This window comes from Microtus oregoni, unplaced genomic scaffold, assembly GCF_018167655.1.
Source record: "Microtus oregoni isolate MIOR12 unplaced genomic scaffold, Mior012 000013F_ref0000133, whole genome shotgun sequence".
Classification (NCBI taxonomy): Eukaryota; Metazoa; Chordata; class Mammalia; order Rodentia; family Cricetidae; genus Microtus; species Microtus oregoni.
In genome coordinates this window covers 45,015,121-45,086,194 of record NW_024543072.1, presented here as the reverse complement: position 1 = coordinate 45,086,194, position 71,074 = coordinate 45,015,121, and the positions used below count along the sequence as shown (strand labels likewise).

At 47.4% G+C, this 71,074-nt stretch overlaps 1 protein-coding gene across 5 annotated transcripts; it reads left to right on the top strand.

The window, feature by feature from the left end:
- The first annotated feature begins 18,386 nt into the window (after positions 1-18,386).
- Rgs8 (regulator of G protein signaling 8) lies at positions 18,387-57,538 on the top strand. 5 transcript variants are annotated; one of them, XM_041662570.1, is made up of 7 exons: positions 18,602-18,670; positions 30,333-30,406; positions 32,276-32,405; positions 34,717-34,818; positions 35,702-35,766; positions 51,137-51,303; positions 52,709-57,538. In XM_041662570.1, exons 3-7 carry the CDS (start codon positions 32,380-32,382, stop codon positions 52,889-52,891), a joined length of 543 nt encoding a protein of 180 aa, XP_041518504.1. In that variant the 5' UTR covers positions 18,602-18,670; positions 30,333-30,406; positions 32,276-32,379; the 3' UTR covers positions 52,892-57,538. The 5 variants fall into 5 exon arrangements, with proteins under 5 accessions (XP_041518507.1, XP_041518504.1, XP_041518503.1 ...); XM_041662572.1 differs by lacking the exon at positions 18,602-18,670 and adding an exon at positions 29,172-29,359; XM_041662573.1 differs by lacking the exon at positions 32,276-32,405 and having other exon boundaries at positions 18,387-18,670.
- Positions 57,539-71,074: the final 13,536 nt, after the last annotated feature.

Genomic DNA, 71,074 nt, shown 5'->3' with positions numbered 1-71,074 from the left:
TACCAACTGGAGATCAAGAATTCAGATGCCTGAGATTAATGGGGAACATTTCATTGAAATCACCACACCCTGAAAAACAAAAAAGCTAAGTGCCATGTTGGCACATGGAAAATACCTAATGTGTGATATTTCTTATGATGACTAGTTGTCTTTAGCACCTCTTCCCTTAGACTTTTCCTGACCACACCACAGGGATCCTCTGGCCCCAGATTGGGCATCTTCGAATGCTTCTCTAGTGATGAGATGGCAAGTGGGTGGCAAGGAGCAGGAAAGGGATAAGGATGGGTTGGCAGATGTTAATACACAGTCTTGACTCTCTGGGTACACTCTACCCTAATTTGCGCTTGGGTTATATTCAAAGGCACATTCCTGTGGCCAACGTTCTTAGAAAGCTGGCTCGAGCCATGCTTGGCTCCAAGAATTTTCATGGGCAAGAGGCCACATTCCTCAGCTGAACCTGCTCCAAACAAAGTGAAGTGAAACAGGATGCCTTGGGCTCTCCAGTGTCTGTTTCTGAGGCCTTTTGGAAAGACGATCTTCTCAGGTACCTTCTTTTCTTCTTTCTATCAATGCCTTGGTTGAGAAAAAGAACTAAAATCAATTCATCCTGAGGTGTAGTCTGCCTTGGGTGTGACTACTCAAGGGAATTTAGATTCGGACACGAATGGATTTTTATATAAACTGACATTAACTGTAGGAGTCAGCCCATGGGGAAAGGCATTCCTGGAGGCTCAGGACATTCTGGAATATCCTACTTAGGTGATTAATCACCTTCTGCATCCTGGTCATCAGATCTCTTCTCTGCAGCTTCCCTAGCTCTAGTTGAGGGCATCAGCTGAACAAGAGACTGTTCTCGGGATGCAGGAGACCCCAGCATCTGCCGCTCCTCACGCAACCTGCTCCCAAACCCATCATGTACAGGAGAAGCTGCTGAAGTAGGAGGCTGTTGACGCCCCCATGCAGGGTGGTGAGAGGAATTCTGTACCTCTGAAATCTGCTGTCATAGTGAGAAGGGTCTGACAATTCCCCAATACAGAGCATTCTTTCAAAAGGAACTTCGCCTTATGAATATTGTTTTATTTATGCTTGTATATACTCTAAATATGTACTCCTATCTTAGTATTGATGATTTGATGAATATTATGGAATCACTGCCAAGGCTCTCTTTTGTCTACTTACTTACCTCAATGCTAAAGCAGCTTTTGCTTTTTAAATAATTATTATAGTGGTGATTTTGTATGTCAACCTAACTGGGAATGCCCAAGAATCCAGCTGAAGAATCATAATTTCTAGGGTCTATGGATTAGTTACTTCTTGCCTTTATGATAAAATGCTTGACAAAATGTAATGTAAGGGAGGGAGGGTTTATTTTGACTAATGGTTTGGGGGAAAAGCCCATTGGACTGGAAAAGGATGTTAGCAAGAGCAGTTCAGAGCTGTGGTAGTGGGTGCTTGCTCATATTTGCATAGATTAGGAAGGAGGGAGAGGGCAGGAAACAAGGGTTCCCCAGTATGGCTCACTTCCTTCAGGTAGGCCCTGCCCCTAAAGGTCCACTGTCTCTCAAAATGCAACCAGCTGGAGACCAAAGATCCAAGTGCAGGGTTCTGTGGGGCACCCTTCACATCTGAAGCAGAGTATTCTCTCTGGGAGCTCTGGATGAGGTTAGCACGTGGGCTGATAGTCGATGAGAGAAGTCACCCTTGTTTGAGGAGATGGTACAGACCTTCAGTCCCAGCACTCAAGAGACAGAGGCAGGCAGATCTCTGACTTCTTCAAGGCCAGCTTGGTCTACACAGTGAGAGTATATCACAAATAAACAAGAAAACAAAACAAAATGGAGGTAGAGATGCAAAACCTTTATCCTAGTCCCTTGTGGACCTAAGTGAGCAATGTTTTTGAGCAAGAGCAGTTTTCTTCCTCCCTCCTGCCCTCATTTCTGTCTTTCCTACTTTCCTTCCTTCCCCCTTATGTAGCCTAGGCTGGCCTTGAACACTGATCCTCTTACCTCTGCCTTCCAAAAGTTGGATTTCAGGCATGTGGCTCCACACCCAGCAACAAAATGATGCCACCACAGTTACTGAGGAATGACTCTGAGTTCTACAGGATCAGAAGCTACTTGTGTCACATGGGTGTTTGGGTGACACAGCACTCTCTGGGCTCATAGTTACAGCTCCGGGGAAATTTCAGTTGTAAAGTTTTTGTATGCTCTCCTCCTGTGGTGGTTTGAATAAGAACGACCCCCATAGGCTCACATATTTGAATGCTCAGCCACCTGAGAGAGACACAATTTGAGAAGGATTAGGAGGTATGGCTTGGTTGGCACAGGTGTGGCCTTGTTGGAGGAAGTGTGTTCACTGGGGGTAGGTTTTGAGGTTTCAAAAGCCCAAGCCAAGCCTAGTGGTTCTCTCTCTTCCTGCTGCCTGTAGATCCGGATATAGAACTCTCGGCTTCATCTCCAGCACCATGTCTACCTACTCACCGCCATGCTCCACACCATGATGATAACGGACTAAGCCTCTGAAACTGTAAGCCAGTCCCAATTAAATACTGTCTTTTATAAGAGTTGCCGTGGCCTTGGTCTCTCTTCACAGCAACAGAGCACCGACTAAGACACCTCCAGAGAAGAAGGCAAGCTCGTCCACAGTGAAGCTGATCTCACTCACTACATCTCCTGGGAGACCAAGTGCTGTGTCTTGCCATTTGTTGATGTTCAATAAATATTTGTTAAACAAATGATGTAATCTGTAGCTTAACTCCCACAAAGTTTTCTTTCAAAGTAGCTTTTCCCAACACCCAGCCCACTTGGCAACAACCACAATGCTCCCCCCCCCTTCTCCGTGAGAGTTGTGCTGAGGGAATGCAAACAAAAAGCTAATTAGGAAGCTGAGTGGACTCTGAGATGTGCTTGCATAGGCGAATGTAGGGCAGAGGCAAATTTAAATGATTTGCAGAATCATCCGAGGTTATTATCCATGACCCTACACTGGCCCAGTTTTTTTTTTTCAGATAATCAGGTTATAATTGGTATTGGCTCTGTATTCCTCTTTAGAACAGAGGGAGAAGGTGTGAGGATGCTATGAGCGTGAAATAGGAGAAAACATAGCCATACAAACTCAAAAATTGTTGTGAATTGACACAAAACCAAGAGATGCTATTTTTCTTAGCTGAAGTCTATGCAAATATTCCCTTTGGCCCCACTCCACATTAGAGGTGCATTAGGGCGAGGCCACACTTCTGTCTACTGTCTCATCTCGGGTATTAGCTGGCGGCAAGATTTTAAGGACACTAGCAGTTTGGTATCCCCAGTATATATTCTCTCAAGTTAACACAAGTTTCCCAGCTTTCGCAGGGAAGGTCTTGATTTTTAGCTTTTGCTATTACACAGAATTTGAGTGGCAGGAGAAAATACTTCTTTCCTTTCAGAGAGTGTTGGAGGAAGATAGAGGATCTTTGCACAATCTGGGTTGGAACACAGGATTGGGACTGTACCTGTTACAAGTCAGGCCATTAAGAACACTCCCTGTCTTGACCAGGTTGCAGATTGTCCTAAGAGGATCAAAAGGACAACTAGTTGGATGTTTGAGTGAATGGAGAGATGAGCACGACCCAAGTGCCCTGCCCTTCTGTCACTTGCCTACATATTCCAGTGACACGCTGGCTGTGCTCTCCACAGAGGTGGCTCGCTGGGCTATATACTTCTGTGCACTGTGATGGAAGGACAGTAGGTATGAACTCATTTGGTTAAAATCAAAGAGCTGAGTTTCTAATCTCTTTCAGCATGTTGAATCATCTCTTAGTGACCTCTGCATTTGACTTGGAATGTCCATCTTTGCTAGCAATGAGGGGTTAAACAACAAAGTTAAGGAACTGACTTGTGAGCTGGGGAGATGGCTTTCGTTGGTCAGGTGCTTGTTTGGATCTCCAGCGCCACATGAACTCTGTGTAGTGGGAGACATGCCTCTGGAACTCCAGCACTTTGAAAGAATTCATAGGCCAGTCAGTCAGCAGAGCCAAATCATGAGCTCCAGGTACAGGGGACTGTCTGTGTAAAAATATAAAGTGTGTATGTGTGTGTGTGTGACTGAGGAAGACATCAGGCTTTTACACCTACATATAAACAGATATTATACACACACACACACACACACACACACACACACACACACATCTCTCGCCCTGGTGTGGTACTAAATTTTAGCACCTGGGAGGCTGAGGTAAGAGGATCAGGAGCTCATCTTTGACGACACAGTAGATTTGAGACCAATCTGGGCTACGTGAGATATTTTCTCAAATGCTGTGTTTTACATTTCTGTAGGAAGCTATGATAATGATCTCCTATTTGTCAGATTAGCTGGGTTGGGGCCTCTTCCTTTGAGACACTAAGATAAATATTTAAAGAATTCATTTATGTTTGAGATAGGATTTTAGTATGTAATCTTTGTTGGCTTGGAATTCAATCTGTAGACCAGGCTGGCCTCCAACTCACAGAGATCCACCTGCTTCTGCCTTCTAGAGTGTAGGGACTAACACAAATTATTTAACTCTGAGAAATACACAGAACATTAGGGAAGATCTGAGGGGACCCTAGGAACCCGCCCCCCCCATGGTATGTCATGTACTTTAAGGGACACGTAGCTGCAATTATCCCAAAGGTCGATTGGACATGAACATAGTACAAGGAGCTGATAACTTGAATTTGCTTTCCCTGCAGCTAGCACCTTGTTGACTAATGGAGCTTCTTCAAATGCTTCTGCTGTGCGGTTCCAATTCTGCTCAAAGATAAACAATGCTTGTCTATGGCCAATCAGTTCAAATGGCCCCCTGCCTCGTGCCATCCTTCTGCTACTGGTTTCACTTATTTGCTTTGGGGCAGAGCTACCACCGGGTGAAAAGGCCTAAATACCATGTTTTGACAAGGAAAATTCCATGTTTTTAGGATGGATTTGTTATGATGAATATACAGTGTATATAAATTATTCATTAAAATTGAGAAGCTTAATCCGAGTCAGGTTTGCCACAGCTAAGGTGAGCCTGGAATAAATAGTATGTTCCATGCTAGACAGGGCTGTAGTGTCTCAACAGGACAGACAAAAATACCATCTATATAATATGGCACGTGGAAAATGCACACGTAGAAACACTTGTAAACGAAGGTGCCTGCCAAGAATGCTGGGCTAGGATTTGGAAAAGTTGACCCAGAATCCCACTGCTCATTATGAAACCTCGAATAGTTATTTCTTTCTGGTGTATCAATTTTCTCCAAAGACAGTAGTACTCTGGTTGTTTCCATCAAACCGAACGATTGTTGAGTCTTTTTAAATGCAAAATCCAGAATTCAAATAACTCTCAAATACATTTCGCCAAGTAACGAATAGAGATTCCATCAGCTTGTGGGTGCGTGTTTGGCTCCGTGCACTTACTGAGCCGAGAAAGTAAAGAAAAGCTCCGGATTTCCCGAAGACTCCCAGTATCTCAGCTATTTCATGAAACTTCCGAAGATTAGAGGATGGGCAATCCAACCTGCACCTTCGAAGCCCGGGATCAGCCCGAGGCTGTACCCTCGGTGTCACTTGGAACTCTTCCCGGGACCACACTTCCTTCCTCGAGAGAAAATCCAAGAAAGATACTCTTGCTTACTTTTGGGAGGAATGCTGAGAAGTCAGGGATTGCTGGGCTCAGGGAGGCATAAAGGAACAAAGTAACAACACACCGGGTAGAGGAGGCGGGGCGGATGTTTGGGGGGTCAGGTTGGGGTGAGTGGTCACACCTGCTTCCTTCCATTTTCCAGGGCAAATGGCTTCAGCTGCTTCCCGGCAACAGCAGTTTCATAAAAAGCTTTTGAAAAGGTGTCAGCCAATAGCAGGGCGGGACCCGGCCTAACAGCTGGGGGCCCCTCCCCCTCCTCCTGGCTGGAGGAGAGAATTGGCAAGCGGCAGATGGAGGCCTTTCTTCCCTTGGCGAGCTCCCGGGGCTCTGCCACAGTGCCCCCAAGATTCAGGAGCGCAGGCGGAGGCAGACTCTTCACAGGTTTTCCCTTGAGCGCCCCCCGCCCCCCACATCCCCGCTGGCTTGCAGTCTCCTAGGTGGGGTGTGAGGCACCATATCTCATCCAGAGCCTAAGGGTTTTGCTTAAATGTTAAATTTGCCTCGAGTCTTCGCATGTGACATTAATCAACAGCCGAGCTGTGCCGGCCCTGCTGGAGTAGAGCATTCATTAGAGTCCCCAAGGGACCCCTTTCTTTAGATCTGGGAACTTTTTGCGGCAGGAATAGAGATATCGGCTCTGCCAGGAAGCCCCCAGGCTTGTGGCACTCCGAGGGCCACTCCTGGGCTTTCCCTGAATTTTTCCCGGGATTCCGAAAACCCATGGCCATCCCCAGGGTTCTGTGACTCTGAATTCCTATGAACCCTGCAGCAACCAAGTCTCTCGGGGAGCCGCAGCCCTGGGATCTGCATGGAAGTTTCTGAGGACACAGCCATATGGCGCATGTCTAGACTGCTTTGTGAAGTGTTTTCAACTTTCCCTGTGGCAAGTGTCAGTCCCTGGGGGCTGGGAGTGAGGAGAGTCCTGGGCCCCCTGCCAAGAATGCTTGGCACCCCTATCTAATCTCTGCTCTCAGGAAGGAGCTGTTTCCAGAAACCGTCTCTCGGCCCCCACCCCCTTCCCCACACACCAAGCCTTTCTTGTCTTCCAAATACAGACCGGTGCCAGGAAAAAAAAGCCCTTTCGCGGTGGCTGCCTGGCCAATGTTTCTAATCCCAGGTGGGAGGAACAATGTGAATGAAGGCCTTGGTGGCCTGCGCTGTGAACCCTCTGGCCCAGGGATGGAGATCTGAAACTACAGCCTGAGAGGTGGCTTCTGATACAAAGATGAATCAACATGCACGGGTTAGAAACTTCTCGACTATAACCAGCCTTCTGCTTTAACCTTTTCAGAATTATTAAAAAAGAAACGAAAAGCGAAACTAACCTAATTTCTTCCAGGTAGTTTCATCTTTTTTTTTTTTTTTGCCACCCCCACCCCTTTCACAGACATAAGTAAACCTCAGCATCGGTTGACATTTGAATATATGTAACGACACGCTCACTGCAGAGATTTGTGTGTGCATTGATCTAAACCCGTTTAGATCCTATTTTATGCATTCAGAAACAGGCATGGCAGGGTTGGGACACTTTCCTGAAGAAACACTACTTTTTTGTTTGTTTTTTGAGACAAAGTCTCACTTGCAACCCAGGCTGGTCTAAAACTGGATAGCCCAAGGTGACCTCGGACTCACCCTGGTTCTCCTGAGCTCAGTGACCGCAGGCATCAGCTGCCACAGCTGACCCTCACACCAGCCGGTCACCCCCACTGCAGGTTTTGCATGGCTCTAGTTTTCTCTCTTCTCTTCAATTGATTTTACATTTTTCTTAATCCTGCTCACTAATAACCCCTATGGCCGAGTGACAGGGAAGAAGAGAGGCAGAAGCATTCCAGTCTGTTCGCCTTTGACAACCTTCCGCCATCCTAGTGGCCATTCGAGTCATCCTTCCCCCGGGTTACCGGTGTCACAGTGGATTCTCTGGTGTGTGGACACCACATTAAAGATCAGCTAGTCACTTTCCTTTCTCCCAGTTCACTTCCAATCATTTTAATAAGCACACAAATGGCTTCCAGCGACCAAGACTTGTATCCCCACTACAGTTAAGACATCCTATCTATGGAAGGTTGCGTGTGCTTTTGCTACAGCATTATACTTTCAGGAGGATTGGCCCTGGGAGGGGTTGTCATCAACCTTACCTCAGTATAGGCTCACAGGGAGGGCAAGACTTCTTGTCTATGGGAATCTTAAATGTGTGTGTGGGGGGGGGGGGGAGGGAGAGGTTTAGATTTGGGAAGTCGGAGTATTTTACTTCTGTTTTTCCACAAGGATGGAGTCATGTTCTGGAACCTTTGAAAGGGCTTTCCTTATGTGGTCTGCCCTCTCTGGGTATCTGAGTTTTGATCACAGTTGCCAGTGAGAGTTCAGTCTTGCTCAGATATCTATTGTAATAGCTGAAGGGGTTCTATTCTTTCTCCAAGACCGGGAAGAAATTGTTTTGTAAGGAAATCGGCTCCTGTATGGGCTCTGTATTTACTTCTCAAGAGGAGAGGCTGACTTCAGGGGCTGCCTCCTACCGGGTTAGAAATTGCCTGAAGAGTCTTGTATCCTTTGAGAATTCCGTACATGTAAACAATGGAATATGATCATATTCATGTTCCAGTTCCCAACTGCAGCTCCCCTCATATCCCCTCAGTACCTCCTCCTAATCTCATGTCTTTTTTCTTCCTCTCTCTCCTCTCCTTTTCCTTCTTTTCCCTCCTTTTCTGACGCTTCCTCTTTTTCTTGCTAATTCGCTAAATCCAGTTAGTGCTGCCCGTATATATGTGGGTGTGGGGCCATTCACTGGAGCATGGGAAACCTACCAGTGGCCACACCCTCAAAGGGAGAAAAAGAGATTCCCCTCCTCTCAGTAGCCTCAGTAAGGGGCAGAGCCTACCATCAGCATCAGGGATGCCGCTGGCTTGACCTGGGGTAGGTTTGTGTGACAGAAACAGTGGGTGTGAGTTCGTGAGTATGACAGCCATGTCAGGCCAGAAGACAGCATCTTACAGCATCCCTCCCCAGTCTCTAGCTCTCACATTCTTTCTGCCTTCCCATCCGTGATGTTCCCTGTGTAACGGGTATGGGCAGGTGGGTTGATGTGGGATTTCTCTCTGTATGCTGTGAATATCATTGGTTAATAAAGAATCCTCTCTGGGCCTATTACAGTGCAGAATAGGGCAAGGTGGGAATTCTCAGCAGATAGAGGAGGAGAGAGTAGGCGGAGTCAAAGAGAAGCCATGTAGTTGCCGGAGGAGAAAGATGCCTGTGTGCCGGTACTGATAAATCACAAGCCTTGTGGTAAAACATAAAATAATGGAAATGGGTTAATTTAAGATGTAAGAGCGAGCTAGAAATATGCTTAAGCCAAACAATATTGCAATTAATATAGTTTCTGTGTGATTTTTTTTGGGTCTGGGAAGCTGAGAACGAACAAGCAGTCTTTGACAGCAGTGGGTGATGGTGTTTGTCCAGGGGACGGTCAAATTGGTTCCTGGCACAAACAAACACTGAAATGACCAAGTAAGACAGAAGACCAAGCTACAGAGGAAGGAAAAAATATCAACTTTATACAAAGAAACTCTCTTCCTGCTGCCTGTGGATTCAGATGTAGAACTCTCAGCTACTTCTCCAGGACCATGCCAGCCTGCATGATCCCATTCTCCCCACCATGATGACAATGGACCAACACTGTAAAGCTGTAAGCCAGCACCAGTTAAATTCTTTCCTTTTCAAGAGTTGCCATGGTCATGGCGTCTCTTCACAGCAGTCGAACACCGACTAAGACAGGAAGTAATAATAGCTTGAGTGACAGAGTTGAGATTCTATCTCAGAAAACAACAGCAACAAAAATCAACAAAAACCAAAGCAAAACTAGAGAAGGAGCTGTTTTACATTTCTGGAAAATGTACACTATGGCTCTGGTCCAATATATCTACTTCCTGTGATGTTGAAGCTCAAAGCCGGCTCCAGAGTTAACAGAACAAGCCAGTGTAAAGACTCTCCTGAGACCTACTTATCAACATCACCTCTGATTGCCGTCCCTTGGCATTCTGAAGATTGGTGATGGATGCAGTGATGTGGACCAGTTTCCCAATATAGGCTCCTTATGAGCATCAGAGAAAAAGTTAGCACTGACTACAGAAAAATTAAAGAACCCTTTCCCTCACAAAGCACATGTGTGTTTCTTCATAACAATTTCTATGCATGAATGTGAGTATAGTTACCCTTCACTGTGCTATCTTTTATTCTTTTGGCATTAAAATTATTTTATAAAATGATAGCAGTAGTAAATAGGATTTTTATTGTTTTTATTTGGAAATGAAAGATTGATGATTCTGTGTTACTAAGTGAGAATTAAGAAAATTTTGTTGGGCTATAACATAAAAATATGGAAATTTTATGGCACAAAGTGCCTCCCAACCTATGTTTATTAATTGGAATATGTATGATACATAACTGAAAAATACACATATAAAAGAAAAAATCACTTTGAAGGAAAGAATCGATCAATGTTTTAGAGGACATAGTCATGAATAAATTTTCTAGTATAGAATGGGTTTCTTTAGGTTTCTGTATCAAATTACATTTTTGATATTAGAAATGAAGCTGAGGTGCATAATAAATTAAACATAGTTGGTAGGTGACAGAGCCTTAATGGAAACATTTCAGGGTCAGTGTGGGAGACAGTTCTATGAACAGGCCAAGGACTGCCATGTCAATCATCTTTAGCACCTGCTAACACCCCAGTGATGGTCTTCCTGAATCACGAGTCTTTTGTTCACATTGCCTTAATTTATCTCAGGTGAAGCTTCCAGCTGGCAGGTGAGGAACAGAACACAGAATTATAAAAATGGAAACAAATCCATAGATAAGTGAGCGAAGATGGAGGTCCAAGAAGCCTAGGATGTGTTCAAAGATGAGAACGGGGAACTGACTACATATTTTAAACATTTGTGCCTATCTGCCAGCAGGTGTAGAGGCTGGTATCTTACTCACTGGCCTATTGCTGGGAAGAAACACCATGACCATGGCAACTCTTAAGATAGAATGCATTTAATTGGGGCTTGCTTATAGTTTCAGAGGGTTAGTCCTTTATCATCATGGTGGGGAGCATGGCAGTCTGCAGGCAGGTGCTGGATCAGTAGCAGAAGGCTATATCCTGATCTGTAAGGCAAAGGGGGAGGAAAACAGACAGAGAGGGGGAGCAAGGAAGGGACGGAGGGAGAAACAGAGAGAGAGAAAGAGAAAGACAGACAGACAGACATACTGGGCCTGGCATGGGCTTTAGAAACCTCAACCTCACCACCAGTGACATACTTCCTCCAACAAGGCTTCACCTTCTAGTCCTTCTAACCCTACCAAACAGTTCAACTCTTCGGAGACTAAGCACTCAAATATCTGAGCCTGTGGGACTGTCCTTATTCAAACCACCACACCTGAGGAGGAACAGAGTGTCCTTTCATCACTGAGATTTTGATAAGACAAGGAGAGCAGGGTGAAACTAGAGATTTGGTTGTTGTCTTCATGGAATGTTTAGTTTAGTGGGGGTGCCAGAGACAAAAAAACAGGCAATAAAGGATAGTATGTCCACACTTGAGGACGGCTTTGTTCTCTGTGGGGCCCAAAACTGTGAGCCTATCTCCACCTTGTCTGAAGGTCAGAGAGTTTGAGGTTGCTCAAAATTGTTGACAACAACCAGGGCTACACGTCCTGACCTGGGGTGCGGTTACTTGGTCCTTTGACATTGAGATGGCCCACATAGGTAGATCCACTCCCCACTAACCAAGGGTTAGGAAAGTTAAGCATACTTCTGCTTTTCCTTTTGAAATAGGAGGTTTGACCTTGGGAGTGACTGCCTACAGGATACTTGGTCTAGGGTAGGTTCACCACCTGAACAACAGAATGCTAATAACTTGATGTCTCAAAGTATTGAAGCAAGTAACAAGTAGAATTGAAGTTCTAGTTGTCCTTTGTATTGTGTTAACATAGTCTTTTGTCTTCTTCCCCCTGTTGTATTGGAGTATAAAAGTGTATGGAAAATTAAACATGGGCAAATTTCTGTATTCACTGGAACTCCTTCTGGTACTAGCCTATGTTTTCTGTTTTATTACTTTCACTTGCGTCTTGGTCCTCTATATGTATTTTCTAATCCTCATTCCCCTACCCTGGGAAGTGGTGTTTTTGTTGAAGCTAGTCTCCGACAGTTCTCCCACACAGTATTTGTTTTTAGTACTAGGTCAAGGGTAGGGTGTCAAGGGGGAGCGTGGATCGTGTAGAGGGGGTATTTTCTGAACACATTCATTCTCCTCAGGACCCTGTGAGGACCACATGGGACCCCCATTTTACAGGAAAGGACAGCCATGTGGTGCAGAGAGATTGCATTATTCTAGGTCACAGAACCTGTGAGTGGCTGATCTAGCATTTACACTTAGACTTCAGGGTCCATCCTCTCCGTTGTGCCCATCTGTTGCCTATGGAAACAGGAAAGGGAGAAATAAAGGTTGGGAACAAGGTTCCTGGATAGATGCTTTAAGTTCTATTTGCTCCAAACAACCTTAAAATATAATATTTAAACCCACAAGTAATGCAAGCACAGGAGTGTGCCATGTGCACATGCCCCCATGTGAACCCCTGCTTATAGGTGCCCAACTACTGCTTGGGTTGGACTCTTATGGGTTTCTGCACCAATGGGTCCATCTGAAGAGTTCAGAGGAGTTTTGTTGTTGAAGTTCTTTTGACTATGAACTATTTCTTTCTATCTGTCTACTGATCAGTCCATCCTATTTTCTTTCTATCTGGAACTTTCTGGCTCCTTTGTGTCTTAGGACTGGGCTATTTTGGTTAGATTTCTGCTGTTTCTTTTCTCTCTTTTCTCCAGCTGGCAGGCTCTGCTTTCTCATAGTCAGACGTACTCTTCTTGAAAAGGGGGTGGCCTCCTCCTTTTCTCCGCTCAGTCCTTAGGCATTAATTGTGTTTCCCATCATAGCTTACTGTGTGGGACAGCAAAATCATGCTCAGATGTGACTAGTTGATTAGAGCTAGAGCCATTTCTGCCTGGGAAGGGAAGAAAAGGAAAAACAACCAAAGGAGTTGTTTAAAGGCAAGTACAGATACTCACCTTGTGTGTGGGGAGAGGGAGATGGAGACCTTCAGTCTACCAAAAAGCTGAGGCCATCCGCTTTCTGATTTTGTTTCTTAGCAGCCTTCTGCATTTCTGCATGATTAGTGTTCATTGCCCTTACCTGAAGGCAGAAATGGCTCTTAACCTAAATTCAGAAATGCCTTTACTACAGCCGTTGCTGCCATAACAAATCATTATACACACACACGCACGCACGCACGCACGCACGCACTCGCACGCACGCACACACACACACATACATACGTGCGCACGCTCACACACACACACACACACACACACACACACACACACACAGCAGTGACTTGACACGAATTTATTATCGCATAGGTCCATTAGCTGGAGGTTTCTTAGGAGTCCTGATGGGCTAATATTAAGGTGTTGATTGTGTTGGTTCCTTACTGCGGCTTCAGGAGAGATCTGTTTTCCTGCTCTTTTAGCTCCTTGGGAGATATTCAGTTCCCTCTGCTTCCAGACCTCACATCTTGTGTCTTCGAGGTGGTTTTCCAGCTTTCCAATTGTATCCCTTGGCTCTTGGCTTCTTCCTCCATTTCAAAGCCAGAAAATAGGGGTCAGGTCTCTCTTATGGTTTGACTCTCTCTTACCCTTCATCTGTTTCGTCTCTCACCTTCTCTTCTGTTCCATTCTTCCGCTTAAAAACAGATTTATTTTCATTTTATTTGGGTGTGTATGCGCGCATGTGTGCGTATGTGCATGTGCGTGTGTGCGTATGCGTGCGCTTGCTTGCGGGAGCCCCTGGAGAGGGTGACAGATTTCCCTGGAGCTGGAGTAAAGGCTGTGATCTGCTGGCACGGGTGGTGGGAAGACATCTCGGGGTCCTCTGCAAGAGCAGTAAAGGTTCTTCAGTGCTGAGCCAACTCCTTGTTCTTTCACTCCTAAAAACGTATGTTATGAGGCTGGTCAGGTGTCTCAGTGGGTAAAGGTGGATGCTACATGAGCTGGCTCCTAGGAACCCACATAGGAGACGGACGAAACTGACTTCTGCTCTCTGACCTTCCCATGAGCCCTATGACATGCGCACCTCACCCTAAACAAATAAAAGTATAATAAAAAAAGAATGTGTGTTCCTGGAATGTGTTAGAACGTCACTGGCACAGACAATCCAGGATTGGATCCCCATCTCCAGGCCTTTCACCTTCGTCCAATCTGCTGAAGTCCCTTTAGCTATGCATCACAAATCCCAGAGATTAGCCTGGGATATCACTGGAGCATCCCCTCCCCCACCTCTGGTTACCTACCTTCACCAGCCCATTTATATCCTGCCTTGTTTTCCTCCCTATGTCCTTTGTCATTCTCATGTTTATTTAGTTTTTTCTTAAAAATAAAGTTTTATTTTGAGGGCAGATATTCATGTGACTGGCACAGCAGGGTACATTAGTAATAAAAATGAGGGCTGAGTTGGTAGAATGTTTGCTTAGCATTCACGAAGCTCTGGATCCCACCCCCAGTGCTGCATAAACCCGACAGGTGACACACAGGCCTAAAATCCCAGCAGTTGGGGGGTGAAGGCAGAGGCGTTAGAAGTTCAAGGTCATCCTTGGTTATAAAGTGAATTAGAGCCTGGGATATCATGGCATCTGTACTCAGCTTACGATTGGACGGGAGAATTTAATTAAAAAAAAAAAACCAATGTATTAGAGTATGCTTCTCATATATCAAGCCTCTGTAATGTCCCCTTTTACTGCTCAACTCTTCTTATGCTCAGAATAAATATTGTAACTGCAAACAGAAAAGGCTACATCTGCAGATGACTGTGTATATCACTTAGGAAAACACTTGCGAGTCTGTGTAAGTTCATCACGTCTGCTGTTTCTTTTATTCCTCTTTACCCAGAAAGGGTGAGATTTCTTGAGCAGGGATGTTCATCCAGCCTTTAAGTTTGAGTCCTTCCTTCCTTCCTTCCTTCCTTCCTTCCTCCCTCCCTCCCTCCCTCTCTCCCTCTCTCCCTTCTTCCCTCCCTCTTCTCTTTCTTTTTATTTGAGACAGGGTTTCTCTGTGTTGCTCTGGCTGTCCTGGAACTCGCTTTGTAGACCAGGCTGGCCTGAACTCACAGAGATATCTGCCTGCCTCTACCTCCCCAACTGCTGGGATTAAAGATCTGTGCCACCACCACCTGCTTGATCCCTTTCTTTCTTGTTTGTTTAGTCTCTGTTTAATTCCTTCTCCCTCACTCCAAAAACCCCACCTTAATATTGCCTGCCCTTAAAGCTAAACCCCTTCTTACTCCACAGGCTCTGTTCTTGATTCAATTTATTCCAACATATATAGAGTTCTTATATATTCCAAGTACTTGTCTGGTGCTGGGGATACAAACATGAAAGAGTTCTGTTCTTTAAAGCAAAATCCGTTTTTGTGGCTTTGAGAAGCTGGTCACATTCTGCTATTTGAGCCTTTTTCATTTCATTTCCTTAAGCTGAGCCTTCCCAATCCATTCACTGCACAGATCCTACCAGTATTGAGCTATTCCTTCTCTCAGTCTTATAGGGCACCTGGCTGAATCAGTGTCCCCTACAGAAATGGCATTCTGCCAAGGCACTCCCAGCACTGGGAGACAGGGCCAGGTAGAGTTCAGAGTTCAGAGGCCAGGGTGATCTATGTATTGATCCAGGACAACCAAGGCTGCAAAATAGATACTCCATCTTAAAACAAATAAACAAGCAAACAAACAAAAAACAACAAAATGATATTCTGCTTCTGTGACAGGGTAAAAATCTGTTGTGTAATAATACTCTTGAATCTGATGTCCTCATGCAAGACCTGCATTATATAATTTCCAGCATCTCTAGGCATCTGTTTGATTATTTTTTCTTTTCTCTTCTCTTCTTTCTTTCTTCCTTCCTTCCTTCCTTCCTTTCTCTTTTGGCAAGATTTCTCCGTATAATAGCCTTAGTTGTCCTAGAACTAGCTTCTGTAGACCAGACTGACCTCGAACTCACAGAAATTCACCTTCCTCTGCCTCCCAATACCTGGGATTAAAGGTATCTGCCACCACTGCATCATATGCAATATTTTTTTTAAATATTTTATTTATTTATTATGTGTACAATATTCTGTCTATGTGTCTGCCTGCAGGCCAGAAGAGGGCATCAGATCTCATTTCAGATGGTTGTGAGCCACCATGTGGTTGCTGGAAATTGAACTCAGGACTTTTGGAAGAGCAGGCAATTCTCTTAACCACTGAGCCATTTTTCCAGCCCCCATATACAACATTTTTAATGTAAGTAATAAAAATGTATTGAGAATTTCTGGGATGGTAGTTATTTCCTCCCAACTCGAGGAAAGGAAAAACACTGTCTGAATCCTGCTGGACCAATAGAGAGAGGAGGAAAGTCATTCCCTCCAAAAAGGTTGGTCTTTAGTCTCCTCAATCCAAGAAGGTTCAAGAGGACAGGCGCCGGGAGCAGAGGGACCATCTGATGACCCTGGGGTCCAGGTGAGATGCCATGCACCTCCTAGCTGGCTCCTCAAACATGTTTACTTTCCATGGGTGCAGCTCTTAATGCTCATGCTCATTTCACACTCTTAATGAGGCCGTTATTTCCCCTGCGGAGACTCAGAGCTAGAGAGGCAAATTCTTAGCCTCCATCCTGGCTCTAGTGAATTGGAAACCTGGGGTGTTCTGTCAATTAGTATTAGAGCAAACACTTGAGGAGGATGTTTTTCATCTTGAGCTTGAGATCTCTTGCTCCAAGCCAAGGTTCAGGGGCCCACCGACAGCTTCAACTCACAGTTAATCATGCGAGTTTCTCTCCTCACCGACTCTGCTCTCTCTTCAGCATTTGGCTCTTGTCAGTGTCCACCTTTTATGATTTCTGGACTGCTTCATTCGCCCCACTTTCTCTCTATCAAACAGGTTTTTTTTTTTCCTCTTCAATCTTTGCTTGGCTCTTATTTCCTTTAAATTTGGTAACTTCTTCAGTATCTTCCCTGAACCCCTCTCTCTCTTCTCACCTTTGTCGAGGGATTCTATTTATTGTCGCCAACTCTTGGTTTCCAGTATAGACCTCCTTCTTTTCCATCTCCTCCCATCTTCTACCCTGATAGAGCTCAACCAGTCCAGCCCCGACCAAGCACAGTGCAGGGTTTACCAGGCTGAGGCTGTTCTTCCGCATGGGTCTCTCAGCAGGCTCTGTACTTCACCAGGGCCATTCCTTAGCCTTGGGTTCTCAATCTCAGCTGTTTTTGTGGATCAAAATCCACCTGCAGTGCTTAGTGTACAGGAAGGAGTTAGCAGGTCCTCTCAGAGAGTCTCCTTGACTTTCCAGTCGGAAGCCTTCCGCCTCAACTCCCTCACGTTTCCTTAGTGATTTGAGTACTTAACTCGTTTATGTACACATTAGCTACCAGAATCACTGTCCCTTCCTTCTATTGTCTGACATGACAAAGATCTCCAGTCCCTCAGCAGCCTCTGAAGCACATAGTAGGTTCTCCACAGTGGTTGTTCTATTGACCCGAATGTGTTGAAATCTAGCAACGTTTCAGGCGGCAGTAACTTGACGATAGGAGCACCTACGGAGACAGGAGCCTGACGGGTTGTGGGAGAGGGGTTCATCTCTAGGGTCAGTGCTGGTCCCATCCTTAGAAGAGAGGTTTGACTGAGGAGTAGTAGCCTGCGGAAGGAAGGATGGTTCCTTACACATCCAAATCAGTCACTTTTCGCCCTCTATGTCCTGCCATCTCCCTCCCGAGAAAGCCCTTGTTTGAGATCTCTTTTTTCCCTTCATTAGCTGTGCGTATTGGAGTATTTCCCAGCTGCAGCTTCCTCTGGTCTCTTCTCCTTCCACTGTTTGTTTATCTCCCTGTCACCCTCTCTCTTTGGCTGTGGTTGTAAACAGAGCCAGCGACTGTCAGCCTGGAGCTTGTGCAGTCAACCCGTTGCATGAACACTCTAGAATCCTGCGAAGGGCCCTCCCTGCTGCTCAAAAGCAGCTCTGGGCACTGGCCCAAGCGAAGCAGAAGGTTGTGCTCCTGGCCATCAGAATGGAACTTTACAGACAAGCATCACATGGTACATCCTCGCTACTCTTCTAACCCCGGCTCTTGATCCTGTTCTTGACAGCACAAGCCCTCCCCCCACCCAAACCCATTGTGCACGTGGTAGGGGAGCAGGCCGGCTGGTCTCTGCGTAGGGTGACAAAGGACCCTGAACATTTCCTGCCTAATCCCTACCCATATCTAATATTTTCCTCATCTTTAGGAAAGTTGGAGTAGTGCTTGACACGAATTGCCTGCCCATTCTAAATCCTATGTCTAAATCGCTTTTCTAATTATGGGAGGGGAGGTGGACAAGCTTGACTCTAAGTCAGGAATGTGGGACTGTGTTTCCCCCTTCCCCATGGTCACCAAGCGTGCTCCTGTCTTGGTGTGACCCTCAGCAAAAGCAGACCACCCTCTCTCTCCCTCGTTGGTGCCCCCAGTCACACCCTTACGCCTTCTGCTCCTGACTGAACTTCGCAGAGCCACCAGCCCTTCGGAGGTAGTTGCCTGTGTTCAAACCATCAGCCGAGAGCTACACAGGCTTTGCCATCCTGCTGGAGCCTGCGGTCCTCCCCCAACTGCGTGGCTGCGCATCATCTGTCAGAGTGCCCCCTCCCCTCCCTCTGCCTCCCCGCCCCCTCCCCTGCGCCCGCTCGCTGGCTTGCTTGCCTGCTTGCTTGCTCTTTCCCTTTTCATGAGATGCAAAGCCTGGCGCCGAGCAGAGCGCTCCCGAGCAGCATGTTGCAGGAGCTCTTCTAGCGGCCCGAGGTGAGGCGGCCACGCTCCACCACCCTCACCCATGTACCAGGAGAGGGCTGACTGTCATTCAGCGCTTCACTGAGCCATGCCCAGTTGGAGCCGACACCAGCCACATCTTCCCAGCTGCGCTGCCCACCACCAGACAGGTAAGAGAGAGCGGCTGTTTCTCCAAGGGCGTGATGGGTCCCTGGACACCAGCTGAGTCTTACCGGGAGACGCAGGACAGACAACAGAGAGCAGAAAGGCACTTCTGTCGTAGTCTCCACTTACCCTGTATCGGAGCATCCTCGGAGCAGGGCAAGCCTGCCACACTGGTCCAGAACAAGGATACAGGAATAGCTTCTTCTTTCTAGTTAATAAAGGATGAGCTGTAAATACTCTTTCTTTTTCTTTTCTTTCTTCTTTAGCTTTCTATTTGTCTCTGTCTTAACTCCTCAGGACCCGTGAAGTCTGCTTTCTGGCAGACAGGCATTCTGTTTCTGGCCTCATATTTTTAGGGGTCCCTGAAAATATTGTCAGTTGATGTCAGGACGGTGCCACAGGCTCCTTATTTTTAGTTCCATTCATGTCTTGCTCAGCCGCTGCTTGGAACTGGGGTCGCCCGCACAGCAGCTTGACTGCACATAGCATCTGTCTTGTTTCTAGTCAGCCAAGCAGGTCCGCTAGGCTCTGCTGGTGACTAACACTAGGGACACATTCCAATGCAAAGGGACTCACAATGACAATGAGTTGGAGGGAGATTAAAATGCACCTGAGGCTACCAATGCTAAAGTGGCAAGTGAAGAGTACATATCCCAGCTACAAGAGACGATAGGTCTCTGGCACGGTGGCTGGTGATTTTTTTTTGGCGGGGGGGGGGGGGGGGGGTGTGCTGGGGGAATGAGGTTGTTAGTTTTTCTTTCTGTGTTAGAACTGCTTGTCATCCACGCACTGTCTATGTACTGAAGACTGGGCTACCCGTGGTTCAGGTCTCAGTGTGCTCTGACTCGGGGAGGCCTCCATCTGCAGCAGTGCAGGAATGCTTAGCCTAGCCTACAATGTGGCTTACTTTGGGGCCACTTGTTCTAACAGACGTGGAAATCTTTAGGGTTTTCTTAGAGGATACAGGAATTTCTGGAAGACAGGGAAATGTTTGCGAGGTCATATTAGTGATTCGGAAAAGTTAAACCTCAACAGGCAACATTCTCATCGTGCTGATGGGGGCTGTCATTATCCTTTGGGAAACCACGGCCACCCATGTAGTTGTCCAGTCTTTATTAACTGCTGTCTCTCTGCTCACTCTCAGCTTGACTTTATTCCTATTAATTCTTTTTAATGTCGTGTTCGGATTAGCTATTTTCCTCTTGCTGGGACAAGATGCCTGACAAAGGCAACTTGATTTGTTTAGGCTCATGGTGAGGGTGCCGGTAAGGAGGACATGGCGGCCGGGATATGAAGCAGCCGGTCCTACTGTGTCTGCAGCAGATAGCAGAGGGAGAGGAATGCGAGCCGTCAGCTCATTGCCTCCTTTTTAGTCTGTCTGGGACACCAGCCCGAAAAGATGCCACCTACAGTCAGAGTCAGTCTTTCTGCCTCAGTTTACCCAATCCAGTCATGCCCAGTGGTTTTTCTCCTAGATGATTGTAGGTCTTGTCAAGTTGACAATATCACTCATCACAAATGGGACAGGAAAACCTGTGCAGGTACTGTTTATTAACCCCTCATTAATGGTGGCAAAGTCTTTTTTTCATGGGTCAGTGCACTCTGACCTGGAGATGGGTCCTAGCCATGATAGCCGTCTTAGGCATGGCAGGTACTCACAGCAGGTGCTCAAGAGTATGGCTGATTGCCTAAACAGAACATGCTTTATGAAAATCCTTCTTCCCCAGATTGTGGCTCTCAATGATGGGCCAATAGGTGGACATGCAGAGAATGTGCTGGAAGGATGGCCATCCTGGATTGTAGACTTCCTAGAGCCATTGGCTGAATTTCCTGGGACCCTTCACTGAGCAGCTTCACTTTGGTGACCAGGAAAATGGGGATAATTGCAAGTGCTTACTTATTCCTGAAGATTTTTTGCAAGATTGAGTTAAAATGAATAAGAAAAATCAGTCTCCTGTGAAGAAGATGTACTGAGGAACTTTGCTAGAGACTTTTCATTTATTATGCAGTTTAACCTCTACTTTCTCGGGACAAGCCAGGGTCCAATGAGGCTAAAACCACCTGTGAAGTTTAGAAGAAAAGTGTTTTTGTTTGTTTTGGTTTTTCCTCTGTAGCTTTAGAGCCTAGCTCTTGTAGACTAGAGATCTGCCCGCCTCTGCCTCCTGAGTGCTGGAATTAAAGGCGTGCGCCACCACCGCCTGGCTGTGAAGTCACATCTTAAATCTTGACCATACTGCACACGTGAAAGATTTGCTGCTACTTTGTAGCTGCGAATATTTTTCTAATTTTCTTTTTCCTGATGTTGGGATTGAACCCAAGACCTCATTCACGCTGGTCCAACACTCTACCTGATGAGCTACATCCCTAAAGGTAGAATATTTTCCGAGTCCTATCACAGACTCTCTGTTTTGTAGTTTTTCATACCTTCTTCATCCAAACACCTACACCCCTGGAGATGTTGACAAGGCCCCGTTGCTCTCTCTACCACTTCTAGGTTAAGATTTCAACCATCTAGAAATACCAGCACTCTCCGCATGGTCTTTGACCATGCTCTCTGATGCAGTTCTTTTGAAATGTTCAATAAGAGGTTCTAGGAGAAAGAGTGTCTTGAAAAAGCTGAGTGGCTTAAGAATTTTTTTTATCTGTCAGGACAAAGAGACAGTGAGGATCTGCCTAGCACCTCTGTTCCTCAAGGGGCACCCACACAGCCCTGTCCCTCCTCCCAACTCCAGGGCTAACACTAATGTGAGCCAGGCATCTATCTGGAATCGAGGCATCTCAGGGAGATGAGTGTTCTACTCATTTCCCAGAAGGCTCTGGATTCAGGACCACACCCAGAGGGAGAACCGTTTCCGGGGTCCCAGCCTGCACAGCACTATTTTCTGTGGCTACAAGCTGCAGCAAACCCCATTCCACATCCCAGGCTCCAATGGCTGTAAATTCCCCGTCTGCTGATCCAGGTGGTTAGCTAGGATGATACTGGGAGGGGAGACAGGAAAGGCATTGCCTGAAGCCAGTAACACAGAGGCTTAGAAAGAGTTTTACTTTGTATTCGTGTGTGAGTGTGTGTGTGTGTGTGTGTGTGTGTGTGTGTGTGTGTGTGTGTAAGCTTCTTCTGCCCACAGCTGTGGACCCCAATGGTGAATGGGACTGCTTTTGTTACTGTCTAAGCAGGGGAAGAAATGATAATCGAGGACCCATAGACAGGAGGACAGAGTCACATTTCGCTTGTGGCAGCGCCTCTTGCCCATAGGCCTTGGAAGCCAGGTCCCCCTATGTCCTCATCCCTGGCCCTACTGCCCTTTCTACTACTGCAGCCCCCACCTCTGTCCCTACTTGGTCCTGGCCCTCTGCCTTGTCTGCTGTGATGCTTATCATGAGGCTTCATGCTTTCTCGGGAATGAGTAATTTCCAATCCAGTCTGCTTTGACATTTCTATGAATTCTTATACAGTGATATAGGAAGTTGGCCTTGCCTTAGTAACATTAATTTCAAAGATTTTTTTTTTTTAAAAAGGAAGATCCGAAGGAAAGGTGAATAGGTAGAATTAGAACTTGAAGTCATATCACTGATGCCTGGAAAGCTTGTGGCATTTTCATGACTCCATGCTGGCCAGCATCCTGCTCCAGATTAAGACATGGTCTTACTCGCCTTCCTACTCACAGGCTCAGGCAGGTTTGACACTAGAGTATTTTTTATTAGTGTCAGGTACCATGCTAAATCTGGGAGAGGGTGTAGAAATGGAAATATATTTGCCTATGTAATGCCATGCATGGAATAAAGTGTGCCGTAAAAGAGATTCTTAAATGTCAGTTTAATGGAGGAATAAGTCATAAGTAATACATTTCGGTGTCCTGGATGAACTTGGGGTCATATAATAAGAAGAGAATTACAGGTAATGAGTTAGACAGATATTCCCAGGATCCTCAAGGATATGGAGTGCACTTGCTACCCTGGGTGTGTAAGGCGGTCTTCTCGAAGTTCAACTTGAAGGATGAGTTGGGTTTAGGCAAGTCGAGAGAATTCTAAGCAGATGGAATGGAACAAATAAGGTCCAGGGACACAGAGCTCTGTGCTCCAGAGCGTGAGTACTGGAGGGTGTGTGGGAGGGGGGAGTGTGAAGCTCAAGGCAGGGTAGTGATGGGCAGCTTTCATGGGAGACAAGACCCGGGTCTGAAGGAGTTTGTGTGTAAGTTCTTTATTAAGCTTGAACTTTATGCTTAAAATATGGGGGCTTATAAGTTGGGAGAAAAAGAGACGTAACCATATTTGGGACTTAAACATATGATTGTGGCTGCAAAACAGAGCTGCGTTTAAGGCCACAGACTGGGCTGCAGAGAGCAGATGCCGTGAGAACATCAGCTGGGCCCGTGAGGACATGAGTCAGGGTAGCGGTAGTAGGGATGCAAGGCAGGAGATAGATTTGAAAACTATGGAAGAAATTTAATCAGCATGATTTGATAATTGGTTAAAGACAGGAGCTGAGAGAAAAGGAGTTACCTCTAATTACTTCTCTATTTTTGGCTTTAATTACTCAGTAGATGGTGGTATCAAAACCCAATCTCACCAATGCCAGGGGGAGCCAAGGGCTATGGGGGTGAGAGAGAGTGGCGGAAGAGGATGGTGGATAAAACAGATTAGGAAAGGAGGATGCAGTGTGCTTGGGTTTTAGGTATATATTTGTATTGTTGTGTCTGTGGTCTGCCGGAGGGCGCTGTCTGGTGATCCGCAGGTTATAGGAATGGCATGGCTGAGAGAGGGGCCAGAGGTGGAGAAACGGTCAGTGTGCCAAAAGGCAGTGAGGATGAGATTAGCCAGGCAGCGTGCAAAAGCTGCAGGGCAGGAAGTCATGGTTAAAAAGTGGCATTTATGGGATGGGCTGGAGGAGCCAGCCAGAGAGCCAAGGAGAAGGGAGGTCACATGATCATCAAATATCCAGCCAGTGTCCACATCTTCCTAATTGTCTCATCAAATTTTTATCATTTTTGACTGGAATCAGGACCAGATATAAGATCTGTGTATTGCAGAAAAACAAAACAAAACAAAACAAAACACTGCCAACCATTGTCCAAGAGATGGGATTGTATAACCATGTCTTCCAATTTTATGTCATTTTCTGTGTTCCTCATTTTAGGAAACCCAAGTGGCATTTGTAGGCTTAGGTACCAAAGCCTCCATGGTTCAATTTTAAAATTCCATTCTAGACACAGTTAGAAAGGGTAGTACAAAGACAAGAGAATAAAAAGGGTAGAAAGAAGAAAAGCCTGTGGTGAGTAGCTAGGTGGTAAATGGAGGCCCAGGTGGGACAAAAAGAAACCATAAAGGCAACAAAGGCCAGAGGCTCCAAAAACCCCACAAATGTATTATCTTATACATTTTGTATCACCTTGGTGAGCTAGTGGTAAAAAAAAAAAAAACCGAGTCTTTAAATAATAACAGTCTATTTCTATAGCACTTTCCCTCAAATAGCTTATTAAATAGCTGAACAGACATCTTCCAGGTAGTTCCTGTGTCAAGCAGGGAAGTGGGAGAAATCTAATTCCCATTTTAGCTGGCGAAACGTTGTTGATAAAGACCAACAATAGTACAAAGGTGCTTCACGATTAAGGGCCACTTGCTACCTGTCAAGCCTTGTGGGAAACACCGTATGCCATTACCCCAGTTAACCCCGGTAACAAGCCTGTGACATTGGTATGGTTGTTGTCTTCACTGTATCCCACAACGATTACGACATCCAGGATGAATCACTTGCCCACAGACATGTCTGCAAAGTGATGCTCCTGGGATTGGCACTCGAGGCTACCAACTCCACTGGGCTTCCCTTTAGCTCTCTATCGTTCCCCCAACTCATCATCTTACCTTTCTTTTGGTATATATTGACTCACTGGCAAAGTTCTATTTAAAAGAAAGCCACGATCACACCCCCCCCCCCAAGTATAATAACAGAAGATGTGCTGGAACTTACAAAGCACCCATAGAATTTTTCACTTACTTTTTATATTCACCCTGGAAAAAAAAAATAGGCAGGCGTGTTCGTCTGAATTTTACAATGAGAATTCTGGGGAGTGTGAGGGGTATGGAAAGGAAGGTGTCTTTTAGTTCCTGGTCTTCTTGTCTCCCCTTCCCAAGGGCTGGGCTTATGGGTCAGTACCATTATGCCTGGGTCAGAGAATAAATTAAAGTTTACGAGTTCTTGCTCTTGTTAGTTGGTGATCACAGAACTAGTGCAGGCTGTTAGTGTTGCAGAACCAGTTAACAAGAGTGGTGTCCTATGGTCCTTTGTTCTGTATGCCCGTGTTTTCCTGTAAACCTCATGGGTTCTTAGCGTGAGCTGCTGACCCTTCTTCCTGACCCCATGATTTTCCTTATGGGAGCCCAGGAAGGTTATTACAAGTTAAGTATCTGGATGCTTGAACTGACAGGAAGGGGGGCTGCTAATGCTCAGAGGAATGAGCATGAGATGCTTGTTTTTGTTGTTGTTCTAAAGTAGAATTTTGGATCAGGTGTCCTCTTTCTGTCCTGCCCTTCCCTGTGTCCTTCCAGTCTCCATGGAAACCCCAAATCAATGCAGCATATGTTGATCCAGGTTTCTACTGTTACCGGGAAGCCGAGCAGTGGAAATTGCTTTTAAAAGATTTGTGGAAGAGCTTCAGCATGCTGACCAGAATCCAAATCTGATATCCAAATGACTTTTATTAAAAGCTCTGAATGTGGTGCTATCTGAGGTGGCATGTTGATTAAATAAATACACAGGGGGCATTTGGCAATAAACCTCTTCTTCTATCGTGGCTTTTTAAAATATTATAGTGCAGATTTTAATTCCTTTTATCATCAATTTAATTATACTCTCAGGCTTGTATGGCAATGCTCCTGATTAATTCTGCCCTGCATGGATTGGGCTGTTGGGATAGTTTATTAAAGCCCTCTGTACCTGTGCCACTGTCCCCGTACTACAGTCCCCTGAAGCTATTAGCATTCTGTGGACTTCTCTCCTGATCAGGAGACTGCAGAAGTCTTAACACATTTTCTCCATAAGGATGGCTTGGTGATTTTTCTTTTGCTTTTTTTTCAAGAATTCAACACAAGGGCTGGCAAGATGTCACTTGTCACCAAACTTGATGACCTGAGTTTGATTCTTAGGACCCACATGATGGAAGGAAAGTACGAACTCCTGCAAATTGCCCTCTGACCTCCACATGTGTGCTGTGGTACATGCCTACCACCCCCCCCCCAAATAAGTAAAGTAAATAAAATCAAAACATTTAAAAGAACTCATAAACGAGTTAGCCAGAGTGTTACACACCCACTCCGTATGAAGTGATGAGAGTTGGAAGCCCAGGGAGTCAGTCAGAGAGGCCGTCTTTCCGGAGTGGAAATCAATTTGGGAGGATTGGAAACCACAAATGAAATGGATCAACCCGATTGTGATTCAAGCTGTCAAAATCATACCGCAAGGTGGTGGGACTGGGATAGAGCGGCTCCTCTAATTGAAGTCCTTCTGAAAGAGCTCAGAAGGAGAGCTTTCAGATCAGAGGTAAAGGGGCTGGCAAAGGAACTGGGAGTTCAGACGCAGATGCAGGGCAGGATCTGAACGGAGGGAGCAGGTGCATGGGCGTGTACATACGTATTTGAGAGAGCAATAAAACCAGATAGAGAAGCAGGACCGGCTCATTGTCAGGCAAACAGTGGAGCTGCAATTGAGCCCATCAAAGATTAGTATATAGATGATCTGCTTATGGCGTCTGTTCAGTGGGTAACTGAGGTTTGTGGGTGCGGGGGGAGGAGTTGGGCAGGGAGATCTGTACTGGGAGCTGAAGAACCTCTGTGCCAATGGCTGGGAGGGGAATGAAGCTAAGGAATAATTCAGAAACACAATGATCAGATTGAAACACCAATTTAGCAAGAGGAATGAAGAAGATGCCAGAAATATCTGCACTTGTTACCCCAGGGATGAGGATGCAATGATGTCATGAGCAAACAGAGGGAGCCCTGTGGGAAGGAAGGGAGGGCTGAGAACAAGGTTGCTGGGGGATACCTGGAGTCTGTGGCCTTGGGGTTCCTGGAGCTGTCCAGCAGAGCCCTGCTGGTGCAGCTCTAATTTCAAAGGGGTGCAGGCTGGTCTGTGCCTGGAAAGATGGTTCCCAAGGGGAGTGCTTTAAAATGGAAAGAGCAGAAGGGTCGCTGCATTGCCTATAGAGCCAAATCAGGGCTGGTCACCTTTGCTGGGAAAAAGCAGGAGCTGGGGCCAGTTTTCAGCCAGGGAGTCAGGAGCAGTAGCCACAAAAGCTTGACATTCCAGTCATGGCTCTAAGCCTAGGAGGAAGATGGAGTCTAAGTGGGTAGATTCCAGCCTTCTAGAACTCTACGGTTCTTGTCCTTTCCTGCCCCATTCATCCAGGAAAGAATCCCAAGGTAGGATGCTCGACTTTGGAGTCAGCTTAAGGTTTACCTGGATATTTTGTTGTTGTGTCTTAAGACAGAGACTTCCTCTGTACCCAGACTGGCCTCAAACGTGCTTCTTCTGTCTCAGCCTTCCTGGTGCTGAAATGACACCCTGTTTCCCTCTGGAGCTCTTTCTGGTGGAGTCTTCCCATAGACAGACTGCATTAGGTTTGCACTTCTCCGACTGGGCAATCTAAGGTTCCATATTAGTGCCTAGGAGTATTTTGGTAGAAACTTTCAGACAAGTTTTGACTGTCTTCTTTTCCTAACGTTCTCCATCCCCCTTCTTTTCTTTCCATTTCACCCTTTCCTTTAGACTTTGTTCATTACGGTGTCTTTCCTTGAACATTTGACTTACTGCCTTTCGAGAGCGCATTATTTCTAAAGCTAATTGAAGACTCTGATGTCTGGTTAGTATTGAACAGCTCCTGCCCCAGACTCAGGTCCTTCAGCAGCCTCATAGCCATTCCCTAGTGCTTTTCCTCCCTGTGTAGCAGACAACACAAAACTCTGGGAAAACCTGTGCCCCATATTAGCCCTGGTGGGGAAGAGTCTGCTGACATCTGTTTTGTGTAAGAGGGAGGGGCATGGCAGCACTAAAGTAGACGCCAGAAGCCAGTTCTGCTATTTATGAATGACTTGTCTCTATTTTTCCACCTGAAAAGGGGGCTGATAAAGATGTTGGCTTTGAAAATTTGTTGTGAGCACTAAATTAACTCAAGTGCAATGCTGGGCACAGTGTTTAGCACATACAAAATGATCCTTAGACATTAGCTTTGCGGACTTCCCCTTAGGGTATAAACACATCTTGGGAAAGAGAAGTATTTATCCGTGGGATTTTTTTCTTATGGCACAAAACACCAGGGAAGGATCTAGGAAGGGAAAAATTCTCTTTCAGCTTGACTCTGAATTCTAGCTAGCATCGTGTTTGAAGACATTTCGCTTGGTAACATGAAGGCACCTCTATCTAACGGAGGGACGCTATGGGCATTATTAGAGAGGGAGCAAGAGACAGAGTGAGTCACTGTGGGGGCAGGATTTCTATTTCATCCTAGCACCAGGCAATGAATGATTACAACACATTAATTTCACTGTCAGAACAAGGGTCATGCACCAATAGATATGCTCAGATGGCCCAGCATGACATAGGAGCAAAAAGCTCCCCTGTCAGAGTAATAAGACACAAATTTTGGTTCTTATGCTGCCATTCTGTATTGTACCACTTTAAAAAAGGAACTTTATCACCTTTAGCCTCAGTTTTCTGGTGATAATAAGCTTCCTGATCATATTATGCAGAATTGTTGAATGATGAGAAATGAAAATGTTTTATACTGGATCTGTGAAGGTGGAGGTAGTGCAGGCTGTCCTTGAACTCTTGATCTTACTGCTTCAGCCTTGTGGGTGCTGTAGCACAAACCTAGTTTTGCTTTAAACATGTAATACATGTTAAAGGAGCTGGACCTGAAAGCACAGGCCCACAATCCTAGCTATTTAGGAGGCTAAGATAGAAGGGTAGCAGTTTCTGCCTGGGCTACAGAGTGAGTTGAAAGTCATTCTAAGCAACTTAAGGAGCTCCTGTCTGGAAAAGAAAAAAAAAATAAGAGTAAGAAGAGGGGCTGTGAATATCGCTAAATGGTAGAGCACTTGCCTAGCATAGGTAAAGCCCTGGTTCAGTCCCCAACATTGAACAAGTCAAATGAATGGAATCCATTACCTTCGTTACAAAGTCTCTACTTTCTATGGAAACATCTTCTAACTTCTGGCTTGAGAAATAACTTGCCACAAAGGCCAGGTGTATTTGGAGCTGGTTCCTGAACCAACATTCCAACAGCCATAGACTGAGAGTGTAATGAAGAAGAAAAGGCAAGCTTTAGCCCAGAGGAATCTGCAAACTTCAGCGTGTATCAGAATCCCTGGGCAAGCTGGGCACCACTTGTAGTTTCTGTCACCAAAGGTCTCTGCATGGAGCCTGAGCAGTAGCGTGTCCAACACATTCCCAGGTGATGCTCAGACTGCCAGTCTGGGTACCACTTTCGGAGAACTAGGACAAACAGGAAGAATCTTCCTTCTGGAACAGCAGCAGACAGTGTGAAGATCTCTGTGGGTATTATAGAGGTTTGGAAATAATATTGAGGGAGGAAGGAAGATAGAAACAGAGATGATGAGCAGATCCGGCAGAACAAAGGAAAAAGTCTCACTCCATCACAAATGCAAGTCGGGGGGAAGTTGCTAGGTGATGGATGAGGAAAGAGGTGAGTTTCTACTGTAGGAAAAACCAGGTGAGAGGCAGGAGCATAGGGTTGGAAATCTGCACGTTCCAGGAGGCAGAGGAGGTGGGAATCTCTCCTTAAGGAGCGGGGAGCGGTGTGGTTGGTCCTGATGGGGTGGGGTGTTGGGTGGGAATGGGCTAGGGGGAGAGATTCCGCGGCATCGAGGAAGGGGACAGCTGAGACTTGGCAGAGAGGGGTAATTTCAGGGCTATGTGGTTTGGCTTGGGAGCTCAGTGCAATAGAATTGGGAGAAAGGGGGTGGAATTTAGATGTGCGACCTGCCCCGTAGCTTTCTCGCTCTCTGCATTTATCACATCACATCACACCCAGCAAGACAGGCCCCCTCCTCCTGGCTCATTAGGAGATTTGATTCGGCTCGGCTCCTGCTGTCAGCAGCTGTCTGGGGCAAGATCTTTATGCTCCCTGCTCCCCAGCGCAGCCACCAGCCTCCAGCCTCCCAGGCAGCAGCGGAGCTCATTAGAAAGGCACCCTTCCCCGGATTTTTAGCTACTTGGTGGCCTGAAAAGAGTTAATACCTACTCTTGGCTGGGGGGCAGAGCAGCTGCTGTGGGCTGGGGAGAGACTTCTCCCTGAGCTGCAGCCAAAGGAGCTGCAGGTTAGTGAGGCCGAAGGAGGAAGGTGTAGGATGCGTGCCAGGTCAGCTCTGCTTGGGGGCATCGCCTGTGTCCTGCCAATAAGGATGGGCGTGCAGACTGTGCCCGGGAGCTGAGCCGCCGCCTGCTGAGTGTAGGCTGCTTCAGTATTTACTGGATGTGACAAGCAGAGAGGAGAGCTTTTGGGGCCGCTTGCTGCCTGGCTCAAGTGGTGGGAGGTGTGTTGTGCATGCATGCTTATGTATATGTGTATGCATGCGTGAACCTATGCGTCCCTGCAAACATGCCTTTCACCTGCCAAGGATTTCACGGCTAAAAGAGAGATCTACTCTTTTCCTCAGAGCGCCTTAACCCGCAGCCTCTCTGACCATCCACTTGGCAAAGACCCGCAGGCCATGAGGACCGGTCAACGGCAGTAAGTATTGGCGCTGGCTTTCTCCTTCCTCGCTGGGGTGTCGGAAAGCTGGTCGTATTATACATATTTAATTAACCTACCTCTTCATGCATATTGATTGCTTTCTCCCCGCTGAGCTTAATTTCTCTCCTCTTTATAAATCTTTTTTTTTGCACTTATTACCCCCCCCCCCCCCCTTGAATGTCATCTTTTTCTACACTGTCGGCTCCAGTCACTTGTGATTTGGTGCCCACTTCCAAGGATACTATGGAGGGGGATCAAGTCACACTGTTGAACTTTCCAGGCTCTGGGTGACCCCTTATCTGTCCCTTATAAGTCTGTCTAAAGCTAAATGAGACAAGAGCCGTGAGGGTTCTGGATCCTGCAGCGGACAAAGCAGCTGGGGCAGAGTATCCTGTGAGTTTTCATTTAGGGAATCAAAAGCTGACCTCACTCAAGGAGTGATTTTGGAGGTGCTGGGGCGGGGGAGAGGAGACAACTGGATAGCACCAGCAAGCCAGGGTGGGGTGGCCGCAGGAAGGGGAGGGAAGAGCCACAAGCAGGGGCAGAACCCAGGGGTCCCCTGCCCTAAATGACATTGCCTGTGATGTATAAGGGGAGTGAGCTCTGGCCTGCTCAGCTGCAGAATAATAAAGGCCCCTGGCAAGATCTTCTCCCTACCCTGGGGACGGGTTTTTATAAGCAGGAGGAAATGAGGCGTAGGTGCCCGGACATGCTTTCTGGAGACCCTGAGAGCTGGAAAGGGCCTTGACGGCTGACTTCTGAAAAGCAGGTGCTCACCCACTTAGGGCAGTGATTAAGGAAATGTCCCCTGTTGTCAGGGAACATGACCCACTGGGATGAGCCTTTGCATAAAATCCCGTTCCCCCGCCCCCCCTCCCCGTTTTCTGTTTTCTTTTCAGTGTTAATAAAGTCATCCTTCTATTTTGTTAATGGTAGAATTATTCTGCAAGCGATTTTAAGAAAGTGTTTGTGAAATGTTCAGGGTAATACCATGACAATTTAAATGGCACAGTCACACAGGAGTCTTATCTATCTAAATTAGGTTCCTTTTTTAAAATGGATCCTACGTTTGGTGGCAGGGTTCCCCAAGGGAACCTTTTATGGATAGGTAGGTAGCTCTTCCTATCAGCGCTCTTTTGTGGGAACAATGGTCTGAAACCCTGCCAGTGACACTCATGGGAAAGAGAGGCTCCAAGCCAATCAGCCTTCAGCCTCCACATCTCCTTCCTTCATCCCCAAGTCTTCCCTGCCAAGAATGGGCCAGGCCGAGGAAGGTTCACCTCCTTATGAGTTAGGAAGAGTGACTTGCATATTCATCGCTGTACCCCGTGTTTGGGATCCCTGCTCAGGAGCATGCCCAGTGGTGAGGGTGTCTGGTGGCTCACCTCCAAGTCCCTTCAGCCCCCCTCCTTGCTCCCTTTTCCTCCAGCCCTGGCTCATTTCCACCTGGGACAGGTGCTCTTGGAGGGAGGTGGGAGCCAGAGCAGCATCCAATCAGATTATTTTGGAGCAAGTGTTGGCCTCTCTTCCGTGGTCCCTTCTGGACTGGTCACTTGGGCATCAGTCTAGTAAGATAAGGAGAGCAGTAATTTTTGGCTTGCCAGGCCCATGCCTCCCTAAGGGTGCATGTCCCAATTTTGACGGCCAGTGGTTGGGGAAGTAGGAATTCCTGACCAGCAGCCAGCAATGGGAAGCCTTCTGCTATTTGTTTCTGCCCATCTTTGATTGGCTACCCTTGCTAAGAACAAGCCAACCTTTGTGGGTGCTGTGGGGAAGTACTCCAACTGTGGAGAGCCAGTGGAATGGTGAATCTTACAGACAGATGTGAGAGGGTGAACCCTCTTACAGCAGACTCTTTGATTTTAGGTGAGAGGACGTGAGAGAGTAAATCCTTGAACCCCGCAGTCTTATTTCCTGCTCTGACGTCCCTGCAAACCAGCCCAAAGGGGTAACCGTAAGCGGATGCCTGTATGGCTGCCTTGCTGATGCCACGCAGGTAATGGATTAATGACCTGTCTTCTTGTCCTGCCCCTCTCTTCTTTGCCACCTTCTGGTCTCTCATCTGTCGTGCTGTTTGAGCCTGGTCCAACTGTGAAGCTCTGGGTGTCCTCTTTGCTAGTTCTCCTGGACCTCCACTGCACAGGGCAGTAGTCTTGCCTTTGCGCTTCTTGCAAAGTTAGAGCCTTGCAAGTATGATCTGCCTTAGCTCCGTGCCCTCTTGTTGACTTGGTAGAATGAAACTCTGTGAGTTACTGGGACAGGGGTTTATAGAGAAAAGGCAGATGAGAAAATGATCCTCCCCCTTTTCTCTTTCCCCTTTCTTCCTTTCCTCCCTCCCTCCTTCTTTCCTTTCCTTCCTTCTTCTCTTCCTCCCTCCCTTCTCTCCCTCCTTCTTCTCTTCCTCCCTCCCGTCTCTCCCTCCTTCTTCTCTTCCTCCCTCCCTCAGTTCCATCTCTTAGCCTTTCACTCCTGTGTCTGCTCCTATCATGTCCCACCTAAGCAGATTATAACACAAGTCTTGACTAGAAAGATAGAAAACCATTTTGTTCCAAAGTAAATTTGCTTTTGTGAACTATTTGAATGGCTCAGAGTTGTCTTGAGGGCAGGCAGTACCCTTTAAACTAGACTGTGCCAAACCTTGGCATACAAAAGCTTGTGTGGATTTGCCACTTTGTCCTGTGTGTGGCTTTGAGGGCAGTGGCTCGACTGTTTTTATGACTGATGATGATCTCTTAAGGCACCGAGTGAGCCGCAGGCTGGGGCCTGACCTGAGGGGCAGCCTGAGCAGGACCTTTGCCTGAATCCACAGTAGTGATGATTCAAAGGGCTTTTAATCATTGGCTTGAATGGCCTGGTGCTGGGTACCCTGTGACTTGGAAGAGTGAATGGACACATAAGATGCTCTGTTTCAGGAGAGAGAATGAGTGTAGCAACTGTCTTGAAAATGCCACGAGATAGATGGAGGCACAGTGCAACCTGCCTGGGAAGAGAGGTACGGGCAGCGTGGTTTCCTGCAGGAGAGGGTATTTCTGGAACCTTGGATGCTCTAGCTCTCAGGGGCTCTGTGGAGATGCGCTGCAGAATACAAATGTCCATCCCTGCCCAGCACAATACCACCTCCCTAGACAAATGCCAGATAAGATTTCTGTGAACAAAGACAATGAGCAGGCCGGGCAGTGGAAATCCATTTGAAGTTAAGGACAGTGATTGAATTGGATGGCCTCTGACTCCCGAATCTAGTTTCAGGGTTTGTGAAAAAGAGGGACTTGCTGTCAGCTTGCGAGAATGGCATGTCTTAGGACTATTCCATGACAATATCTACCGTGGCACACATGGCCATTCCTTTTGTAAGCCAGATTGAGGCCCTGGTCTGATTATACCTTTCCCCCCCTCCACTTACTTTTGCCCTTAATGTAAGGAATGGTCATGGTTAAAGGTTAAAGGTTAGCAAACTTCCGTTGCATTGAGCCTAAGAGTAAATATTTTCAGCTTTGTAAGCTGTGTGATCAATGTTGCAACTGCCTAACCCTTGCCCTTGAAGTTGAAGGCATCTTTAGACAGTATGTAAACAAATGGGGTGTTGTGTTCCTCTGAAACTGTGTACACAGGTACCTCATGGGATTGTAGTGTGCCAGCCCCTGGCTGAGGGTAAACAGGGCAAGTGAAGCAAGCACAAGAACTGTCCCAGGGGCCACTGGGTCCCCTGTTGACATTGTCTGTCGCTCTTCTCCCTGTGGTCCATAGACACCCATGCACACATAGCCTGTCTTGGTGAGGTGAGCCGAGAGAAGCTGATTGGGAATGGACTTTCCTTGAATCCCCACACTGTGTGTTCGGACTCGCTCTGTTGTGCACCCCTGCCTTTTGAGGTTCCCCTCTCTTCTGTGTGAAGGCCCTGCTTTCATGGCCCTGTAGTTTGGGGTTGCTGCCCCACCCCTTTGCCCTTCTATTGGGAAAGCAAAATTGCGGATTGCTATCCTGTCACTGCTGTGTTTTCACTCCCTACAGAGAATCCTAATTTAGAAATTCTCCCAACTAATGACCTCCACTGACTTACCATCAACTTGCCATGTCAGTTTTAAAAGGCCTTCAGCCTCTACGGGAAGGGCAGAAGGAAGGGCCCCACACCTATTATTACTATGCCTATAGTGACATAAGGCATGAGCACAGCCCTTGCCTCTAGTCCAGCTGATGGAGTCTTCAGGGGCCACCTGGGGTGGGGAGAGCGGCGGGTCCAGATGTCTTTTATAGACCTGGCAGTTGTGATCATGACAGCCCCCTTCTTTCTGCCTCCGTATCTGCTGCAGGAACAAAGGTATGAGGACTCGACTGGGGTGCCTGTCACACAAATCCGACTCTTGTAGCGACTTCACGGCCATTCTTCCCGACAAACCCAACCGTGCTCTCAAGTGAGTGGTGTGTCCGCCTTGCGTTCCTGGGTACCCACACTGCGGGATGTCTCTGGGACCTTTTGTCTTTAGTGAGTTTTTGAGCAGATCAACCACAAGACGATACGCTCTGGTCTCTTGGCAGCTCCTTTCCTACCCCTGCATGTGAGTGACAGGAAGGCATAGCTCGGTGACATCAGGTGGGAGCCCTCATCCTCCTGAGAAACAGTATAGCCATCAGTGTCCAAAGCACTGGGTGGAGAAGTACAGTTCTTTATTCTACTTACTTGCCCATCTACGCTCTCAATTTGGAGATAAACATCCAAAGTTAATCTAAAAATACACTTAGATTCAGACTGCCCAGATTCTGCACCTAGTCTATGCAGACACTGTATTCAATGATGTCCCAAATGTCTCCTTGTTTCAACTTCACTCACCTCGGAAAGGGGCATCGTTGTCTCCATTCCAAGGGGTGACGAATTTGAGGTGACAGTTAGAGGCAAGCTGAGCCTCTTTTATTCCGAGACTAGCCCTGCCCCCCACCCCATCACCCTGACATCTCGAAATTACATAGCTCTATGTACTTTTATTGTTCAGACCAAGAGTAATATACGGGGTTCTCTGAACTCCCATCCAGGGCGACTCTTTTCTCTGGTATTGGGGGACAAAACCCAGAACCTCATTCGTGCTAGGTAAGCACTTTGCCACTCCGCTATAGACCCCCCCCCACTTAGAGATTTCCCCAGCTGTTACTTGGAAAGTACTGATTTACAGCAGAATCGCAGAGACCCAGGTATGGCATGTATTCGCTCTCTGCCAATCTGAGGAGTCCTGGGCAAATCTGAGGGGTGGCTGGGGGAGAGGAGATGTCAGAAATACTCAGAGAGATGCTGTTGCTTCCTAGGAGACTCTCCACAGAAGAAGCGACGAGGTGGGCAGATTCCTTCGACGTGCTCCTCTCTCATAAGTGTAAGTAGAAACCAGGTCACATCAGGCAGGAGCAAATCATCCATGTGGCAAAATATACAGCGAACACCTCCTGGGCTCAGTACCCTCTGCTGAGACCCCAGCCCTCTAGAATTCTGTACGCAGCAGGAGCAAAGAGACATTTTTAATGTAGTGGGGTTAGACTGTATTCAAACCATAGAGACCCAAGGCTCTTAATCATTATTTTATATTACATTACATTATATTATATTACTTTTTTATTTATCAGATCTGTGCTCTCACTGTTGACCCGTCTTCGTTATTAGATATTTGGGTAGGCATGGTGGAGGGCCGGGAAGGTAATTCAGTGGTTGAATACTTTCCTAACGCCTGTGAGGCTCTGGGTTTAACCCTCTTTGATCCTGTTTTTGAGCTGGGGTCTTTTGTAACTTAGGCTGGCCTCAAACACATTATAGAGCCAAGGACGGCCTTGAACTCGGGCTTCTCCTGCTTTCACCCACCACCTTCCCAGCACTGGGCTTACAGGTATGTCTCACTGTGACTGGCCAACCAGCAATGTTAACGAGACAGAAGTCAGCTTAGGTAATGGGAGTTATGGGCCGACCTGAATGAGAAGAACCAGGCTAGATCTCACACAGGGGAATTGACTTTCTTCCTCCAAGTCACTGGGCTACTTAGTCAAGTGAGTATTCTGTGTATTTTAGCAATCCCTTGGATTGACAGAATTTCACTCTTTATCTCAAGGGATGACGATCTCAGCTGTTTTGTGCCCCCACTTCCTGGCTAGAATACGGCTTTGCCCTCCCTCCTCCTCTTCTACTTCCTCTCTGTTCAGCTGTTGTGTCTTTTGTTTCCTGCAAAGGCAGGAAGAGTTGTGCATATTGCAGTGTTTAGAGGGCAGTTTATCATTACTCAGCGCTTCAGCTCTTTTTTTTTCTCACATGAGCAAGTCCAAATTTGTTGGGCTTTGAAATCCCTGCGGCGTTAAGCGCATGGAAGTGGCAGGGCAGGGGCGGGAAGCAAAGAGGGGGTGTTCTGAGGAGACAGGAAGGCTGCAGACAGACATTCGGTGTTCCTCCTCAATTCATCACGTCAGTGTGAGATCTGGGAGCAGAAGGGCTGCTTGCATTTTGCTATTTAATCAGGGGATATGTTTCTGGACAATTAAGTTGAAGGCTGTGGGTGGGATTCAGATCTGGGCTTTCACTGTCGACCTGTCTTGGTTACTAGATACTTGGGCAGTCATGGTGGAGTCCCTTGGTTTTCAGCAGATGCCATTAAGTGTGATTTTACTTGTCCGGGTTTGGGAAGGTGGCTCGGGGGTTCAGTACCTGCCTAGCGTGTGGGAGGCTCCAGGTTCAGTCCTCAGCATTGTGCCATCGTCATCTTCATCATCACCATCATCCGAAAACAAGAAGTGATTTGGCTTTTAATCTGATGACATTGCTTCTTCTGACTTTGCCTCTTGTTGTTAATAAACAAATCAACAAATACTTTATGCATGAAGGGGTATATGCAAGTATGCATTTGCGTGTGCGTGAACCTGTGTGCACAGGTGTGTGCGCGCACATTTGTGCATGTGTGAGGAGGCCAGAGGTTGCTGTCAGGTATCATCTTCTACCATTTTCTACCTTATTTATAACATCTATCTATCTATCTATCTATCTATCTATCTATCTATCATCTACCTACCTATCATCTATCTATCTATCTATCTATCTATCTATCTATCTATCTATCTATCATCTACCTACCTATCATCTATCTATCTATCTATCTATCTATCTATCTATCTATCTATCATCTACCTACCTATCATCTATCTATCTATCTATCTATCTATCTATCTATCTATCTATCTAGTGTGTGGAAGAGTATGGGCTCATGCATGCCTCAGTGTACCTGGTGAGGTCAGCAGATAACTTTCAGAAGTTGGTTCTCTGCTTCTACTGTGAGGGTCTTGAAGGTTGAATTCAAGTGTCAGGCTTGGTTGCAAATGCCCTTCCCTGCTAAGCCATTTTGTCAGCTATCCACCATATTTTATTGAGATAGTCTTTCAGTAAACCCGGGGCCTACCAATTAGGCTGGGCTAGCTGGTCAAGGAGATCTAGGAACCTTCCGGTCTCTCCTTTCCAGGAGCATACACATCGCACTCATCTTCCTATGTGGGTGCTAGGGATCCAAATCCAGGTCCTCATGGTGGCATTGCAAGCGCTTTGCCAACTGAGCCATCTCTCCAGCTAAACAAATTCTTTTGAATAGATTTTAAAATAAACTGCAATATCTAAGAATAAGTGCATACTATAAAAAAATTGTGATTTTGGTATTCCATGGAATCTACTTAGGCAGGAAAATAATTCAGTGTGGGGATACAGCATATGTAGCAAACCGTCATGCCCCAATAGCAAGCTCGCATAGTGAATTTGCCAAGGTAGTGACATATATACGATATTTAGAATTGAATGGTAATGCTTTCCTAAAAACCAGGTTATTGATTATTTTTTGGGAGTCATATTCTGCCGAACAAGTATCGCTGTCACTCATTATCTTCTGGCTGGCTTTGATTCAAGGTCATCCTAAAGTTTGGTTTCTATTTCAGCCTCACATTGATTCACTCAGTTCAAATCCCTGAGGCGGTTTCCTCATTCTAAAATGGGGTTAGAGATGCCTGATTGTTCGCTACCTCTGGCAGACAGGAAACTAACCAAGTGGACACAGCCAGAACTCTGGGCTCTTTACTCAAGAAGCAATGTAACGATACCGTGGGCTCTTTTTTTTTTCTTTAATGATACATTTATCTATTAAATGCAAAAATGAATACCTTGACAGTGAATTTTGTATCCAGTTGTTAACATTAAGTCAGTGTGAGATCTAGAGATTCAGTTTTATCTGCTTGATTCTGTGACTTTTGGATCTGCAGCCGTTTGGTCCTCCTGTCACGGAAGTGTTTCCCAGAATGCTGTAACATTCCCCTAAGATGGGAATCCCAATAACGGGTCACAGCTGGCACCAATTTGCTAATTTGTCAAAGTACTACCAAAAAAAAAAAAACCCAAACAAACAAACAAATAAACAAAAAAAACCCAGGCTTTTTGAACTCTGAAGTTCTCTACTCCTTCTTGGAGTCAGGTTCTGCTTTTATTTCTATTTAATATAGAAATAAAAAACCCGTGGCATGAGAGTTCGTAGGAAGAAAAGGGTATTTAGGGTCACTGGAAGAGGAACTTGAGCTTTTAGGATTTGGGCATCTATTCCCCCTGTGAGAAGAGCAAAGCAATCTGAACCCAGGCCACCTTAAAAGATGCCGACAGTGTTCTAAGAGTCGAATTAAGTTGGGTTGGTATCGCGAGTCAGTCAGGCCTGATTAAACTTCTCCATGGGGATTTCACATGTGCATGTCCTTGACAGCACTAATGGGATGTGTGCAGAGCTTCTGATTAAGACACGTGCTACCCCAAGGAGTAAAGAGTACAGAGTTCCTGAATGACTGGGACCCAGAACCGTGGGTGTTAGTCTAGAACCCGCTCTTCTGTTGTTCTTCACACCGAGGTCTCTGTCCTTCCCACCCAGCTTTTTTTCATTTCATGGGACCAGGTAATTATTTTTTTCCCCCATTCTCGACCTCTGGAGCATCTTTGCTGCCCTTGATCTGCTGCTGCTCTGAATGCTTATTTAATTATTTCTCAAAGATGTGCTTATTCACTATGCACAGATTCTGTGCAGCTGCGGGGGCGGGGGGAGCACAGGCGAAAGAAGCCATGGTCTGTCTCTGGTGGAGAATGAAGGTCTTTGAGAAGTCAGGTGAGCTCACAGATAAGGCAAGGAGAAAACTAGTGTTCTTATCACACAGCAGCCGGGCTTGGAATTGCAAATGAAATGCTGATTTCCAATTCTGCTCTCCTCAGTGTCAGAAGTCCTACTGGTCGGGGAGGACGGTTTCCAGCAGCCATGGAGCAGGCTTGTGGATGGTGAAGTGCAGAATATTAGCTGGTAGTCAGATCTATGGGCCTGATTTTGTTCCCGGTTTACTCTTAAATGCTTAGGTGACCTTCATGGAAACCTTGGCTATTTAGGAAATCAGATTCCACACTTGTCCAACAAAGGAGCTGGAGCAGGAGGTGACAGAGGCTGGATTTAGTTCTACCTTTGTCCCTGAGTGCTCTCTGGAGCAGACGTGAGGCTAGGTGATAGCCAATCACCTGTGGCAGGTGGTTTGCCTAGGCACTGCCAGGAGGGTTATGTAAGAGAGCTTTTCAGCTGAAATGGCTCCAGCAGCCAGAAGGGGGACCAAAGCACCTGTGTTCTTTCTTTCAAGCACTACATGGGCTCAAATCTCAGGCAAAAGAAGGCAACTTTGCTATCTTCAAAACCCTAGAATTAAAAAAAAAGATATGGTGGAAAATATTTAGAGTTGTCTTTATTTCCCATTGTATTTGTTTACAGATGAGTGCAGAGGAAAAGCTCTCATGGAGGCCTGAGAGCTAATCATTTGCTAAGTGCTTTTCTTAGACGCTAACAAACGCAACTGAAATTGACACTGCTGATGGCTTCATTAGCAAGAAGGATGTCTAATAGGTGCTCATTTGGAAGCTTTTCCCTGTTCATCCAATTACAATTAGACTCGATGCCTGAATCGTGCATGTAGTCTGCCCTGAAGGGGGATGTGAGTGTATGTGTGTGGTGTGTCTGTGTGTGTTCACATGCCCAGAAGCCTTTCTGCACTGAAGCTTACACCTAACAGAACCAAGCCTCCTAATTTGTGGGAAGTCCGCTAGGCAGTTGGAAGACAGGAAAAACAGTGTGCTCATCTTTTGTTTTATTTTTCATGAAGTTCAGGCATGTGCCTGTCTGTCTTGCTTTTAGAGGGATATTTAGCCCTGAGCTCTGAAGAAATATTCTCTTTCTGCTTTCCCTTCCCTTCTTTCCTTCCCTCCTCCCTCCCTCTCTATCCTCTTCTCCCCCACCCCTTTCTCCTTTTCATTCTGTTTACCTCCTCCTTTTGTCTTTGTCTTGCTCTTGCATCCTTCCTACCTTTGGTCCCCACTCAACTTTGGACATAAGTTGAGTTACGGTTTTAAGTGTACCTTCAGGCTGCATGTTTCTCCCCTGTCTTTCTCTCTCTCCTTGCCCCCATCTGGACCACCCAGCACTTCCCTCTGGGCACTGAATGTGGCAGGCACTCTTGTTTGATAGCTTGTGTGGAACCTGTAGAAAGGCTTCTTTCTGTTCACTTGGCCCCATGGGGACCGGGGAATGCTTGGTTAGGGGAAATAGGGCACTGAGAGTCCCTTTCACAATCGTGGCATTGCCTGTCTCTGCAAACCAAGACCAGTGGAGAAGACTTCACTGTCTAAAACTTAACCCCCTTCAGATGATGGCTGAGATCTAAAAACACGTAATAAGTTGAACTGGTCACACAGCCACTGAGCAAAAGATCCCAAACAAATCATCATATGGAAACTAAATGACCAGCTTTTGTAACACTCGAGAGTATTCTTCTAAGTGATCTTTAACTCTGGAACAAATAGGCTTCCACTTATCGTACAGCTCTCCCCATATGCTGTCTCTAAGCCAGAAAAGTCTAGAAATGTCTTATTTAAAGTGTGAACCAAGGAAGGCGGCAGCAGCCCTTGAGGGAGTTTGCAGGAAATGGAAAGTTTGGGATCTTATCTGAAACCTGGGGAGTCAGAGTTCCCGGGGCTTGAGACTGGGGTGTGTTTTCCCTACAGTGGAGAGCCCTGTGGAGGCACCAGAAGCTGTTTTCAAGCACAACTGTGCAAATCAGGGAAGGACAGAGTTCTGGTGGGGCGAGTGGCCTAGGCTTTTGGAGAAACAGAGAATTTTGTATTGCATGGAGGGCCTCAAATCCTCAGGCAGCACCCTTTCATGGCATATTAGTGTCACGGATTCCACGTGTGTGGTGTGGAGGTTTTCACAAGTAGGAGGAGAAAAGGAGAAGAAAAAGAAAACAAACAAACCAGCAAACAAAAATGTGTCTTTGGGTGTTGCAAAAGAACAGAGGCCGAGTTAGAGACAGATATGTGAAGTAGAGCTGGACAGGAAAGACATGTCTCTGTTTCCTTGTCCTGATGTCAACATTGCTGTATGCTGTACCTGGGAACATAGGGGCTGCGTGTATCCTTGCTGGGAGGACTGCAGGGCTAGAGGCAGCTCGTAAGTGCGTGTAAAAGGTCTGAACAGAAGCAGCTGTACAAGTTCCCAGCACCCATTCTGTCACTTTTCAGCGATGTGACCTTATGCCAATCACCTACTCTCAATGAACGTCACTTCCCCTCCTCTGTGAAAAGAGAATGAGTGTGCGGTGCAGGAACTCAATGTGGTTGCTGTCCCAAATGCTAAGTGGGGTGACTGGAGCATGGGGGACTGGACGAGGGATAGCTGCTTTGTTATTTTTGCTTTAACACATTAACTGCCCTGAGAAAATACTCATTTTGTGCATCCCATGTGTGTGCCTGAGCTAATGTGAGCTTCCTAATCTCATAGACAGCTTGAAGCCACAGATCAGGGAAGAGTGAGAGACCCCAGGGATGTTTCCCCTTACTCAACCCCTTCAGTTCCTGAGCTTTTCGGATCCCCTCAGGTCTTCCTACCCACCTCCCTTGATGAATGTAGGAGAATCTGCTGAGAGTGTGGTTTTGAAAAGCCTAGTAGGTAAAATAGAATGTGTTCTCTGCTTTGAGAGTCCTGGCAATATCCTTCTATTCAATTCAATTGAGAAATATTCTTTCGTACTGAATTTGGAGATCTTTTAGGCTATGAACTAGTATTTGGGAGGTTTATAGAACTTCTTTATTGGGGATAAGAGCTCTGGGATAACCCCGGGTCTCCTTCCTTCTGCTCCCGTATCTTAGGAATAGGAAGCTGCATAGCCTCAGAATGTCAGTGCCTCCTCTTCGTGTCCTGGATAGAGTGTCATCACAGTGTCTCTCAGGTCCTTTCTGACTTACACAGACTTACAGTCCTACTATAATACGCCACCCTGGTATTCTCTCTCTCTCTCTCTCTCTCTCTCTCTCTCTCTCTCTCTCACACACACACACACACACACACACACACACACACAGACACGAGTATATGTCCAAGTAGAGATCATTTAAGGAAATCAGTAATCACAGGTGTGAGACATAATTGGCCACATATTACTTGCCGCTAAATATAAGTGGCAATGGTTTGTTCCTGCAGTAAAATCCCTACATAAACCTTGATTAGACATAGTAATTTGCTTCAAAACCTTTATCTCCCAGGTGACACAGAGGAAGATGCTGCCCTCACTACAAAATTCAAGTTTCTGAGTCAAACAGAATTTGGCTCACCTTGGCTTGTAGGAACATTTTTCTGTTCCTGTCTTCTGCTTAACTGGGGGTCCTATTCACTGGGTTATTATCTCCCATTGATCAGGAATGCACAAGGGTGCTAGTCTTTGAGAGGGCCCTTTGGTAAACACAGAGCTTTCAGATATTTTTTTTTTTCTGGTTCTTTTGTGTTTTCCCAAGCCTGGGAACCGAGCGAGGCTCAGGTCCACCCTCCATGCCAGCTAAATCGGGCCTGCTGGACCTTGAACTGTTACCTAAGCCACCCTCCCTGCTGCACCAGCTGCACAGCTCATTCATAGTGACCCAGTTTCTCCCCTTATGTAAGCACTCTGCATGAAAGAACCCGAGGGAAAAAGCCAGCAGCCGGCAACATGTGCGGCCACGGCATGTTCTTGGAGGTTCTGTGGCTGTTCAAAAGGACGCCAATATCCTGCCCACTGTTCCAGGAATCCTGGACACATGCCTGTCCCTTCCTGCTGCTGGCTAGGCACCAATCTCAAAAACTTTAGGCTGTTTTCAGAGCCTTGACTCCTGGGAGGGTTCTCCAAAGAAAACCCAAGTGAGCTGCAAATACAACGACTAGAAGGAAAAGCCCCCCCCCCCCCACTCCCCTCCTATTTTCCTGAACTGTGCACTGCCCGTCCACTGCCTTTAAGTGGCCAGGACTGCATTTGGCATTATACATTGAGTTCTGGATCACGATCCCACCAGAACGTGGAAACAGTGCTCATCATCATGCATCAAGCACTCTCTGTTTGCCAGTCAGGGTCTGCATGTCACTCGTGTGCATGAACTCATCACAGTGCCTCTCAGCCCTGCGGAGGAGGAGCTGGTGGTACCTGCATTTCACAGTGGCCACATCGGAAGAGCAGGGAGGTCACACCTCTCCACACACTAGCTCATACCAGTTTCTGTGGGCAGAGCCAGGACACCATAGCCTCAGGGGTTGGAGACAAGTTGCCCCAAATGCGTGCGAGCTCAGGGGTAAGGTTCTGGGGCGGGGTTCTGGACCCGAGCGCCAGTCTTCCACAGCTAGTGTGCAAAGTATGCAGGCCCTAGCATCCTCGGCACTGCTAAGGCAAACAGGGCCACCCCTAGAGATAACAGCAGACGCTGCTGAGCTGTTCAGCCATAAACCAACGCTCTGCATTTGGAAAAAACAAAAGAACTACAGTTTGTGGACAAACAGAGGCAGAGAAGAGGGTCCTACTGGAGGGGAAGTGAATGATGGACAGCTAGGGAAGAAAAATGGTAACAGACATGAGACAGGAGAGGAGCTGGGGAAAGGTGCGGAGGAACAGAAGAAAAGCTTGCTGGGAAGAGGCTCGGCAGGGAGAAAAGAAGCGAATGAGAAGACACATGTCTGACTGCTTCGTTCCCCCAATAATTTACTCTCCGGGTCACCTCAGCAAGAGGTGCAGACCAGGCCTGGAGCAAGTTAGTGGTCTACACCAAAGCTGGGGCTGCCTCCAGCCATCTGCTCCCGGCAGGAGGCGGAGCTCCTGAAGCAGCGGAGCTCCTCCTCCCTCGCAACCCCTATTGTTTCAGGGTGGAACTTCTCTTAACTCAGTGATCCTCCATGGCCAGCCGGTAGGGAGGCCTGCTCTGGGAGCATAGAAGAAAAGGGTAGGGGGAGGCTGTGCCTGAGGCGTGGGTGAGCTGAGAAGGGCTGAAGGCAGGTGCAGACGGGCACGCTTTTGTGATTGTTGTTGAAGCATCTTTGCTACAATCTGTTCTTGTTGCTTTTCAGGTCCAGATACCAGGAGAGTCCATGGGAACAGGGCCATTCTCTCCCTTTTTCTGGCCCCTCAGACTCTCCCTTGGAATCTCTGACAACTTCAAAGTGCCTTGTTCCCTCTGATCTCACCCTGAACTGCAGGCAGCCAATCGGTTTGAAGCTTGAGAGAGCACAGTATATTTCTTAGGACGCTTGTGGTCCCCCGCTAAAAGCTGGGAAAGCAGCCTGGGAAGGCACAATGGCTTGTTGAGAACAGGTTAGCCCTCTGGCAAGGGGAGAACCGCTAGAGATGGGCTGACAGTCCGTGCTGCAGGATGGAAAGAATTTAGGTAGATTCCAGGTTCTTGGTGCTACCTAATAGGCTCAGTTCTCACCATGGAAAAGGTGATGGGAGGTGTCCTCCAGCTGGACAAGCCCCAAGTCTGCAAGCCAAATGGCACCTTCGCAGGGCTGTGACACACATATGCTCAGTATGTTTGCCTGACTGGGGTTGCCATTTATCTCCCCTTTGGAGAAAGTGTTTGTTAGGTTGGGAAGAGTGGCCTCTGAGGTCACCCAGATGTGTAGGCAAATCTGTTTTGCTTCCTTTACTGACTCAGTGAGCAGAGGCAATTCTATCAGATCTCACATTGCTTTGGTAAAGCAAGCCTCTCTAAGGGCTAGCACTATTGACTGCTCCTAATGAGTGCTAGGCAGTTTTGAGTGAATTGCTTCATTTGATCTGCTAATAGTTCAATGTAGTGAGTCCTGGCATGGACTTCATTTCGTAGACAAAATTTCCATCTTGTGCTTCAAGGTGGTGGGGTACTTTTCTAAGGTCACATGGGATTCAAAACCAGAGCCCATGTTCTCTCTCTCTCTCTCTCTGCATATGTGTGTAAATGCACATGTGTGCGCACACGCAATAGGAGGTCGTGTGTCTTTGGTCAGGAACAGAGTCTCTCATTGACATAGAACTTATCTAGTAGGCTAGGCCGACCAGTCAACTTTTTGTTTTGCTTTTCAAAGAGTCTGAGGGCCTGATCGCAGGTCCTTACTCTTGTACAGCAAGCACTTCATAGATGGAGCCATCTCTTTAGTCCAAGAACCCCTTCTGAACTACACTGATGTAATGATGCATTGGGTTCATGAAGATAAGATGGCCAGGCCTGGAGTGAGTCCTCTCTGTGTGGCAGTGATGGTGTCAGGGATGGAGACAAGGTGAATCAGAAGCAGAGTGCTGTGTCTTAGTTAGGGTTTTGTTGCTGTGAAGAGACACCATGACCATGGCAACTCTTATAAAGGAAAACATGTCATTGGGGTGCTCCCTTACAGAGGTTCAGTCCATTATCATCATGGCAGAGAGCATGATGGCATGCAGGCAGATGTGGCGCTGGAGCAGAGAGTGCTACATCTTGATTCAGAGGCAACAAAAAGTCGAACTGACAGTCACACTGAGGGAAGCTTGAGTAAAAGAGACAATAAAGCCCACCCCACAGTGTCACACTTCCTCCAGTAAGGCCACACCTCCCAATAGTGCCACTCCCTTTGGGGGCCGTTTTCTTTTAGTTGGCTAAGAGTCACATCTGATGAGGACAGGTCTAAGCTGATGTGGAACAGAACAGTAACTCTACCTGGGAAAGGTCTTCCAGCCTACCCTTCCTTCCTCAGTGAGGATGATGAGACCAGCCGAGCTGGATGTGCTCTGCAAGGTCATAGAGAGTGTGGGCTTGGCTGTGCTCGGAATTGGTGTTCTCAAGTGAGGCCTATGCTGCCTCTACTTGGGGATAGGCTTGGTGATCTTTGGCAGGCTGCCTGAGAAACCGCGGGTGCTGCCGAGCGGCCTGTGAATTTACCACACATATCCCTTCCAGTTTCCAACCTGTGTAGCAATCACCGAATCTGAGGCCTGCACCCGTCTTTGTATGTGTTGTTCTACCTAAGTGACTTTCTTCGTTTTTTTCCACTCTACCCTCTGCTGTCACTCAGAAGAATATTCCATCCACAATGTTCCCCATTGCTCCATGTCTTGCCTTGCATGGGACTCCTTCCTGTCTCACCTAAGCAGTTCTTAGGCCCCAAGTCCTACAGGTCTGGAGACAGCCCACCCACACATATACTAATAATGTCTTCTTCTTTATTTTAGATCTGTTTTATTTTATGTATATGGATGTTTGCCTTCATGTATGTGTGTTCATCACATGTATGTCTGGTACCCCAAGAAGTCAGAAAAGGAAGTCTGATCTTCTAGAACTAGAGTTATAGATGGTTGTAAGCCACCATGTAGATCACTGATGGGAATCAAACCTAGGTCCTCAGCCAGAGCAACAAGTGCTCTCAACTGCTAAGCCATCTCTGCAGCCCCCTAATGTTTACTTCTGAACTTGGCATTCTTGTCGCTAACTAATCACATGACTATGGCAAGTTATTTACCTTCCCCAACCTTTGTTTTTCTTTCCTCTCAGTGGTAAAAAAAAAAAAAAAAAAATTAAGATCTATGCCATGGATCTTCCATGAGGAAAAAATTCTGTAAGGCTCAGAAAGAACTTGGTGTGGCCAAGTAAGCACCCAGCAAATGACTGCAGGGAGTGTTTTAAGATGTGTATCCTGACTTCGGCCTTGTTTTTAAGCTTCTTCTGCTCTTCTGCTTTTCTTTGTTCTAACTGCCAGCTCCGAAATTGCTGCTCTCTAAGGTCAGGGTTATTCAGCAGCCTGGACTGAATGGTCCACTCCTTGAAGGATGGATCCATCCCCAAACTGAAAGTTTTTGCGCCCTTCTTTGTGCATGGAAACTGTCTCCAGGAACCAACGCCCAAGCCTTCAGGATTGTTTCTCTTTCCTGTTGTGCATTCACTTACCCAACGTAGCACAGGCTGCACTTATGAGGACATAATCCATTATTTGACATTATTCCCTAATTCTTGTTACATTAGACTGTCTGGAAAGTTCTGTCAGGTTTTATATGATTTATTCGCCACAGCTCAAAGCCTAGTACTTGAGTGTAGCCTCATTTCCCAAATTAATAAAGAGCAAGGCTGTCCTGTTTGATGCATCTCGACTATGTCCCATCGCTGGCTGTTTCTGTCTTCATCCCCCCCTGTTTTGTTTGTTTACTCTCGTCCTTAATGAAGAAAAGCTCCCCCACTTCTTCTCAGTCTCTCTCTAAAATCTGCCTTCCCCAATACCAGCCCTTGCTCTCTGAGTTCTCCCCTTATCCCTCTTTTTCTTGTATACACCTCTGGAAAGATCTTGCTTTGGAATCAGGTGGACCTGGTCAGGAATCTTGGTTCTTACCAGCTGTGAAGTTGGTCCGTTTATTCAACTTCTCTAAGTTTTAGCTTAGTTTTGCTTTTTCCCTTCCCCTTCTCTCTACTCCTCCTTCCTTTTCCTCTCTCCTGCTCTAACCTCCTTTAGTTTATGTTGGTCTCGAACTCACCATGTAGCTGAGCATGACATTGCCCTGATTGTTCTGCCTCTGCCTCTCGATTGTGCTGGGATTACGGGATTACAGGTGGGTACCACCACATCTAGCCTAAGGCACAGCTGGAGAAGATAGGCTATGAATGAATGAAGAAATGATATCTATTACCGATCAGCATTGTGGTGAAGAGAAATTCAGTGGGGGTTTGTAGATCTTAGACTAAAAGCCTGAGATACAGTAAGTAAAGTTCTGTGACCCAACTCCTGGATGAATAAAAATAAAAACTCTGCCTCTCATAGCCCCATCACCTCCCACAACTGCTACCAGACGAGAGTCCTGCTGCTCCCACTGTAAAACAGAGGCCGCCCTGTGCTCTCCCTCAGTTCTCTCTCTCTCTCTCTCTCTCTCTCTCTCTCTCTTCCTCCATCTCTCTGTGCTCAGCCACTTTGTCCACCTTTCAAGCCTTTCTTGAACTTCCTCTTCTTCAAAATATTTTTCTGTCCATACCAGCACTTAAATATATTCAAAACCGTCTAGAAAGCAAACAGAGAAACTTTGGTCTCGTGGTTCCCTTTAGCTATGCTGTGTGCTCTCCTTTCTATTGCCAGACATATCTGAGTGAATGCTTCCCACGTCCTCTTCTCCGTTCATGGCTGTCCCTACCACAGCACACAGCTGATGTAATACCATCAGCTACTCACACCTCTGATGTCATGACTTCCCCGTGACAGACCCTTCCTTAGGATGCCTTTGCCAGATACTTTGCAAATAAGCAATAAGAAAAGCAACCATTATGCCATCAAAAGGTAGATTGAGATGAAGAGAAGAAAATGTTGGAGGGAGAGAATTTGTTGGAGGAGGGGCTGCTTGTTTGTTCCTGGCCACTTAGCTCCGAAATAGTCACATAGAAACTGTTTTAATGAAGTCACTGCTTGACCCATTAGCTCTAGCTTCCTATTGGCTAATTCTTACATCTTAATTTAACCCAGCTCCATTAATCTGTGCATCACCACGAGGTCTTGGCCTATCAGCAAAGTTTCAGCACATCTGTCTCCAGCGACAGCTCCATGGCTTCTCCCTGACTCTGCCTTTCTTTCTTCCCGTGTAGCTCTGTTCCCCTATAGCTCTGTTACAGGCCCAAATCAGTTCCTTTATTAACCAATGATATTCACAGCATACAGAGGGGAATCCCACATCAGGAAAACGTGCAGGGGCTGCATTACACCTTGGATGTTGTTCATACCAATAGTTGCGTCCAGTGGACCTTCTCACTTTCTCACTCTCTGTCCAGCTTGACAGGCATTCCACACAGTGGCCACTTCCTCCTCCATGCAGAGCTCTCTCTCCTGGCCTTCTGCAGTGCTGTGCAAGCTCCTCAACTCTCTGGCTCTTCCACCGATCTCTCTGTGTATGCCTATCTGAAAGGCAGGCCCAGTAAATTGGATCTATTTTCCTATCACCGACCGATCTTTCTAAAGCCCTTTCCCAATACTCTAACAAGTGTCTTGAAAGCTCTCGCCTTTGTGCGCATGCCTCTGTCTTCCTATCACCATCTTCTCCATGTGCAAACATGTCCTCTCAGCCAGGCTTCACTCAGGAGGCTGAGGCAAGATTACAAGTTTGAGCCCTGCTTGGGCTATGGAGTTAAATTAAAGGCCAGCAACAAAGTAGCAAGGAGGAGAAATGCCAGACACCTCAGTGGTAGATAGATCACTTGCATAGTATGTAGAGGATTTGGTTTAATGCCCAGTATCAAAAATGGTAACATGAATTTTACAAAAAACATAAAAATGGTCATTGAATCATTTTTTTCCCTTCCAGTTTGGCACCTTTTTCTAGGGTGCTCTTCACTTTGGGGACTCTTTTTGGAAAGCTGTCATTGTCATCACACCAAGAGTTAGAACAGCTGACCACAAACTTTTTCAAATAAAGCACGGTTGGAAGCGCAGCCTATAATAGCTGTCATTTCCCGCCCCACCCATCGGTGTGGACTGAAAACACTGTTTGGCAGTACTATGATGTTGACTAATAAGAGGAAAGATTGGATTAGCCATTAGATAAATAGGCAGAAAAATATAATCAACCTCAATTAAAGCCTATACTCTGGGTCAGGGAGAGGTTTAATGCACCTGTTTCACCAAGCCTGATAACCTGAGGACCATGTCCAGGACCCACACAGGAAAGGAGAGAACTGTCTCATGCAAGTCGTCCTTTGACCTACACACATACACACACACACACACACACACGCACACGCACATGCACACGCACACACACGCACACACATGCATACACACACACACGTGTAATTTTAAAAACTTTTTAAAAATCTAATTTGATAGGCAAATTTCAAAGTAAAAACGAATAGACTGAAACACCAGATACATGCCCTCAAGGGTTTTCTAAAAGACAGAGAGTGCTATCTATCCTTGCAAAAGACTGTGACGGGCTAAATTTCTGTTGAATGTGTTTCTGATAGCTGAAAAGGGTTGGCCCGAGACATCTATATTTCTGTTCAGCTTGTCTTACAAAGGCCCATGTTTTCTCTCTGGTGTGGACTTGGCTTAAGGCAGAGAATGAATAGTGCCTCTCACCTTGGCCTGAGGAGCGATGCAGGCTCACCTGCAGACCTCAGCCCGCTCTGCATCGATGGACGGCAGAGTTTGTCAGGAGTGACCGAGCATACCCACTACTGTCATTACTATGGGATTTTAAACACTTCTGTCTGATACTTCACGCTGGTCCTTGGACAAGATGCACGGCTTGCTCTGAGGGTAGCTATGTGTCATGGGGGCGGGGGCAGCAGATTTGGACAGTGAGGACAAGAGCACAATAGTGCTGTTTCCCCTTCATCTGCAGTCTTTGGACTCAAGCTTCTTCCTCCCTGTCTGCTTTGTCACCTCTTCTCCGCATCTGTAGATGGGGTGGCGGCTTTCCGTGCCTTCTTGAAGACGGAGTTCAGCGAGGAGAACCTGGAGTTCTGGCTGGCCTGCGAGGAGTTCAAGAAGACCAGGTCGACTGCAAAGCTGGTCTCCAAGGCCCACAGGATCTTTGAGGAGTTCGTGGATGTGCAGGCTCCACGGGAGGTGTGTTGGGCATAACAACTGTCCCCTGAGGTCTTGGAGGGCATCTGAGCCAAGTCCCCAGGATTTCCTCCTGCTCCGGTGGGCCTCCCACCTCTGGTGGAGCTGATGAGAAAGGGGTAGCCTTGGAGAGGTGAAAGACCAGAGTTTTCAGGAAAGGAGTGTTTTTGTTGTCTGCCTGACATGTATTACCCAGGCTGTGTTGCCGCAATGATTTCACAAGGGTAAATTCCCTGGAGCCCGTGTCTGTTTTCCTATTAAAAGCAGCACAGGGGTCACGGAAATAACTCATTGAGTAAAGACACCTGCTGCCGAGCCAGGTGACCTGAGTTTGATCTCTACACCCATGTGATAGAGGAGAGAAATGATTCGTGCGAATTGTCCTCTGAACTGTCCCCTAACAAACAAAAATAAAAGGCTTTTAAGGGAGTAAGAACCCTCTTTTAAAGGATTTTGCAAGCCATCTCAGTCCTGCCACTATGTGCGACCATCCTGACTTCATTCACTCTCCCTGAGTCTAATTTTTCCCCAATGTAGGAGAGGATAACGCCACACCTTTCAAGGCTACTCTAAGTGTTAGAGATAAAGCACCTACTGAGTGTTTGCTGTTGCTCATCAATGAATATTTATAGTCACTTTCATTGCTGTATTATAATTATGTATAAGTATTCTGAGTTTTAATACGGCGCGTCCCTAGGAAGGGTTTAACTGATGAACGGTTTGCTATCTGTATTTAGGTGTAACTTTGACATGGGTTGTGAGATCTTTACAAGCTGGGTGGAATGCTATTGGCCTCTATATGGTGACATATAGAGAGATGTATGTTTACTGGGGTCTGTCTATATTCGGCATCCATTGACCTTGGTGGTTAAGATGAGAGGGAAAGCTTAGGGGAGCCTTCATTAACAACTGGCTTGAAACTCAACTTACTGTGGTATGAAGATTCTTGATTAGGATCTGTCGATTTGAGGATTATTGCCATGGTTCTAGTACTAACCCGCCTGCTTTAGATAAGCTTTGTATTTATTATTATTGTTGTTGAGGCATGGTCTCTTTACATAATACTGGCTGTCCTGGCACTCACTATGCAGACCCAGGCTGGGCTCGAACTCACAGAGATCCCCCTGCCTCTGCCTCCTAAGTGCTGGGATTAAAAGCATGTGCCACCAAACCCAGCTGGTCTCTCTTCTCTTCACTCACCTTATTTTCAATTTAAGACTGTTGGGACTTCAGACTCCTGCTGGAATCCCAAGGAACAAACCCCATAAAATCAGTTTGAGAAGCATCCATGACCCTAAAGTTGTGAAATACCACCATTGGTGGTTTTTCCATAGCTTGGGCCCACTGTCTAGTAGGTGCCTTTGCCTCCGGAGGTCTGTGACCTTGCTCTCTCTGTTTGTATCTCCAGGTGAATATCGATTTCCAGACCCGAGAAGCGACGAGGAAGAACATGCAGGAACCATCCCTGACTTGTTTTGACCAAGCACAGGGCAAAGTACACAGCCTCATGGAGAAAGACTCTTATCCCAGGTTCCTGAGGTCCAAAATGTACTTAGATCTGCTGTCCCAAAGCCAGAGAAGGCTCAGTTAGACCTCAGATGGGGACTCTTGGGAGTCATTGGCTTTCCCTTCCCCTTGCTGCCAAGACCATATTCTAATGTGAAACACCCTAAGTGTTCAAAGGCGCTGGGGCTTGAGGTGGGAGGCTGGGGGTGACCAGGGAATGAAGGGCTGTTCCAAAGTATGACCCAGCTTCTGGAGCTGGGACGCTCTTCCATTTACCCAGATTTATGTTTTGGTTAGAGGTAGCAGCGCTGCTGACATCCATCTCTGGGTGGGCCAGTACCTGGCCCTTCAAGATACGCCTTCTTCCGTCATCTCCACTGAGAAGGCAGATTCACTGTGCTGGGCTATTTGTAAATAATGCAAACGCAGTTCCCATCACCTCCACACCATGCCCTCTCCAGCAGGATTCCTGATCTACACCCGGTCCTCTACCCAAGGGAGGAGTAGCTAGAAGACTCAGGTTTTCACCTGGGATTCGCGGTCACGAACCGGTAGTCCAACCTGAGTAACTGGACCTCACGGTTTAGAAGAGAGGTCTCTTGGAATTTCAGATTCCTAGCACCATTGACAGGTGACCTCTGACAAAGGACATATTCCTTGGAGTTGACTGAGTCTTCCATCTCCACAGGACCACTATGGGAGGAGTCTGGGGTCCCTGCTTAGCCTAAGGAATTCAATGAACTTCCTACACTTGCAGCTCTAGAGAAGGTCTTGGGAGACTCCCCCCATGACTTCTGAGTGGAGCTGTCCTTTTGAAAGAGAGACCTCGGGAATCTTCCCCAATTTATCGAGAACTTTTCTAGACGTGGAGTGACCAGGGAATGTAGCATCGGCGAACTTCTGTGCAATGAGCCTCTGTAGAACCTGTCTGTTGCCTAATGCATTCTGTGCCCTCACCTCCCCATGGCGTCACACGTCCCTGATCTCTAGGACAATAGGCAGTTTGGCGAAGGGAGGTGAATTCCCACAGCATGACAGCTTTCCTAGTGCTCTCCTGCCATGCCACCCCCTCCTTCCATGCAGGTCATGTGACCACGATGGGGGAGAATGGGATCCTAGGCTGACATTCCCCTTGCAGCTGGTTTCCTAAGCACACTTCCTTAGAAAGGGTCCACTCTTGGCTATTGAGAAGTAGCTGCCTTCTTGGTCTCTGGCTTCTGGGACTAAACACGAACTGGGAAGATCACTGTGAATACCAGGCTGTGGAAATGTTCCTACAAGGCTTGTGTGGTACCCTGGGGTATCTTGGAAATGTACCTGGATACACTTTCTTGGAAGAGCCAGGAGCAGCATGGAATCTCTGCGGTTATCCAGGAGAAATCGAACCAGGAAACAGAAGACGAACCTGGAAGCTGCTGGTCTCTGGGTGGACTGGATCACAGAAAATGTGGCAGAGGCACTACTTGGGATAATCCACAGCTAGTCAACATGGGTTCACGGAAGAACCACAAACTTTTCAGCTTGAGCGATTGAAATAATCCATAGCCAGGCTGCCCTGGATAGCAGGTGGAGGAAGGCTGGGCTGACACTCTGCTTTTATGGGAGCCTAGCCCTTCTGGGATATTCTAGGGTTTGAATTCTGGTCTTGGAGAATCAGTTCCTTCCTTGGTTGTAGTGGACAAGGCTAAGAAGGCCCTTGAGTCCCATCGTGTTAGTGCCAACTGCCCTCCGAGTGGCACAGTGTCATCTGTGAATGGGTGTTGGTGTCTGTGTGTGAACCTCAAGGAGAGATTAAAAAACACCTGTTTCCTAGGCCCCACACTGAAGAGACCCATGGCAGTCACAGTAAGAACTCTGAAGCTTCAGATGGCGTTCCTAGTTAGGTCAGATAGATTTCCCCACCCTGATATACAAATATCTTAGCTAAAGCTGCCAGAGTTAATGTAATGATTAAATTCTCTAACAGGGTATTTTAAACATTGTTTACATATGAAATGTGCATCTGCTGCCAATGCTACTGTCCAGTATGAGGTGCATATAAATTGGACCTGCAGTGATGGAGATGTCCTGGGGGAGGGGCTTTCTCGCCACTTGCGCTACCCCAATGCAAAAAGGCCCCACATATACTGTGTGGCACCCTCATTTGGGGCTAGAGTTCTTGCCAACTATTGGTGGAATGAAGGCTGCAGATGGTGATGTCACGACACCCCAGTGACGCCTTCCCATGTGGGAGGTACAAAGGACCAAGTTTGGGTATCCTGAATTCTGTAGCTAGACAAGGGCACATGAGTCTGTGTCTTTGTAGAGGAGTAGAGATTGTTCTATTTGTGTGTGTGTGTGTGTGTGTGTGTGTGTGTGTGTACGAGAGAGAGAGAGAGAGAGAGAGAGAGAGAGAGAGAGAATTGTGAGTCTTGGGTTGTACACTGCAGACATGATCTTCCCATGTGGGCAGCTTTTCACATGTTCTAGCTCCCCTGCTTCTCACAGAAGGCACTGAGTTTCTCGCTCTGTTACCTCCTCTTAGGCACTTTGGTCATGCCAGCCCAGATTTTGGTTTGTGATGAAACAGAAATGTTTACAACATCTAGAGCAATATCCGAGCATACCTCATCTATGAACTCCTGTCTCCCAGTCCCCGCCCCTCATCTCTTCCCCCATGAGCCTCATCCACCTCCCCAGGTTGTCATCACAGATGCCACTTCATTTAATGTCTTCCTTTGCTCCGGTCATATAGAATGTGCTGATGACTGGCCCCGAACTCAGGCAAGTCCTGGCAGCAGCAGCAGGACACAGTGCTCTCCATCCCTGAGTGGCGTCCTGGTTCTGCTGAATTCATTTATTTTGGTTCTGGTTTGTGGTTTGCTGTGGCTCTTGTGACTAAGTCGATCTCAGTCATTGACAGCTTGGGCACTCTGGATGGAATGGGGGTTAATCTTCTGTAGTATTTATTATTAAACATGAGCTTGAATAATAGGGATCACCTTGAAATCCCCTTACAAATGCTAATTCCGAGGTTCTACACTCAGAGATGCTGATCCTATAGATTTAGAGAAGGAACCCATAAAGCAACATTTAAAAAGAAAAAAGACTTCTGAGTTTGTAATGGCCTGTGGGCATTGGACAAAGATGACCCAAGATGGTAGTTCTCAACCTCGCTGCTCACTAGACTTAGAATAGTTAAATCAGAGAGGTTTAGTGGGAGCCAGGTGGCGGTAGTTTTTAAATATTCCACTAGCAGTTCCAATGTGCGGATGTGGTCAGGAAACAGCTACCTAAGGAATGAAGAGGAGCAGAACTGAAGGGTAAAACACAGCAGTGGGGCAAGGCCTGAAGGCAAAAAGCAAATGACCGGGACCCCTTGCCTGCTTGGCAGCTGACTCTTGAGGGGGGTTGCTTTGCACCTCTCAGTCTGACTTGTTACTTTGAGGGCATGTTTGGGTTTACACTACATGCATTAGTCGGTAGCATGTCATGCACGCCAAGGTGGGGAATAGGAAGGACGCTGGGCTTAGAGCTGTTTTGCCAGGCTTCCCCTGCTTTTTTTTTTTTTTTTACAGCGCTTCCTCCAGGCTTGCCCTGTGAACCCTAACCTTGTTTGTTTCCGTAGATTCTTGTGTCTGGTTGTTCTGTGTCAGGGTGTGCCTCTGAGGAGGGTAGTGGGAATACAGGTTGTGAGTGAGGAGTGTCTTCGTAGTGATGATTGGGATACAACGGCTTCCAAGTTCCTCTGTGGAGGGTGTTTCTTCCCAGGGAGGATCAAATCTGGGAGGCTTTTCCGAGACTGCAGTAAGGTGTGTTTTCCCTCCTTCAAGCCCTCGCCATTTTCTCTTTAGTCCCATGGCTGCTAGTTGGCTCTATTTTCTGGTGCTTTCCCAGAACTCGCCGCTCTGAGAAACCAAAGCTGTGAAAAGCGAACACTCTGCCCAGGTGCTTGTCCTGGACAGGGGCCCCAAGCCCCGGACAATGGAGAAACTCTGCTTTTTAGGGGAGGCTTGAGAGCTGGGGGAGGATGGGCAAGGGGGCACCTGAGGAGGAAGGGACAGGGCAGGAGAGCCCCCAGCTACTAGCATGGTAGTTGCATCTCCGTGTCCCAGAGGAAAAGCTGAAAAGGGACACGCTCATGGGCAGGATGGTCTTCTAGCAAGAACAACCCCAGAACTCCACCGACCCTGCAGAGGAACTGTGATTTCCCGCCCTTGCCTTCAATCGACCACGTGTCAGCTCTTCTTAAATCCATACCCATGTAGTTAAAACAGAGGTGGTTCGGTCATCACTCCTGACCCTGGGAGCCTGTGCCACCATGTCACTTGGCACGAGACTGAGGAGGGAGAAGCCAAAAGGGGAGATGGCTTTCTGTCCTTGTGGCTTCTCAAGGAGCCAACGAGATGCTGTGAGCCACAAAGGGAGACACCAGGATGGGACTAAAGGCCTCACCAGGTTTCCGGTTTAGAGTCCTCTCAATCAACTGTCCATTTCTTGAACTTAACGCCTCCTCTCCCTCCCTTCTGCCAGGTTAGAAAAAGGCGACTAGGTTCCGCATGTGCACTGACCACGGTAGCCTTAGCTGGTCACTCACGGAGCACAACAGGTTTATAGCAACTCATCTGCCACACCAACCGCTTGGCTGACCGAGTCCGCACTGAGTTGTTTCATCACCTTGTAAAGTGGAATACATTGAGCTTTACTATACACCGGCTGTGAGAACATAATAAACAAAACCTGAACAAGCGGCCCTTCTCTCTCTGCCCACATTTCTGGCCATCTGACTCTTTCTGAGGCAACTCTTCACAGAACACATGGATTCCCCAGGGGGAGCATGTGGCCCTGGCCTGTGGAGGCTGGCACGGGGCTGGCCACCAGGAACAGCAGGGGTGTGGCTAGACACGGGTTGGTTGAGAATGGTCTGGGGCCGTGGAGGGGGTGCGGTTCTGAGGGTGACTTTGAAACTGTGAAGTGCTATACAAATGCCAGGTGGTATTTTTATTTGTGCCACCCACGGCTTGGAAACGCAGGGAGAGAAAAGGCTGGGGATGGCTTGGGTCTGTTTAGCTGGGCTGTCTGAAAGCGCAGTGGGCTCACATTGCTTGCGGCTTGGAGCTTGCTTTGTGCAGTGGCGTGTCCCTAGAGGGTGTGGCATTAGTCATCAACCCTTTGTGCCTGGTGCTCAGGTCCTGCTGAGGGGACAGAGGGAGAATGAGACACTGGCTCTGACGGCAAGGGCTTATTCTTCAGGTGGGGCGAAAAGATGGAGCTACATGAGACTTTGATAATCCAAACAAATTGAAATTAAATTAAGATCAGACCAGAGAAGGTCTGGCTTTAGTGGAAAGTTGATTTTTCTCCAAAGGTAAAAACTTCCTGGGCTAAATGACAAAGGGATTATTATACAAACCGTGCCCTCAAATCCCAATGTGCAGATCAGGAATGATGGCAGGGCAGCTGTAGAGTGGACCCTCCCCGGGAGTACACGTAGAATAGAGCCCTCCCCGGGAGTACACGTAGAATAGAGCCCTCCCCGGGAATACACGTAGAATAGAGCCCTCCCCGGGAATACACGTAGAATAGAGCCCTCCCCGGGAGTACACGTAGAGTAGAGCCCTCCCCGGGAATATACGTAGAATAGAGCCCTCCCCGGGAATATACATAGAATAGAGCCCTCCCCGGGAGTACACGTAGAATAGAGCCCTCCCCGGGAATACACGTAGAATAGAGCCCTCCCCAGGAGTACACGTAGAATAGAGCCCTCCCCGGGAGTACATGTAGAGTAGAGACCTCCCCGGGAGTACACGTAGAATAGAGCCCTCCCCGGGAGTACATGTAGAATAGAGCCCTCCCCGGGAGTACATGTAGAGTGGAGCCCTCCCCGGGAGTACACGTAGAGTAGAGACCTCCCCAGGAATACATGTGACAGCTTCTTCTTTTCCCTGTTTCCCTTTCTACTCCTCTTATTGGCAACTGAGGTCTCCATCTCCCATCTCCAGGAGAGGGTGGAGGTGGTGGTTGGGGTGGGGCCAGAAGAAGAGTCAAAGGAGGTAAAGGACAAAGTTCTCATGTCTGGTGTGGCTGCCATCTAGCCTGGGCTGTGAGTTCTAAGCCCGAATGGACTCTGGTGCATCCTTCTAGTTCATTGGTGACCCTGTGTCTCTGGGGACACCCCTTGCAGCCCCATCAATGAGAGTGACTTCCCCACTCTGGCTGTGCCTGCTTCTCCCTGGGCTGTGCCCTGTGGTTTGGTGGCCTCCTGCGGTCTGCCTTCTTCCACAGGTCACAGGATGACCCTGTGCTGGCCTTCACGGAAGATGCTTACAATTGGTCTGCTGGGAATACTTAGGCCTGACAAAGCAGGAAGTGGGCTTTGTCTGGCAGCCAGGCTCCTTAATATGCGTGACATAGACATCACTGACTTTCTAGGCTGAAATAAGACCCCTATCTCTGGGCTTCAAGTGTCAGGGGCACTTGCCAGGCTCTTCAAGGGACCATAGGACCTGCTCCCTACTAGGGGTGAGGAGAGAGCTAGGCACCCTCTTCCTCTTCCTTCTCTTCCTTCTGGGGATGGGGCATCGTGAGACTAACAGTTCTCAACAGCTTCCTCCATAAGGCTTCACCAAGTCTCTCCAGCTGTGGTCTTCTGCTCTTTGGACAGGGTCTGGGACCCTCTCACAGGCTTTTCACTCCTTCCCTTAATGGTTACTTGGTTTGGAACCGGCTTTTGCATCTGAGTGCTCTTCTGAATGCTGACAGAAAGCTCTTGCACATGTAAGAGACTTGGGGGCAACACCAGGAGTTTCCTAACACATAGTTTCTGAGGGAAAAATAAGTCCTACATCTACTAAGTGAGAGTCATTGCCAGAGGCAAAGGAGGCCCTTAGGAGAGAGGTTTCTGTGGGAAGCATGCTTAGCCGGGTGTGCTTTAGCCGGTGAACATGGAGCTGCTATGAGAAAACACCACAGGACAATAGAACTGGACGCCTCTTGTGCTACTCCCTGTTTGGCCAAGTTCTAGACCTTACTTCTGAGTTGCAATAGTGGAAAGAAATCATTTTATAAAAAGACCCAAATCCCACCTGTCCGTGCCTCACCCCATAGCACAAAGCCCACATCCCAGGCCACAGTAGCTAGATGGGAAAGGCCACTTCTCAGAACTGCCTTTGATAGGGTCACAGCTACACGCTCTTCCGAGGGGTTTGGATTCTGATGCTAAAATATCTGGATTGGAATCCCAGCTTTAACTCTTGCAAGGCGTACGAGCCTGGGGAAATTCTCACTTGTGAAACTGAAATAACAGAGCTGCGGCTCAGCTCTGATCAGTGAGTAGTCGGCAGAACAGCGTGGTGTGCAGCAAACACAGTGTGCGTCGGTTAAATGAAGCTTTCTCTTAATCGGAAATCATCAGAAATCTCGAGCCAGCACTGTTCTTTTGTAACTCCTGTGCTTCTTGTTTGAATATGAAAGAGAACCAAGGCCAGTTTAGGAGGCAAACGCGATTGCTGTGCAAGCCTGGTGGCCAAGTTCCATCCCCGGAACCCGTGTAAAGGTGCAAGGGGAAAACCAGTCCACAAAGTTGTCCTTTGGCTTCCAAATGCACACCCTGGCCGGTGTGCCCCCACACTAACCATGAGTTCTCACAACATGACAGTAATAAGTAATAATGAAAGAAACCCACGGGAAACCAATGCTATTACAAAATCAATGTGTCATCCCTTCGTGGCTACTACATTAGACTCCCCAAAGGCAGAGGCTATATTCCTCAGTGCCTACTCTAGTCCCCAAATATTTACTGAAAGAACGTTGAATCCACAAGTGCTTAAGGGAGGCACCGCTTCACAGTTTATAGTTTAGGGTGGAGGCAAGAACTCTAAGACCTGGAACTCCTTGGCACTCACAGGATGTTCCTTCCACTTTACAAGCATTGACACCTGCCAGATGAACGTAGGTGGCTGCATGTTTACAAATCCGGAAGATAAAAGGAAAGAACTGGGGGTCAAGAATTTAGCCAGGTGGTTTAGATTCTTCTTCTATCTGGGTCCCTGCAATTGTTCTGTGAGACAGCAGATTAGTTTGTCGGACTGCTGAAACAAAATACCTCGGGCAGCCCGACTGAGACAACAGAACTTTATTGTCTCATAATTCTGGAGCTAAAATTTCGGGATCGAGCTGCTTCTAGGCTGGTTTCCACTGAGGCATCCCTCCTGGACTGGCCGAGGACCATTTGCTTGCTACTGGGAGGACGTACATCCCTGAGCTGCAGGCTTCAGTCATGTTCCTAACCCTCCTTCAGGCACCAATGCCAGCCTTGTGGGCACCTGCAGGGGCTAGCTATCTCCAGAGGTAGCTGATCGGAGAGCACAGGGGGTTTGGATCTAGACAACAGGCCAGAGACTCAATGCTGCCCCTGTACAGACCCCTGGGGAAGGCTCTTGACTTCAAAGCATTGGCTTTTATCTGTCATACTTAAAGTACGGAATTACTTACATTCATCTGGTGCCAATGCTTATGAAGTGGAAAGTCCTCAAGAGCCAAGGAACTCCTGGAGTCTCAGCTGTCATAATGGATTAGAGATGTGTCCTTGTTACATCACTTTAATATCCTCACCTCTTTAAAAGTCCTGTCTCCAAATTCCGAGGTTCTAGGGGTTAAGTGTCACCATTGTAAATTTCGGAGAAAAGCAATTCAGGCCACTATCAGGTAGATACTGTTGTCAGCCCTGAGAACAAAAGAGAACACAGAAGCACAGATAGGTTATTATAGGATATCCCCAAGATCACACAGGGCAGATTTGGCAGAAGTGGGCTTTAGCATTCTGGCACTCTAAATCCAGAGTCAATATCCCAGTGAGAACAGGAGGTTCCTCAGGGGGTGAGGTGGGTGGAGCTTGTGCAAGTGCAGCAGAGGTCCTGTGGGGAGCTTGGGGTGAGCTAAGCTGCTCCAGTGAGAGGGGACAGGTAAGTCTACACCAGTGTGGACTGACTTCTCTGTCTTTTGGTCTCCCGGTGGAAAACAACCATGGTTGAAAGACCTGTTGCAAAGCCTGCCTGCCGGAGGATTGGCCAATTATGTGCCAGGCTGTTCTCTGGCCATGAGGGCAGATGCAGTCATTGAGTTTGATTTGTGCCCGCCCTGCCCTTTGTACCGTCTCCACGAGTCCACCAGTCTGTCTCCCACGGCACATCAAGGGCACAACATTCTTTTTAGGGAGGCTGAGTCACAGCCCTGTCCACAACCTGAGGACATGTGGCTCATCTCGCTCATCCTCTGTGGAAAGGCATGTTCCCGGTGTGCAAACTAAAACGGGATCTCCATCTCTCAGGTGCTAATATTAGCCTTGTGGGCACACATGGGGGCTGGCTCTCCCCAGAGGCAGCTGGTGGGAAAGTGCAGAGGATTCGGATCCAGAGAGGCAGGAGACCGAATACTGATACCGTCTAGGACCCTGGGGAAGGTACTTAGCCTCTCCTGGCCTTGCTTTTTTTTATTAGCAAAAGGGGGCCCTATACATTTCCTGGCAGGATAGCCACAAGGATTATGGGTAATTTCTTGAAACCACCTGGAGCAGGACCAGGTATTGGGGTGGTGCTTAAAGAATTGTACCTCTGAGTATTCCTGGAGTTCCTGGTCCTGGTGTGCAGACATAGTAAGACTGGGCCCCTTACCCTTCCCTGGGATCAGAACCTGTCCTGAGGCAGCTGGCAGTTGGGCAGCTGAGGCGGGTGATGGAACTGTGCCTGCAGAAAAACCCAGGACCTCTGCCAGCTTAGGACCAAGGCCTCTTCATTTAAGAGGGTGCTGTGTTCTGCAAGTAAGATAGGCCGGACTGGACACTTGTCACCTAGCTCTTCAACCCACCACCCCAAAGGCAAACAGATTAACTGGATGTTTGAGTTGGCAGAGCTAAAGAAAACAGCCTCCTTGCATCAGATCTACTGATCAGGCACGGACAACATGTCCTTACCTAATGTATCCCAGCAGGAATCGAGCTACACCTTTGACTTGTAGCCTGTGTCTGGGGAAGCACCGCCCACAGTGTAAACTGCTCTGGGATGAATGGGAATGGAGCCCCTTCCGACTCACACTCTATGGGATGTGAAAGGAAGTGATTTCAGTCACATGTTCTAAAAATGAACATGTCAGGGGTTTTCCAGTAAGGGTATTGTTAGGCCATTTGTAATCAGTGAGAAAGGATCGTTGAAATCTGGCCACTTCTCAAGAAGTGATTGGTAGCATCTCCCAGGAGATGACAAGGAAGTGGGGTGAGGGGCTAGGATGTGGGATCTCCAGCTAGGCTTCTGGGAGCTTGTGTATCATGAGCACATTCACATCCCAGTACATATGGATCACTGAAAACTCTGCGAAGTCGGGGAGAGGCCCCTAGGGAGGTGACTAAGGGCAAGACTCAGAAGTCAACTTGCTCTCTCTGCGGCCTTGGCCTTTGAGAAAGAACAAGGGACAGGCGCAGGGAGGATGGGATCCTGAAGCAATCAAGGGTAAATAGCCTTGCATACTCCCCTCAGGGGCTGCTACGTCTGAGATAAAGCAATCTGAAGGAATAGGGGCTGCGCTCGTGGGTATAGCAGAGCTAGGGAACCCTGTTCCTCTCACTGCTAAGTGGCCTTTTGCAGGCAGCTCTGTCGAGGGACTTGTCTCAGGCAGCAGGAAGCATTCTCACACAGAGGGCCTGCAGCCACCGAGACAAGCTCGCTTTGTTGAGGGAGCAGCTGTTGGCCATTTGTGCCCTGGCCTGGGCTAATCCCTCTTTTGAGTAGGAGCTGGAAGCCTGGATTCTAACATAAAGGAGATGGGAGAGGCACCATGCCATGCTCAGTGCCTCCTGTCTGGATCAGTAACTTCTTGAGGTGAGCCCAGCGTGTTGTTTGCGGTATGCTATCTCTTCGCTTCACCTAAAATCCTACGACAGCAACACACGCCACCCCCAACCACACATACCCACCCTACCCCCACACCCGCTTAGCATTATGACAGCCGTCCATCCCTGAGGGCCTTTTTGTCTAGCTGGCACCTGCCCCTGTTCTCTCCAGTGTTTAGGGACAGAAGGGAGCATTTCCAGGCTGGACAGAGGCCAGGGAAGGCATCTCAGACCATTAGATTGCCATCACCACCCATTTATAGGACTACAGCCTGTACTTAGTGGCAGCTGCGCAAAGGCTCCCCTGGGTGCCTGCTTGTGTGCACAGGTTGGGGGTGGCTGGAAGAGTCAGGAGATGTCCTCCGAAGCTGTAGAATTGCCTACACATCTGCCACCCATCCACAGAGGAGAGAAACAGGTCAGGGGCACAGAAGTAACACTTCCTATAATCCCATAGAGAGGCCATTGTGGAGGAGGAGGGGCACGATTCCGTTCCTGGTGTAGGGACACCAGGACAGACAACATCTCATTTAATCTTCGCCGCTACAGGTGTGATCCTTCCTGGGCTCAGAAGGGTTAACTGAGTTCCCTAGTGAGTGGCAGCTGGGAAGGCAGACTCTGCCTCCCCGTTGGTGCCCTGGTTCCCAACATAGGCAGAGCCTTCCTGAAGAAAAGGTCCAGGCCTCTCTAGAACAGCATTTTCTCTGTAAGAGGGCTGAGCGTGTGCTAGAACTTTCAGCCATTGTCATTCTCTCTACCTGGAGTCTGAAATCTCTCAGGACCCGAGTCAAGGCTGATACTCCTTGGTTGGCAGACCTGTTGCCCAGGACCTTGGCAGGTCACATGATTCCTGTCTTCTTCATTCTCCTGAAGATGAGCGGTAACCCTGGACAACCCTTCAGGCGCAAAGCTGAGATCCCTCCCTCTCCACCCGTGTAACTTGGACACTAGATGGGTTTCCAAGCTGACCCTGCACTCTCCCCTCTAATCTTACTTCAAACACCTAACACAGTCGTTCTCAACCTGTGGGTCGCGACCTCGGTGCCGCCCCCCCCAAGACTCTGTCTCCGAAAATATTTACATCCTGATTCATAACAACAGCAAAATTACAGTTAGGAAGCAGCAGCGAAATACTTTTGCGGTCACCACATTGAGGAACTGCATTAAAGGGTTGCAGCATTAGGAAGGCTGGGAACCTCTGCTGTCGCAAATTCCACTGCGATCCAGCCTGTGAGCACTGATCCACCCTCTTGGGAAAAAGTGAGGCTTCTGCCTGAGCCTCGGACCTGTCTTGGGAGGGACTGCATAGACTCTGCAGAGACAATATGCGGATCCAGGAAGCCTGCCAGCCACAGAGCAGCAACAGCTGGCCTGCCTAGGGCATATTTGCCTGGTAATTCTAATTTTTATTTGAATGCCCATCTGCCCCAGCCCTGACATCACAATGCAGCTGTGGTCTTGTTTTCCCTTCCTGTTGCATGTGCCCAGGGCATGGTCTTGCACTCACTTACGGGCAGTTAAATGGCTCTGTGGGTGGCCTCACCCTGGGTAGCCTGTGTACAGGGTAGATGTGAGTATAATGGGCAAAGCAGGAGCAACCAGGAAGGCTCTGGCTCTGGGTCAACATACCCTGGGGGAAGGGCACCTGCCAGGGAAGTGTGGGAGCTTCTCATCTGATCTGAGGGAGGAGGCAATACCCTAGGAGCAGACTGCTCCCCAATCCCAATAGGGCTTGTTTGGTAGGGAAGGGCTCAGCTCTGCAGATTAAAGGGCTACAGGACTCTTCATCAAGACCAAAGCAGGGTTTTCAGGCCCTGTAGTAAGTGCTTGGCATTGCCAGCAAAATTGAGTTCTTATTTCAGAATAAGACTAGAGTGGGGGCCAGCCGTGATAAGCTAAGTACGGATAGGTCACCCAAAGGAAGTTCTTCATTTCCAACCATTATCACTTGCCGGAATAGAACCCGGCCCTCGATAAATTTAATAAGAGGCCTGAATCTCAGTAGTTTACCCTGAGGTAATACCTGGTTGCAGGACCTGACCACCACCCACTGCCCAAGAACAGACCATTCAAAGGAAAAGCCTAACATTCCAACTGCTGTAGATAAGATCACCTACCAGTGCACATTCGCCAAGACATCCCTAGACAAATGTCAGCCAATCAGGGGTCCTGAACCTGAGAGACCCCTCACCCCCACCTTTACTACTATAAAAACCCAATTTTAATTGAGCTCGGGGCTCTCTGGTTATTTCAATACATTGGACATGTGGAGAGACCAAGTTTGCAAACTTGATTAAAATAAAGGCTCCTTGCTTTTACATACGGGACTCGGTCTCATTGTTGGCTTTTGCGGGGACTTCGTGGATTTGGGCATAACAACTTGGAGGTATGAAGGTCTCATCATGATTCTGATGGGGGGGGGCAAGTCCCACCCTCTGTTTTTCCTCTGCTCTCCCTATAGCGGTCTTGAATGGAAGTCTTGATTCTGGCTGCTTGCTTGCTGTGTGTTGTTGAAAACTTCCAGGAATCTTTCTGAGACTCCATTTTCATTTGTTAAGCGGACTTAGTAACCTCAGAGGTGTTCTTGTTTATGCTTGCCACCAAATGTCAGCGGCATGGCTGCGAGTAACAAAAGACTGGACATTTTACACCACGGAGCCCTCACGAGAACAATTAAAACCTTTACAGGAATATCATGCCGCTGTAAAAATGGAGGCCAGCAACGCTCTATGCCCCTCTAGACGAACCTTAGAAAGACAATGTATGAAAAAGAAAGAAATTTTCTTAACATTTAAACGCAATGAGACTGTACATACATACATACATATAATTGGTTTGTTTGCTTTGAGACAAGGTTCGGCGATGTAGCCTGGAACTCAGTACATAGACCAGGCTGACTTCAAATTCACAGAGATCCACATGCCTCTGCCTCTAGGCTATCACGCCCAGCAACAATATGGTTTAAGGACTTGATCTATGTGCAACAAACCTAAAGAGGGTGAGAGAATGGCTGGGGCTGGGTGGTGGGAGGCAGGGGAGATCAGGCCAGGAGCCCAGGAGCTTCTCTCTAATTCCCCTCCACGTTCTAATGCTTCGGCAGAGGTTCAAGCCTCTGTAACCCATTGTTAAAACCAGTGGCTGAGAGAGAGAAGGAGCAGTGAGGACTCTAGCATGATCGTACGGATAGTATTAAATAAAGTTATGAAGATTCACTCAGTTTTGTGCGCTCTGGTAGTGACTGCAGGATTGCATCCCACAACAGAAAATGCCTCCCATCTTCCCGCAACAGAAAATGCCTCCCATCCTCCTAGGGTCCAGAAGCTGGACAACCAGGAGTTCAAGAAATAACCCGCCGGAAGTAGGGACTTTATCTTGGTCCCCACCAAGGACAGAAGGGTAGAAAGTGAAGTCCGGATGGCCTTGCACTAAGCCTTACAAATTAGCACTGAACAAAACAAGAAACTAGGTGGCCAAGAGGAAGCCTAGAAATCCCAAAAGCCACCAGCACTGGGAGGGAGTGGTGGCATGCCAGAGTGCCTCTCCAAGGTGACTCAGCTCATTGTAATATTAAAATGCATGCCCCTGGGTGGAGATTTAGGATGTTAATGAGCTGTGTGATGCCAGAAGCCCTACCTAGAACCGCACATCAGAGGGCACACACAAGAAAGTCCTGTGCAGTTAAAGTGACTCAGCCATGTGATGTAAATCCTACCCGTGTGTGGCAGGGGCTGTCTGAACCACTAACCTTTTTTGTCCCTGCTTTGGCTCGCTTCCCTTCTTAGAAATGTATGCTGCTCTAATAAACTGTCCCTGCTGCCCTCCACCCATCTCTGCTCCATTTGTCGCTCCTGCGCCCAAGAACCTGGAGCCCCTCAGAGGTGCCCCTGGGACCCCGTTACTGGTCAATATCATTATGCAACTGATTCTTCAGGGTAGACTCCCAAGACACTCATTCACATCCATTTCCTTCCTCTCCTGTTCTACTTCTGACTCCTGAGACCACAGTTTCCTTTCCCACATCACAGGGTTCCATAGAGTGCAGCCGCAGTATCCAGAAGCCTTCGGACATTAGGTGTTCCCTGTAGGAACTCATTTTCTGTTTGCCCTGTGCTCAGCCGGGAGATAAAAAGAAAACACGAATCTTGAGTCCGGAGATCCTTGAGTCCGTTGGGAGGTCCCTCGGAGGGTGCTGTGCTGTCCGCCCCTGTGCAGTAGGAAGAACAGCTGTGGGGATGTCCAGGAGGTGGACAGAGGAGGTGATCTGAGGTTGCATCTGTGATCTAATGGATATAAAGGATGTAGGGTGAGGCTCTGCCCTGGGTGGCAGAGGAAGCTCCTTAGCTGCACACAGTTCAGACATGACCAGGCATGCTGGCTGTGCCTCCCCCTCCCACCTGGGTGTCAGATCAAAGAGGAAGAGACACCAGAACAGGCCTGGAAGGAAGAAGGAGTCATTGGAAAACAGCTGTGGGAACTCAAGGGATGGGAGGTGGAGGGAGGGGCTTCTAAAACTAGGTACCGTGGTTTATACCCGTAGCCCTAGGACTTGGGAGGCAGGAGAGAGGGTTCTGAATTTAAGGACAGTCTCTGCTACCCCACAGTTCCAGGCCATGCTGACTCGTACAGCGACACCCTGCCTCAAATACCAGAAACAAACAACAATTTGTGCTTGGCTTTAGAAAAGCACCCCCTTTTCCTAAGGAATGACTCTGTCTGACCCAGAAATGAGATTCCGGTTAGGCCTGTGAGACAGACAGGAAGCCTGAGTGAACACTGCTAGTTTTTTTCGAAATAGAGATAACCCTGAACACACACAACGTGCTGGGTACGGCGCTAAATTTCTGTATACCCCAAAAAACTTAATATTCAGACATTGAATAATACTCGTTTTCCAGACAAGAAACAGAACTGTGACAGCTTCTTAGGTCAGGTGCAGCTGGAGAGAGATAAACAGTGAGAATATGGATGAAGAATCCGGGGAGGGGGGCAGAGGTAACGGATGGAGGTAGGAGTTGCCAACTGCCACAGACAGGAAGTGCCACATCCTGTCTGGGGTCACACTGGCCTGTCTCTCTCGGAGGTGGGGGTGGTGTCTGTGGATTTTGACCCTGAGATGTCTGTGTGCTAACATTGTCATCACTGAACTGTCACACTGCTGTCCCAGGGGCAGAGGGACACCGTCTGTCTCACTGGTGTTTGAATGAGATAAAATCTCACCCTGAACAGATGAATTTCTGTGAGTTTTCATGTCCCGGTTGGGACTTGGCTAAAGGTAGACTTTCAGGCCTCAATTGTCATCACTTGAGGGGGCAAAATTCTGTTCTAGTTGGAACTGGTACCTATCACCTCCCCTTTCCCTATTGCTCTATATATCTGAGATTCTTGGAGGTATTTTTGCGTGTCTGTGAGTAGAGAATGGCCTTTTACCTGTAGAAGCTCTTTTTTTTTAAAAAAAAAAGATGAGATGTATGAAAATGGATTATAAATAGGAAAGGTTACATAAGTATAAGCGATGTTTTCTTCCTGCTGCCCATGGAGTGGCTGTAGGTGATGGTCTCTGATCTCATCTCCCTGGGAGCCCGTCTCCCTTCATGGGGCCTGACCCAGATCGGATGCTCAGAATGGCATCTTATATAAGACTCAGATAACTTGAATATAGCTCCCCTGCTCAGTCCGTATTTGGTTGGGTTTTCCAATGAATTCTTTTCTTTCAGTGTTTCCCCTGTGCGTAGCTGATGGTATGAAGAACAACACAACCCATGCCAGGTTTCTGTCTTCAATGGCTGGGCAGTTCAGTGGAGTAGCTAAGAGGACAGTGGATATCTGCCTGTGGAGTGAAACTTTAGCTACATCCTCAATGCATAAAATGCAGAAGGGGCAGGTTCAGCTGAGACACACAGGGAGAAAAAGGGAGGGGAGGAGGGGAGAAGGATGAAGTCAAGGGTCCTGTTTGGCAGACCTCATCTTTTCTTCCCTCGGCCCTTCTAGGATTCAAAAAGCCCAGTTTAAAAAGCAATAGTTTCCAGACAGCTTACAGAAGGATGCAAGAGAATACGTCCACAGTATTCTTGGGGACACAAGAATAGAGTCTTAGGACACAAAAACACGAGGCAGGAGGAAAGAGTCAATGTTAGACTATATTAAACTTTGAAACTCCTGTCCACTCAGTGATAGCATTGAAATAGATAGAAAACCAGTCCATGAAGTGATTTTTGCAGCACACACATCTGGCAACACACTTCCATCTAGAACTCTTACAGCTCACCAGAAAAATAGACAAAAAGCAGCTTGCAACCTTGATCAGATGATCTGAGCAGATGCTTCATAAAAGCATGTGTCTAAGTGGCCAATGCGCCATATTTAAAAGTTGGTCCATAATAACAGAGAGAAGCAGATCAAAGAGTTTGCCAGCCATTTGTTTGGTAAGCTGTGATAGCAGAATTTGAAACAGTCTGTGTCCTTGCCAGTTCCAAGGGTCCCTGTATTAGTCAGCTTTTGCTACTTTAATAAAATACTTAAAGCAACTAATATATGAAAAGAAGAGGCTTTTTTTTTTATGACCCTAAATGGTCCAGTTCAAGACTATGTGGTTCCCTTCTTTGAATCTTGGTTGAGGGCAGCTCATCATGGCGGTAGTGTAGGGGGAAAATCCACTTGCATCTCAAGCCAGAAAATGAAGAATAGAGACTGAGAGGCCAGGGTCCATTCAGGACACATTATTAATAAAGGACTACTCAGGCACCAAGCCTTGACACAATACCCTTCTGAGGATATTGATTCAAAAAGAGCAAGCCCCGAGTACATTTTCCTTCTTTGGTTACCCCCTGCCACCTTTTTTTCATATCCCTTTTCTTTCTCCAAATTATTTTTATCTTTTGCACTAAAGTCACAGGGATACAGCCAGATTTTCACAGATGTCAATGGTTATGTAATTTTTTAAGGATAGCTTTACAGACCTCTTTTCTAAGTTTTCAAATGATGGTTAGTGTTTCTCTTCGCCAGGAAGCGCTCTCCCAGTGGGCTGCAGTTCGTACTCCCAGCAAGCCAGCAAACCCTCATTACTACAAGCCTGGCCATGGTGATTCTCTCCTACCTGTAAACAGCCACATTTGTGAAGTATGAATGACAACATGAAGAGGAGCCAACTGTACTGGAGCTCCCAGAAGCTCTCCCAGGGACTAGGGGATATTTGGAAAAATCATCCAAGTCGCTCCGGGAGATGGCTCCGTAAGTTCACTAGATCACACAGAGGGCTGGCAAGAGTGTGGATGGCCTCAAATTCAAGACAGAGGGGGTATGAGTGCAAAATGGGTCAAAGCACTTCAGAAATAGGTGTGGGCATTTCACTTAAAGCTAAATGTACCCTTACACTGTGGCCCAGCTACCGTGGCAATGCTTGGCTGCCAA

Excerpts from the sequence above, each read along its gene's own strand:
- Rgs8 (XM_041662569.1), top strand. Across the intron at positions 30,407-34,716 it reads ATGAGGACCGGTCAACGGCA|GAACAAAGGTATGAGGACTC; the intron begins GTAAGTATTGGC and ends TATCTGCTGCAG. Across the intron at positions 51,304-52,708 it reads ATGTGCAGGCTCCACGGGAG|GTGAATATCGATTTCCAGAC; the intron begins GTGTGTTGGGCA and ends TTGTATCTCCAG.